The sequence below is a fragment of the Haliotis cracherodii genome, unplaced genomic scaffold (genome assembly GCF_022045235.1).
Source record: "Haliotis cracherodii isolate W230 unplaced genomic scaffold, xgHalCrac1.p SCAF_12, whole genome shotgun sequence".
NCBI lineage: Eukaryota > Metazoa > Mollusca > Gastropoda > Lepetellida > Haliotidae > Haliotis > Haliotis cracherodii.
Genome location: NW_027266267.1, coordinates 14,962,951 through 15,035,039, shown reverse-complemented (window position 1 = coordinate 15,035,039; position 72,089 = coordinate 14,962,951). Strand labels below are relative to the sequence as shown.

General features: G+C 42.9%; 3 protein-coding genes across 3 annotated transcripts; 2 read left to right on the top strand and 1 right to left on the bottom strand.

Annotated features, from left to right (window-relative positions):
- Window positions 1-7,077: 7,077 nt before the first annotated feature.
- On the top strand, window positions 7,078-7,557 carry LOC139457072 (uncharacterized). Its single transcript, XM_071238515.1, has one exon. The coding sequence runs from the start codon at window positions 7,078-7,080 to the stop codon at window positions 7,555-7,557; it is 480 nt and encodes a 159-aa protein (XP_071094616.1).
- A 20,512-nt stretch (window positions 7,558-28,069) lies between these two features.
- On the bottom strand, window positions 28,070-71,433 carry LOC139457576 (RNA-binding protein 42-like). Its single transcript, XM_071238952.1, has 5 exons — window positions 71,347-71,433; window positions 67,845-67,990; window positions 65,361-66,029; window positions 58,544-58,738; window positions 28,070-29,922 (listed from the first exon to the last, which is right to left on the bottom strand). Exons 1-5 carry the CDS (start codon window positions 71,397-71,399, stop codon window positions 29,810-29,812), a joined length of 1,176 nt encoding a protein of 391 aa, XP_071095053.1. The 5' UTR covers window positions 71,400-71,433; the 3' UTR covers window positions 28,070-29,809.
- LOC139457575 (uncharacterized) lies at window positions 40,463-57,258 on the top strand. Its single transcript, XM_071238951.1, has 4 exons — window positions 40,463-40,589; window positions 53,931-54,172; window positions 54,742-54,843; window positions 56,284-57,258. Exons 2-4 carry the CDS (start codon window positions 53,932-53,934, stop codon window positions 56,397-56,399), a joined length of 459 nt encoding a protein of 152 aa, XP_071095052.1. The 5' UTR covers window positions 40,463-40,589; window position 53,931; the 3' UTR covers window positions 56,400-57,258.
- Window positions 71,434-72,089: the final 656 nt, after the last annotated feature.

The following is a 72,089-nucleotide window of genomic DNA, read 5'->3' as shown; positions in this document are numbered from 1 at the left end:
GATGACGAGATTGTGTAAAAAACACAGAGATGATTTTGAAAATCTCTAATGGAGGATTAGGGCAGGTTTGTTGAGTAAAATCCTTCTGTTGTTTATTTATTTAATTATCTAATTATGTGTATTACAATATCTATAAAAAAATAAATGAAAAAAATAATTTTAGCAAAGCTTCAGTCACACAATATGTTGTACACACACACACACACACACACACTGTTCCCCATTTCCACCTAAGCTGTGAAGTAAATACTGTTTAATTATGAGAAATGAAATAGGTTAATATTGTAAAAAAACATTCTGACTCTCTATCTTAATGTTGTTTATGGTTGTGAGAAAACGTGAATAAATAATTTGGAATATGCAATTATATTTGCATGTGTCTTTTGCCGCCCTGAAATGTAACTTTCATGCAAATTCTATGCTTTTCTGCAATTTTGTCTTTGTCAAATTGTCATTGTTACTAGAGATACTCATCTTCATTAAATTGTCATTCAGAAACCCACAGAATAAAACATATAGGCCCGGAAATAAGTTGCTTGAAGATACAAAGAAATGAAAACATAGGAAAAAATGGTATGATCACTTCAACCTGTGGATGAAGATTTTGTATCAGGATAATTTTTCAGCTACAGCTACAAAACCAGATTTTTTAATTTATAAATAAGAAGCCTAAATTTATTAAAAAGAAAAATATCTTGCAATTATGTAATTTTTGTGGCAGGCAATTTCTATTTTTTTCAACAGCCCGGAGCATAATTAATTTTTTCAAGAGGTTTGGGGGACATTTTATCTTTTGGGACTAAAATCTTAGTCTTAATTTAGTCGTGTGTGGGCTTTGTTCCTGGAGCAGAACTATAAACACTTTTCACCTTCCATAAAACCGTTGTACATGAAAACAAGAGAATCATTACCTTAACTTCTTCCCATGACGTAGCTAAGGATTTTATTTCAGCACCAAAACTAAAATGTCAACAATCAAAAAGGTGCTGTACCATGGTGTTTGATTCCACAGAGGTATTGGAAACCGAGCATCATCGTCAACCCAGCATATTTTATAGAAACACAGAAGCAATAGAAATGTTATGGAGTCCCATATTTCCAGAAGGAATAAGACTACAGATTAAAATTACTCAAAAACAAACTGGACTTGACAGAAATAGATGGTTTTCTTTATGAACAAAATAGAACACGACTTTCTTGTACATATTTTCTTCTCTGTGGTGATTCCGGCTTGGTGGTCGTAAGAGGCGACTGAGGGGTGCTCAGACTGCATGTCATGACGCGAGGTGCTGCTTTAATATCAGTCATTCGTTTGTTTTGGTCCAGACTTGAATATTATAGAAAACCGTCATATAGTTAGGATATTTATGAGAGCTGCGTTAACAACTGACCGCCTGCCTGGTCTAATGGTAGGTCGTCTGCCCGGAGAGCGGAAGGTCGGGGTTCGATCCCAGGCTGCGTCATACCAAAAGACCCTAAAAGATGGTACTTGTTGTTACCCTGTCTGACGCTCAGCAGTAATGAGCTCATACAAGTCCGATCGGCCCGGACTCAGTATACTGTGCCTGAGTGTTTTTTTTGTATGTCAAACTGAGTCATGGTATCTCAGAAGGCTAGCACGATGAACTCGGCATCATTGCGAACTAGTACAAGCAACCACATCCACACAAACACATACATGCATGCATGTAGCGAAATAAGTGCAATAATCTTGAACGCGGCCTTAAACCCCATTTCATTCACCTCACCCTTAAACAAATAAAATATGTTCAATTATTTGTCCCCTAATTAATTCTACTTTCTTAAATCTTTCCCTGCATCAGACCCAGGATATGGCCTTGTGATAAGCATGCACGTATCAAGCCTATTTAATAGGGCGGTGGGATGGCCCAGTAGTTAACGCGTCCGCTTGTCACGCTCGAGCCAACACGGATAGGAAATATGTAAACCGTGATATTATTTGAATAGTGCTAAACGCGGCTACCGACTCATGCTTTTGTCTTATTTTCAGAGGCAGCACAAAACACCGACCAACCCAGTCTCCAAAATACTACCGCCTGTCGGTGTTACTTTCATGTATTAACTTCATTCAGTTTTGCACAGAAAAGTGAGAGAACCGGGGAAATATTCCCTCTACTGATGACTCTGTTTTCAGTCGACGTAACATGGTGTTGTAAGAACACAGAGGAATCACAACCCAGCGTATGTACATAGGTAGCGTATATTGGTGATCAGCGACACATCACCCATGTTCTTGTTATTCTTCAATACGGGGGCACGGGTGGCCCAGTCGTCTAAGGCGTCGCGATTCGCTGTGCAGAGTTGCGTCCCTTCGGCACGCCAGAAACCTATGATTGTGGGTTCGAATACCGGTTCGCCCCGATTATGTTTCTAGGTTTGTCAGCACCATCGTGGGTTTCATCGAAGTGATAAACTTCTGAGACTTACATCACTTCAGGCTTTCCTCCCACATTAAGCTGACACGCCGTGATGTAACTGGAATATTGTTAAAAGCGGCGTTAAACCCAACTCACTCACTCACTCACTATTCTTGAGTACATGTGCTGACTAAGCAGGGAACGCTCATAGACCTACATTGTACATGTAAGATCGAAACTTACCCATGAGAGGGCATCCGGCACCCTAAACTCGAACGTCACGTTATTTGATAAAGCCCATAAACAATTAGAAGGCAGTTCACTCACTTATCACTCATTAGTCCAATCAACACAGACGAGGCAGCGGGCTTGAGTCGATAAACAGATTTAAGAACCCCCCGACACGATCTCAACCTCTGTCTGACCTCGTGCCTACTCCCAATATCCGTGTCATTATTGGTCTTCACCGTCACCTTAACCACGGGCCCTTAATAGACAAAGGCAACGTCGGTTCCTGTCTAATGCCGCTAGGCGGTTGCACAAATCCAACAGGAGTAGGTTTAATTCCTCACCTCACTAGATACTCTTAGTCCATTCTCCATTTCCAATGTCTAAAAACTGATATTCTCCAACCAGTATTTCCCAACCACAAAACGTTCTCACCTCGACTTTGTCAACACCAAGTTCAGGCTGGCTAGCAGCTACACGGAAGCGCCTAATTCCTACTCGGAGAACTTTCAATCAGTCACATCCGGGCCCTATTATCCATTCCTGCGTTCATTTCACACATTCACTACAACCAGCGACTCTCAGGACACGTCGGTCATGTAAACACCACACGCTTATTGTCAGGAATATACACTTCTCCATTAACATACTATTGTCTCTGAACACTACCTCTCTAGAAACTAGTGTGATATATTTGCAAGGTAATAATTCTCACCCCGTACCAATTGTTGAATTGACGTCATCGTTTCGTCATTGAGTAATATGTATGACGCATTTAATGACGTTTATAACAATCACGTGGCGTATTGACGGGAATATAACTACGTAATAAATATTTGATAAATCTCGCAATAGAGATGTGTACCCTACTCACACACACGAGTCACAAAGAGGGACAGGTCAGCCGAGATTGATAAGGCAGAAGGCGACCTCTTAAACACTTTAAGAAACAACAACACGATAACAAATCTAGACTTACTACAACATGTATTCCAACAAAGTGAGTGAGTGCATGCCACAGGGAATGCTCGATGCTTCCACAATAATCACATTATGACGTATCATGACGTGCACACCCCACGGCGTGTCCCCGGCTCATGGGAGAAATCGTTGAAAGCCGGAGGTGTCCCCCATACTAACGTTAATGTACAAACACTGTCCAATCTGAAAACCCCCCAGTGACTGAAAGCATGGTCAACGATCCACACCATCAGGATATGAAGGCAGACAATCAGCCAGTTCACAAACCCCGAAACGGACGACAATTCCGATGTACGATATTTAAGAAGGAGAAACATGTTGTATTGGTCACGTTGTGTCAGCAGTCTGTTTTACTTTGTAACTACCATGTGCACATGCACGTGCCGAGGTTTGCTTCTGTTTGGGTGAGAAGGGAGTAAGACTTGGTAAGTTTATTGTGTCAAGTGCATCGTGTTTGAAGCCCACGTAATAATATGTAAACTTCTAGATGAACACCCCACCTGCTAACCCCTCGATCGTTGAAATCCGCATCACCCTCGACTGGGACGCTAACGTATACATACTGGGGGGTAGACACCTTCTTCAGAGGAGGTCTGGCTTGAAAGCAGGACAGTCTCTATCCTTCACCATTCCACGATCGACTGGAGGAACCACGTGCCTTCCCCTCTGTTGTTTAACGCCGCACTCGACAATATTCCAGCTATATGAAGGCGGTCTGTAAGTAATCGAGTGTGGACCAGACACTCCAGTGATAGATATCATGAGCATCCATCTACACATTTGGGATACCATGACATGCATCAACCAAGTCAGTGAGCTTGACCACCCGATCCCTCCTACGACAAGTATGGGTTTTTGAAGACCGATTATAACCCGGATCTTCACGGGTGACGCGCATGAGAAGTGACGCAGGTGTAGCATGTGAAACAGAGAGTGCTTGGTGGAACGGAGAGTGCTTGGTCTATTTTGAACGATGTGGAACAGTGACTGCTTGGTCTATTTGGACGACTTGGATCGGAGAGTGCTGGGTCTATTTTGAACGACGTGGAACGGAGAGTGCTTGATCTTTTTTGAACGAGTGGAACGGAGAGTGTTTGGTCTGTTTGGACGACTTGAAACGGAGAGTGCTTGATCTATTTTGAACGAGTGGAACGGAGAGTGTTTGGTCTGTTTGGACGACTTGAAACGGATAGTGCTTGATCTATTTTGAACGAGTGGAACGGAGAGTGTTTGATCTATTTTGAACGAGTGGAACGGAGAGTGCTTGGTCTGTTTGGACGACTTGAAACGGGGAGTGCTTGGTCTATTTTAACGGTGTGGAACAGAGAGTGCTTGGTCTACTTGGACGACGTGAAACGCAGAGTGTTGGGTCTATTTTAAACGGTGTGAAACAGAGTGCTTGGTCTATTTGGGCGACTATTTGGTCTTTTTGGGCGACTTGAAACGGGGAGTGCTTGGTCTTTTTGGGCGACTTAAAACGGGGAGTGCTTGGTCTTTTTGGGCGACTTGAAACGGGGAGTGCTTGGTCTATTTTGAACGCTGTGGAACAGAGAGTGCTTGGTCTATTTGGACGACTTGAAACGGAGAGTGCTTGGTCTTTTTGGGCGACTTAAAACGGGGAGTGCTTGGTCTTTTTGGGCGACTTGAAACGGGGAGTGCTTGGTCTATTTTGAACGCTGTGGAACAGAGAGTGCTTGGTCTATTTGGGCGACTTGAAATGGGGAGTGCTTGGTCTATTTTGAACGCTGTGGAACGGAGAGTGCTTGGTCTATTTGGATGACTTGAAACGGAGAGTGCTTGGTCTTTTTTGGACGACTTGAAACGGAGAGTGCTGGGTCTATTTTGAACGATGTGGAACGGAGAGTGCTAGGTCCATTTATACCGTGTAAAATACTTCAAGAAAATTTGGTCTCTTGTCTGATTCAGTCTGTTTCAAATGAACATCCGAGACAGTGAAGGAGAAATTGTGTTTAACGTCGCGTCCAAGATTATTGCACTTATATAGCGACGTGCAAGCACGTGTGTGTGTGGCTGCTTGTACTAGTCCGGACTAATGCTGATTTATAGTGCTTGCTCACTGAGATGCCATGCCGCAGTTTAACATGAACACCCGACTCAGACACTGTATACTGACTCCGAGCCGACCAGTCCTTGTTTCAGCCCCTTTATTTCGAGCGCCAGACAGGGTAACAACAAGTACCTTTGGTATGATGCGTCCGGGGATCGAACACCGGACCTTCCGCTCTCCGGGCGGACGCTCTACCACTACACCACGGAGGCGGTCTCGAGACAGTGAAACCGCCTAGGGCAACCTTTAGTCAGCAAATCAACAACACAATAAAAGTTAGGTTATACAATCTGGCAATCCCCGTTTATGCGCATGTGATATAAAGACACGGGGTTAACTATTAGCCAATACCTCGCTAGCTTTGATGTTTATATTGTATTTACTGACCTCGAGCTATATCCTTTATATCCACCGTGAACAGGACACTAGATCGACCTCACCACCCACGTGTGACATTTGCCAGCACGATACAAAAGATTACCTGGTTACAAAACACACAACGCGAACAGTAAACATATCAATATCACATTACAATTCCTCTATCGATGAGAATTTTTTGAGCACTAGCTTGTTTGGTTGACGATTAGTCTCACTAATAGCTCGACATCAGTTAAACAGAAGTCACGAAGCGGCATAAAAGACCTGGTCATTGGAGTGCGTATTTCCGCCGTTCCACAATCTCACAACCCCGCGAACAGCACGTGTGTGGCTGGAATAGGCACTACAGGTTACAACGCCACTGATGACTAGGCGTGTACCGATAGATCGATGTATCGTATTATGCATGCCCTAATCGATGACGAATCAACATAGATCGTTGACACTGATACTAAACTACTGGTAAATATCGTTAGGCTGAAACATTGTCAGAACTCTACTGACGACCATGTATGAAGCGACCTCGCTATTCTGTATTTGAGAAACCCGGAGGGTGTGAATCTACAGATTGGAGTGATTTCTCCGACTTGTGGTGGATATTTCATTTCTCTGCAAAATTTCAGAATGGCCTTTAGTTGAGTCAGAATGACCTTTAGTTGAGTCAGAATGGCCTTTAGTTGAGTCAGAATGACCTTTAGTTGTGTCAGAATGACCTTTAGTTGAGTCAGAATGACCTTTAGTTGTGTTAGAATGACCTTTAGTTGAGTCAGAATGGCCTTTAGTTGTGTCAGAATGGCCTTTAGTTGAGTCAGAATGACCTTTAGTTGTGTCAGAATGGTTAGTGAATTCCTGGTTCAGAATCATCAACTGCAACCACAAAAACGTGACGTCATCACCATGCCTAAAATCAGAACCATGCTTCAGACATAGGACCCTAATCTGAGTTCACCCATGCCTGACAACTGACAACACTATGTATCAACACTATTACTGCTGCTACTGCTACTCGCACTACTTCTACGACGACTACATGTACAAAACACTATGAATTACTGCCACTACTTCTACAACGACTGCAAACACTATCAATACTACGACTGCTACTGCCACTACTTCTACAGCGACTGCAAACACTATCAATACTACGACTGCTACTGCCACTACTTCTACAACGACTGCAAACACTATCAATACTACGACTGCTACAGCCACTACTTCTACAACGACTGCAAACACTATCAATACTACGCCTGCTACTGCCACTACTTCTACAACGACTGCAAACACTATCAATACTACGACTGCTACTACTTCTACAACGACTGCAAACACTATCAATACTACGACTGCTACTATTTCTACAACGACTGCAAACACTATCAATACTACGCCTGCTACTGCCACTACTTCTACAACGACTGCAAACACTATCAATACAACGACTGCTACTACTTCTACAACGACTGCAAACACTATCAATACTACGACTGCTACTACTTCTACAACGACTGCAAACACTATTAATACTACGACTGCTACTGCCACTACTTCTACAACGACTGCAAACACTATCAATACTACGGTTGTTGCTGCTACTGATTCTATAGCGACTGCAAAAACTATTCACATTACGACCTCTACTGACGGTACTACAATCTCTGCGAACAACAAGTTACCATCTTGTTGTCTGTTACCGACACAGTTAGTACCTTAATGACTAAATGACTACAAAAGTGTTCTGATGCAGATTATACGTTCAACGGCGTATGGGTCAGTAGACGGATGTGCTGGTCAGGGGAATAACAGCACAGACAACAACCTACCTAAAAGGGAAAATGGAAATTGAATCTTCCTCCCCCGCTCCCCCTGGGACTCTCCAACAAAGTATGCTGGTCGTGAGATGCGACCTTATGGATGGGGTGGTCCAGTCCGGTGAGATGCGACTTAATGGATGGGTTGGTCCGGTCCGGTGAGATGCAACTTCATGGATGGGGTGGTCCGGTCCGGTGAGATGCGACTTCATGAATGGGTTGGTCCGGTCCGGTGAGATGCGACTTAATGGATGGGGTGGTCCGGTCCGGTGAGATGCAACTTCATGGATTGGGTGGTCCGGTCCGGTGAGATGCGACTTAATGGATGGGGTGGTCCGGTCCGGTGAGTTGCGACTTAATGGATGGGGTGGTCCGGTCCGGTGAGATGCGACTTAATGGATGGGGTGGTCCGGTGAGATGCGACTTAATGGATGGGGCGGTCCGGTCCGGTGAGATGCGACTTAATGGATGGGGTGGTCCGGTGAGATGCGACTTAATGGATGGGGCGGTCCGGTCCGGTGAGATGCAACTTCATGGATTGGGTGGTCCGGTCCGGTGAGATGCGACTTAATGGATGGGGTGGTCCGGTCCGGTGAGTTGCGACTTAATGGATGGGGTGGTCCGGTCCGGTGAGATGCGACTTAATGGATGGGGTGGTCCGGTGAGATGCGACTTAATGGATGGGGCGGTCCGGTCCGGTGAGATGCGACTTAATGGATGGGGTGGTCCGGTGAGATGCGACTTAATGGATGGGGTGGTCCGGTCCGGTGAGATGCGACTTAATGGTACGGTGGTCCGGTGAGATGCGACTTAATGGATGGGGTGGTTCGGTCCGGTTATATGCGACTTAATGGTACGGTGGTCCGGTGAGATGCGACTTAATGGATGGGGTGGTCTGGTCATGTGAGATGCGACTTAATGGATGGAGTGGTCCGGTCCGGTGAGATGCGACTTAATGGATGGGGTGGTCCGGTCCGGTGAGATGCGACTTAATGGATGGGGTGGTCCGGTGAGTTGCGACTTAATGGATGGGGTGGTCCGGTCCGGTGAGATGCGACTTAATGGATGGGGCGGTCCGGTCCGGTGAGATGCGACTTAATGGATGGGGTGGTCCGGTGAGATGCGACTTAATGGATGGGGTGGTCCGGTCCGGTGAGATGCGACTTAATGGTACGGTGGTCCGGTGAGATCTGACTTAATGGCACGGTGGTCCGGTGAGATGCGACTTAATGGATGGGGTGGTCCGGTCATGTGAGATGCGACTTAATGGATGGGGCGGTCCGGTCCGGTGAGATGCGACTTAATGGATGGGGTGGTCCGGTCCGGTGAGATGCGACTTAATGGATGGGGTGGTCCGTTCATGTGAGATGCGACTTAATGGATGGAGTGGTCCGGTCCGGTGAGATGCGACTTAATGGATGGGGTGGTCCGGTGAGATGCGACTTAATGGATGGGGTGGTCCTGTCCGGTGAGATGCGACTTAATGGATGTGGTGGTCCGGTCCGGTGAGATGCGACTTAATGGATGGGGTGGTCCGATCCTGTGAGAAGCGACTTAATGGATGGGGTGGTCCGGTGAGATGCGACTTAATGGATGGGGTGGTCCGATCCTGTGAGAAGTGACTTAATGGATGGGGTGGTCTGGTGAGATGCGACTTAATGGATGTGGTGGTCCGGTGAGATGCGACTTAATGGATGGGGTGGTCCGATCCTGTGAGAAGTGACTTAATGGATGGGGTGGTCCGGTGAGATGCGACTTAATGGATGTGGTGGTCCGGTGAGATGCGACTTAATGGATGGGGTGGTCCGGTGAGATGCGACTTAATGGATGGGGTGGTCCGGTCCAGTGAGATGCGACTTAATGGATGGGGTGGTCCGGTGAGATGCGACTTAATGGATGGGGTGGTCCGATCCTGTGAGAAGCGACTTAATGGATGGGGTGGTCCGATCCTGTGAGAAGCGACTTAATGGATGGGGTGGTCCGATCCTGTGAGAAGCGACTTAATGGATGGGGTGGTCCGGTCCGGTGAGATGCGACTTAATGGATGTGGTGGTCCGGTCCGGTGAGATGCGACTTAATGGATGGGTTGGTCCGGTCATGTGAGATGCGACTTAATGGATGGGGTGGTCCGGTCCGGTAGATGCGACTTAATGGATGGGGCGGTCCGGTCCGGTGAGATGCAACTTCATGAATGGGTTGGTCCGGTCCGGTGAGATGCGACTTAATGGATGGGGTGGTCCGGTCCGGTGAGATGCGACTTAATGGATGGGTTGGTCCGGTCCGGTGAGATGCGACTTAATGGATGGGGCGGTCCGGTCCGGTGAGATGCAACTTCATGAATGGGTTGGTCCGGTCCGGTGAGATGCGACTTAATGGATGGGGTGGTCCGGTCCGGTGAGATGCGACTTCATGGATGGGGTTATCCGAGCCTTCTTCAACCGTCAACAAGTAACATGGCTGCTGTGGTTCCCCTTGCCTACACAACCGAGGCTGATATTATGAAGGGGGATTGTTCCGTTGAATGCAGATGTTTCTGACTTACTGATGTTTGTGCTTTGTTATTATTAACCTTTTTAGAATCTGCATGTTATTTCTCCTTACAATCGATCTCGGAGAAAACTGCGCACTTTATCGCCAGGCTGCACTTTGAGGGAGCAGCCCAGCAAAGTCTTCTGACATCTTCAGTGCAACAAACACTCCTGGTTGTCCGCCCACACTCGACTGGCAAATGGTCGTACTGTTGATTCATGCCTTTAGATCGCTTGGTGTCAAGCTCATCCCCAAAGGGACCGTCCCCATCACAAGGGATGTGATAATCAACGTTTATGTTATTAAAATGAACTAAATAAAGAGCACAAAGTTTTACACAAACTCTATAATTTCAGTTACCCTTTTCTTCATTGCGAAATCATTACTCCAAAGTAAATTCTTGGCCGTTGCTCTGTTACAATCTAATTTACACAAGCGTATATAAAATCTCGACACACCTCTCCACTGGTTAAATAAACACCGGTAGACGACCAACCCATATCACCTATAACGCCAGTATTCGGTGCATATTTGCATAAGCCTAATAAGAAACGCATGGCGCGATTATACACACCATTAATTCAAGTAAAAGTACACGTGCCCCAACTTGCAACACCATATTCAACAGTAGACCATACCACAGAATTATACAACTTAGAGTTGTTAGATATTGCATACCACCCAGTACTTTATATTTTGTTATAAGTAGGCCGAGCGCCACAGCTTTTGCCACACTCTGTTCTGTTAGAAGCAAGCCTAAATAAGTATAACAATCTACAATCTCCAATGCCAAATCACCACATGTAAATAAAACAATGGTTCCAGCAACCGAAGCGGACCTAAAGTGTACACCTTTAGATTTGGCATTTTTCATAATCATTGTGCAGACAATCGTGCATACCATTAAGCTCACCCTCCCTGTACGTGAGCACACTGCGGCAGTGAGCGATAAACAAGCGGACTGATGGCCGTGCTCCACGATGGACCATTTAAAGGGTAATAGGATGCTATAGGTAATTAAAGCGTTCACTATGCGACCAAACCAAAACAACACAAGCCGGAGACAGCCAGCATTTGAACCTGTTGGGCGCATTGCTTGACTGCCCGCTGCTTAGATTTGACATAAATTCCCGGCGCTTCCATGAGAGAAAGATCAGGGTTCTTGATTCAGCTGTTTAATGGATGACCGTTATTAATGACGGTGTGTGTAAAGGTCAGACGTGGTCAGCTCTGTGAGGGGACATCTGTGAGGGGACATCTGTGATGTGTTCTCCAAGTTTAGCCTGCAGTCAGATATCTGGATTGTGTAACAGCCTTCAGTTATTGCGTTATTCTGTAGATGCCCCCTGAAACACGACCACAGATGCCGCGTGTCTCTGTGGATATTAGATGCGGAACAGTCCTGACAGGCTTCAATTCTGTCTAAGCTATGTCATCAAAGCTGTGTGTTTATTGAAAGAATAGCTACAAACAATGCCAACAAAATCCTGAAGGTCAAACTGAGTGATTATTTAAACGATAGAATGGGTTGGTATTTTTATGATCTTGTGTTACCTTCCATGGTTGCTAAAACACAGTTTGTCCTTTAAACAACACTCCAATCACAAGTAGTGAATATTAGCGTAGAGGTTGAGAAAAGGGATTAAATTTGGAGACATTCTCATCACCGATTGGTGCGGGCGGTGAGGTTAAATGGGATTTAACGCGAGGCATGGCAACAAAAGTAGCATCTTTTAACTTCTTTTGGGGATCGGACGACCGACCTTCGCTCTCCGGGCAGATCCTCTATCCTCTAGACCAATGAGGTGGTCTTTCGCCGACTGGTAGCCTTAGAACGAGGCATCAATCGAATCTAACAATCGCGATTCCATCTTTTGTTTAAGGGCCTGTCAGTTTTGTTTTTTCAAGTGCTTTGACAATGTACCTTGCCGGGACTTAACCGGAGCAAAAAAATAACAACGGTGAGTAAATCGTCGGAGCTTCGGCGAGAAAGCACTTGAAAAAAACAAAATTTACCGTAGCAATACCGATGTAGTACCCGTTGTAATACCGTTGTCCTACCGATGTAAGAGCCGACCAAATACCACTAGGTGCTTTACCGACATTAACGAAGCCATACGGGATTACTACCGCTGTAGTCCCGTTGCTCGCTCCGGCAGCGCAACGGCGGAAATACCGTCGCCTGCCGTTGCTAAATTTTTCGCCGATGTTCTGACGATGTCCTGACGATGTACTACCGTTCTTAGCGATGCGATACCGTTGCGCTGCCGTACTAGTACCGATCCCCGAAAATCGCCAAATTTGTGCTCCGGTATAGCTCCGACGACCCGAATCGGCTAGGTGTGACAGACCCTCTAGCAACACCGTGCTCAAACAGGAGCTGTGATCATGTGTCACACATCATAATGAGAATGTTGGGAGGAACACAACTCTAAAGATGAAATAAAATGTAAACATGTTCCAAGTTTCAAATTCGAACTCTTTTTGTGATCTATACACAATTCATTGTGAAATGTGTGGTTATTGTCATTCCCCAGTGGGATATGAGCTTCAGTCTCAAAGGTAAAGTATACATGTGACTTTCCATTTTACAAAAATCATTATCATTTGAATATCGACACAATCTCATTAAAATCAGATATTAGTTTTCGTTACCGCTAAACAAAGATCTGAGGACATCCCATTACGGGTCACGTCAGAACGACCTTTCGCGGATTTTGACTGACCAATGAAATGACTGACAAGAAAACGACATTAGCCAATCAGAAGGCAGCTTTCTCGAGCTGTACGATACTAGTTTCAAATTGGCGACTACGCTTCCAAACATATTTTGACGTACTCTCGATTAAAACTGATAAGAAGAACATTCTGGAATGGCTTATAGATGGCTTAGATTGTAATGGATATAATCATAAAACCCGTAACTGTCGTTCGGAATACCCCGTGTTAAATATTTCGTGGTTGCATGATTAGAAAACACATTCCGACTGGCACTTTCATAACCTGGTAAGCGACGCTCTGATTGGTTGGATGAAAGGTCGTTCTGACGTGACCCGTAATGGAATGTCCTCAGATCTTTGTTTAGCGATAGCGAGAACTAAGGTCTGATTTTAATGAGATTGAATATCGACAGTACACGTATTCTCTGAGCATATCCAGAACCCCCCCCCCCCCCCCCCCCCCCCCCTCCAAGTAGGCTGCACTCTGTTTCTTCGCACACCTCAATTCCGCCTTAATTTTGTTGAATGTATTATCAAACACATTTGTTGCGGAACGCTCAAGGCCACACGTACGTATAAATCCTCAAAAAACAATAATCGTTAAGAGTGTTTGGGCATAAATAGCTGTGAAATAACACCCAAATAACATAGAGCTGGCAGACCACTTCCACCGACGCTCCGGGCTGGTTACCAGAATAATATTACCTTATAGCCCATTTGACCTGAAATACGCTGCGATATCCTGTACATTAACATGGGGCTTATTGACAAATCAGGAAATTGTCTTACAGGAGATCTCACCGTGCGTTCGTAGGGTACAGGTGTCTGGGCAGGAAAGGTCAAGGATTTGCTGCATATCACTTGCAGATATGTACTCAGGACAGGATCCAGGTCGGAAGGAGGAAGTTCAGGGTTCATGACAACGGATTTAGCTTTGTGAATTTGCAGATTTGCAGCGTACTTGGAATCCGAGGAAGACATCGAGCCATGCCCAAATGACCGGAAGACCTAAGTGGCACGTGACCTAAATACAAGAAACTACGGTTATAACGAACTCAAAGGGATTACTAATTTTAATTCGTTATAACCGTAGTTCGTTATAAGCATATATACAGCATAACAACAGCAAATAGACGGGACCAAAAAACGTAAGTTCGTTATATCAGTCAGTTCGTTATAAGCGTGTTTGTTATAACCGCAGTTTACTGTACGTCAATGTGGAATTCCTTTTCTGTATGTCCCAGCGACGATGAAAATAACCCGATGATGCATTCCTCGTTTTGGGATTGATCAGCCCTTGGAGTGACTGTTACAATCTACAATTGTACTGCAAATTACACGAAGATATTATTATTTAGAGAATACCAAACTGCGGATTATCTCTTCCAAATGAATTGATAGAGTAAGTACAGGACCTTGGCGAATAAAGATATCAATCTTGTTAATCATTCGTTACATCACCGATAGTAGAATATCTTTCTTGACGTTAAGACCAAAGGATGAGTTAATATTTGACAATGCATTGGTGACGTTTAGTTGTCAGTGACTGTTTCTCACAAACAAGATCTAATAAATTGCAAGAACGGGGCAATTTGCCTCAAACGACACTTTAAATGGCAGTGAGATACACCGAAATAATTTACCGAATTCCGTGACCTGTGGGGAATGTTGTGTTCTCTCTAGTGTTGCAGTCATCATTTAATAGGATGTAGTTTGTAGAACTGCCACGTACACACGGGGATCTCCCACTTCCATGCGTCTTCACTGTCCACACCTGCCCTTACTAAGGGTTCATCAGCCCCATACCAACACCTAGTGGTTATTCGGGGTCCACCATCCCCATACACAGACCTAGTGGTTATTCGGGGTCCACCAGCCCCATACACAGACCAAGTGGTTATTCGGGGTCCACACGCCCCATACACAGACCTAGTGGTTATTCGGGGTCCACCAGCCCCATACACAGACCTAGTGATTATTCAGGGTCCACCAGTCGATACACAAACCTAGTGGTTATTCGGGGTCCACAAGCCCCATACACAGACCAAGTGGTTATTCGGGGTCCACAAGCCTCATACACAGACCAAGTGGTTATTCGGGGTCCACCAGCCCCATACACAGACCTAGTGATTATTCAGGGTCCACCAGCCGATACACAAACCTAGTGGTTATTCGGGGTCCACAAGCCTCATACACAGACCTAGTGGTTATTCGGGGTCCACACGCCCCATACACAGACCTAGTGGTTATTCGGGGTCCATCAGCCCCATACACAGACCCAGTGGTTATTCGGGGTCCACCAGCCCATACACAGACCTAGTGGTTATTCGGGGTCCACACGCCCCATACACAGACCCAGTGGTTATTCGGGGTCCACCAGCCCCATACACAGACCTAGTGATTATTCAGGGTCCACCAGCCCCATACACAAACCTAGTGGTTATTCGGGATCCAAAAGCCTCATACACAGACCTAGTGGTTATTCGGGGTCCACACGCCTCATACACAGACCTAGTGGTTATTCGGGGTCCACCAGCCCCATACAGACCAAGTGGTTATTCGGGGTCCACACGCCCCATACACAGACCTAGTGGTTATTCGGGGTCCACACGCCCCATACACAGACCTAGTGGTTATTCGGGGTCCACCAGCCCATATACAGACCTAGTGGTTATTCGGGGTCCACCAGCCCCATAAACAGACCAAGTGGTTATTCGGGGTCCACACGCCTCATACAAAGACCTAGTGATTTTTCGGGGTCCACACGCCCCATACACAGACCTAGTGGTTATTCGGGGTCCATCAGCTCCATACACAGACCTAGTGGTTATTCGGGGTCAACAAGCCCCATACAAAGACCAAGTGGTTATTCGGGGTCCACACGCCCCATACACAAACCTAGTGGTTATTCGGGGTCCACATGCCTCATACAAAGACCCAGTGGTTATTCGGGGTCCACACGCCCCATACACAGACCTAGTGGTTATTCGGGGTCCATCAGCCCCATACACAGACCTAGTGGTTATTTGGGGTCCATCAGCCCCATACACAGACCTAGTGGTTATTCGGGGTCCACCAGCCCATACACAGACCTAGTGGTTATTCGGGGTCCACCAGCCCCATACACAGACCTAGTGGTTATTCGGGGTCCACCAGCCCATACACAGACCTAGTGGTTATTCGGGGTCCACACGCCCCATACACAGACCTAGTGGTTATTCGGGGTCCACCAGCCCATACACAGACCTAGTGGTTATTCGGGGTCCACCAGCCCATACACAGACCTAGTGGTTATTCGGGGTCCATCAGCCCATACACAGACCTAGTGGTTATTCGGGGTCCACACGCCACATACACAGACCTAGTGGTTATTCGGGGTCCATCAGCCCCATACACAGACCCGGTGGTTATTCGGGGTCCACACGTCCCATAAATAGACCTAGTGGTTATTCGGGGTCCACACGCCTCATATACAGACCAAGTGGTTATTCGGGGTCCACACGTCCCATAAACAGACCCAGTGGTTATTCGGGGTCTACACGTCCCATACACAGACCTAGTGGTTATTCGGGGTCCACCAGCCTCATACACAGACCCAGTGGTTATTCGGGGTCCACCAGCCTCATACACAGACCCAGTGGTTATTCGGGGTCCACCAGCCCCATACACAGACCTAGTGGTTATTCGGGGTCCACAAATCCCATACACAGACCAAGTGGTTATTCGGGGTCCACCAGCCCATACACAGACCAGGTGGTTATTCGGGGTCCACACGCCCCATACATAGACCTAGTGGTTATTCGGGGTCCACCAGCCCAATACACAGACCTAGTGGTTATTCGCGGTCCACACGCCCCATACACACACCTAGTGATTATTCGGGGCCCACATGCCCGATACACAGACCTAGTGGTTATTCGGGGTCCACCAGCCTCATACACAGACCTAGTAGTTATTCGGGGTCCACACGCCCCATACACAGACCTAGTGGTTATTCGGGGTCCACCAGTCCCATACACAGACCTAGTGGTTATTTGGGGTCCATCAGCCCCATACACAGACCTAGTGGTTATTCGGGGTCCACCAGCCCCATACACAGACCCAGTGGTTATTCGGGGTCCACACGCCTCATACACAGACCTAGTGATTATTCGGGGGCCTCATTAGCCAAAGTTCATCTATGGTCAGACTACCTGAAGATAACGACATACTGATATTGGCGTTCATAAACCTCCCCGAAGTGAACGGGGGAGATGTTTTCAGGTTTACTCTTTAAGATCAAAGTCGTATTTTGTGCTTGATATCCCCGCCAGATGGAGATCTATTATCAGACATCAGCCGAGCAGCGAAAAACTGACTCAATTTACACAAATTGATTCCTCGTAATCCCTGGGGTTTGGGAGCCTCTCGCAGCAAGCGTCACAATACCCTCAAAAGACATCTACGTCATATCCGCTTCTTCTTCCTCTAATGTTACTTTGATTGGGTCATTTTTTATGTCAATTCACTCAAAAATATATCTGACTTTTCATCAAATTCTATTATTGGCTCAGAAGCCCAGAAGTCTATACAATTTGGGAGAACGCAGGTAGATATTACGCATGCTATTTATCTGTCCAAAATAGTTCGGTTTTATATTGACAGATACATATACTTTTGTGTATAATTCATGCGAATAAGGTGTTTTACTCCAGGGAACTATTATTAACTCAATGGAAAATCTGAAAGGTTTGCTTCAAACATCTGAGGACACATGTACCCCGAGTAGTTCTATCTGTACCTAAGGACAACTGTACCTAAGGCACACCCCTCTCTGTATGTAAGGGCAGAAGTACCCAGGCACACCCCTCTCTGTATGTAAGGGCAGAAGTACCCAGGCACACCCCTCTCTGTATGAAAGGGCAGAAGTACCCAGGCACACCCCTCTCTGTATGTAAGGGCAGAAGTATCCAGGCACACCCCTCTCTGTATGAAAGGGCAGAAGTACCAAGGCACACCCCTCTCTGTATGAAAGGGCAGAAGTACCCAGGCACACCCCTCTCTGTATGTAAGGGCAGAAGTACCCAGGCACACCCCTCTCTGTATGAAAGGGCAGAAGTACCCAGGCACACCCCTCTCTGTAAGTAAGGGCAGAAGTACCCAGGCACACCCCTCTCTGCATGAAAGGGCAGAAGTATCCAGGCACACCCCTCTCTGTATGTAAGGGCAGAAGTACCCAGGCACACCCTTCTCTGTATGAAAGGGCAGAAGTACCCAGGCACACCCCTCTCTGTAAGTAAGGGCAGAAGTACCCAGGCACACCCCTCTCTGTATGAAAGGGCAGAAGTATCCAGGCACACCCCTCTCTGTATGTAAGGGCAGAAGTACCCAGGCACACCCCTCTCTGTATGAAAGGGCAGAAGTACCCAGGCACACCCCTCTCTGTATGTAAGGGCAGAAGTACCCAGGCACACCCCTCTCTGTATGTAAGGGTAGAAGTACCCAGGCACACCCCTCTCTGTATGAAAGGGCAGAAGTATCCAGGCACACCCCTCTCTGTATGTAAGGGCAGAAGTACCCAGGCACACCCCTCTCTGTATGTAAGGGCAGAAGTACCCAGGCACACCCCTCTCTGTATGTAAGGGCAGAAGTACCCAGGCACACCCCTCTCTGTATGTAAGGGCAGAAGTATCCAGGCACACCCCTCTCTGTATGTAAGGGCAGAAGTACCCAGGCACACCCCTCTCTGTATGTAAGGGCAGAAGTACCCAGGCACACCCCTCTCTGTATGTAAGGGCAGAAGTACCCAGGCACACCCCTCTCTGTATGTAAGGGCAGAAGTACCCAGGCACACCCCTCTCTGTATGTAAGGGCAGAAGTACCCAGGCACACCCCTCTCTGTATGTAAGGGCAGAAGTACCCAGGCACACCCCTCTCTGTATGAAAGGGCAGAAGTACCCAGGCACACCCCTCTCTGTATGTAAGGGCAGAAGTACCCAGGCACACCCCTCTCTGTATGTAAGGGTAGAAGTACCCAGGCACACCCCTCTCTGTATGAAAGGGCAGAAGTACCCAGGCACACCCCTCTCTGTATGTAAGGGCAGAAGTATCCAGGCACACCCCTCTCTGTATGTAAGGGCAGAAGTATCCAGGCACACCCCTCTCTGTATGTAAGGGCAGAAGTACCCAGGCACACCCCTCTCTGTATGTAAGGGCAGAAGTACCCAGGCACACCCCTCTCTGTATGTAAGGGCAGAAGTACCCAGGCACACCCCTCTCTGTATGAAAGGGCAGAAGTACCCAGGCACACCCCTCTCTGTATGTAAGGGCAGAAGTACCCAGGCACACCCCTCTCTGTATGTAAGGGTAGAAGTACCCAGGCACACCCCTCTCTGTATGAAAGGGCAGAAGTACCCAGGCACACCCCTCTCTGTATGTAAGGGCAGAAGTACCCAGGCACACCCCTCTCTGTATGTAAGGGCAGAAGTACCCAGGCACACCCCTCTCTGTATGTAAGGGCAGAAGTATCCAGGCACACCCCTCTCTGTATGTAAGGGTAGAAGTACCCAGGCACACCCCTCTCTGTATGAAAGGGCAGAAGTACCCAGGCACACCCCTCTCTGTATGTAAGGGCAGAAGTATCCAGGCACACCCCTCTCTGTATGTAAGGGTAGAAGTACCCAGGCACACCCCTCTCTGTATGAGGGCATACAAACCCAGAGTACAAATTCTGTATATAAGGACACCAGTACCCAGGTACACCCTGTGAGTATGTAAAGACATCAGTACCCAAGGTACACCCTGTCAGTATGTAATGACACCAGTACCCAAGGTACACCCTGTCAGTATGTAATGACACCAGCACCCAGGTACACCCTGTCAGTATGTAATGACACCAGTACCCAGGTATACCCTGTCAGTAGGTTATGTCACCAGTACCCAGGTACACCTTGTCTGAATGTAATGACACCAGTACCCAGGTACACCCTGTCAGTAAAGACACCAGTACCCAGGTATACCCTGTCAGTATGTAATGACACCAGTACCCAGGTATACCCTGTCAGTATGTAATGACACCAGTACCCAGGGTACGCCCTGTCAGTATGTTAAGACGCTAGTACCCAGGTATGCCCCGTCAGTATGTAATGACACCAGTACCCAGGTACACCCTGTCAGTATGTTAAGACACTAGTACCCAGCTATACCCCGTCAGTATGTAATGACACCAGTACCCAGGTACACCCTGTCAGTATGTAATGACACCAGTACCCAGAGTACACACTGTCAGAATGTAAAGACACCAGTACCCAGGTACACACTGTCAGTAAAAACACCAGTACCCAGGTACACCCTGTCAGTATGTCAAGACACCAGTACCCAGAGTACACCGTCTTTACACCGTCTTTATGTAATGACACCAGTACCCAGGTACACAGTCAGTATGTCAAGACACCAGTACCCAGAGTACACCGTCTTTATGTAATGACACCAGTACCCAAGGTACACCCTGTCAGTATGTGAAGACACCAGTACCCAGGTACACAGTCAGTATGTGATGACACCAGTACCCAGATACACCTTGTCAGTATGTAATGACACCAGTACCCAGATACACCTTGTCAGTATGTAATGACACCAGTACCCAGATACACCTTGTCAGTATGTAATGACACCAGTACCCAGGTACACCCTGTCAGTATGTAATGACACAAGTATTCAGGTACACCCTGTCAGTATGTAATGACACAAGTACCCAGATACACCTTGTCAGTATGTAAAGACACAAGTACCCAGGTACACCCTGTCAGTAGGTTATGTCACCAGTACCCAGGTACACCCTGTCAGTATGTAAAGACACCAGTACCCAGGTACACAGTCAGTATGTGATGACACCAGTACCCAGATACACCTTGTCAGTATGTAATGACACCAGTACCCAGATACACCTTGTCAGTATGTAATGACACCAGTACCCAGGTACACCCTGTCAGTATGTAATGACACAAGTATCCAGGTACACCCTGTCAGTAGGTTATGTCACCAGTACACAGGTAAACCCTGTCAGTTGCTGGGTATGTGAGTGGAATGTTCCTCCATTCAACCTGCACCACCTCATCCTGCATGGTATGTGGGTAGAATGTTCCTCCATTCAACCTGCACCATCTCTTCCTGCTGGGTATGTGGGTAGAATGTTCCTCCATTCAACCTGCACCATCTCTTCCTGCTGGGTATGTGGGTAGAATGTTCCTCCATTCAACCTGCACCACCTCTTCCTGCTGGGTATGTGGGTAGAATGTTCCTCCATTCAACCTGCACCACCTCCTCCTGCTGGGTATGTGGGTAGAATGTTCCTCTATTCAACCTACACCACCTCATCCTGCTGGGTATGTATGTGGAATGTTCCTCCATTCAACCTGCACCACCTTGTCTGCTGGGTATGTGTGTGGAATGTTCCTCTATTCAACCTGCACCACCTCATCCTGCTGGGTATGTGTGTGGAATGTTCCTCCATTCAACCTGCACCACCTCATCCTGCTGGGTATGTGTGTGGAATGTTCCTCCATTCAACCTGCACCACCTCATCCTGCTGGGTATGTGGGTAGAATGTTCCTCTATTCAACCTACACCACCTCATCCTGCTGGGTATGTGCGTGGAATGTTCCTCCATTCAACCTGCACCACCTCCTCCTGCTGGGTATGTGGGTAGAATGTTCCTCTATTCAACCTGCACCACCTCATCCTGCTGGGTATGTGTGTGGAATGTTCCTCCATTCAACCTGCACCACCTCATCCTGCTGGGTATGTGTGTGGAATGTTCCTCCATTCAACCTGCACCACCTCATCCTGCTGGGTATGTGTGTGGAATGTTCCTCTATTGAACCTGCACCACCTCTTTATGCTGGGTATGTGGGTAGAATGTTCCTCCATTCAACCTGCACCACCTCCTCCTGCTGGGTATGTGTGTGGAATGTTCCTCCATTCAACCTGCACCACCTCCTCCTGCTGGGTATGTGGGTAGAATGTTCCTCCATTCAACCTGCACCACCTCCTCCTGCTGGGTATGTGTGTGGAATGTTCCTCCATTCAACCTGCACCACCTCATCCTGCTGGGTATGTGTGTGGAATGTTCCTCCATTCAACCTGCACCACCTCATCCTGCTGGGTATGTGGGTAGAATGTTCCTCCATTCAACCTGCACCACCTCATCCTGCTGGGTATGTGTGTGGAATGTTCCTCCATTCAACCTGCACCACCTCATCCTGCTGGGTATGTGTGTGGAATGTTCCTCCATTCAACCTGCACCACCTCGTCCTGCTGGGTATGTGTGTGGAATGTTCCTCCATTCAACCTGCACCACCTCCTCCTGCTGGGTATGTGTGTGGAATGTTCCTCCATTCAACCTGCACCACCTCCTCCTGCTGGGTATGTGTGTGGAATGTTCCTCCATTCAACCTGCACCACCTCATCCTGCTGGGTATGTGTGTGGAATGTTCCTCCATTCAACCTGCACCACCTCATCCTGCTGGGTATGTGTGTGGAATGTTCCTCCATTCAACCTGCACCACCTCCTCCTGCTGGGTATGTGTGTGGAATGTTCCTCCATTCAACCTGCACCACCTTGTCTGCTGGGTATGTGGGTAGAATGTTCCTCTATTCAACCTGCACCACCTCCTCCTGCTGGGTATGTGGGTAGAACATTCCTCCATTCAACCTGCACCACCTCATCCTGCTGGGTATGTGTGTGGAATGTTCCTCCATTCAACCTGCACCACCTTGTCTGCTGGGTATGTGGGTAGAATGTTCCTCTATTCAACCTGCACCACCTCATCCTGCTGGGTATGTGTGTGGAATGTTCCTCCATTCAACCTGCACCACCTCATCCTGCTGGGTATGTGTGTGGAATGTTCCTCCATTCAACCTGCACCACCTCATCCTGCTGGGTATGTGTGTGGAATGTTCCTCCATTCAACCTGCACCACCTCGTCCTGCTGGGTATGTGTGTGGAATGTTCCTCCATTCAACCTGCACCACCTCGTCCTGCTGGGTATGTGGGTAGAATGTTCCTCCATTCAACCTGCACCACCTCGTCCTGCTGGGTATGTGGGTGGAATGTTCCTCCATTCAACCTGCACCACCTCGTCCTGCTGGGTATGTGGGTAGAATGTTCCTCCATTCAACCTGCACCACCTCGTCCTGCTGGGTATGTGTGTGGAATGTTCCTCCATTCAACCTGCACCACCTCGTCCTGCTGGGTATGTGTGTGGAATGTTCCTCCATTCAACCTGCACCACCTCGTCCTGCTGGGTATGTGTGTAGAATGTTCCTCCATTCAACCTGCACCACCTCGTCCTGCTGGGTATGTGTGTGGAATGTTCCTCCATTCAACCTGCACCACCTCCTCCTGCTGGGTATGTGTGTGGAATGTTCCTCCATTCAACCTGCACCACCTTGTCCTGCTGGGTATGTGTGTGGAATGTTCTTCCATTCAACCTGCACCACTTCGTCCTGCTGGGTATGTGTGTAGAATGTTCCTCCATTCAACCTGCACCACCTCGTCCTGCTGGGTATGTGTGTGGAATGTTCCTCCATTCAACCTGCACCACCTCCTCCTGCTGGGTATGTGTGTGGAATGTTCCTCCATTCAACCTGCACCACCTCGTCCTGCTGGGTATGTGTGTGGAATGTTCCTCCATTCAACCTGCACCACCTCGTCCTGCTGGGTATGTGTGTGGAATGTTCCTCCATTCAACCTGCACCACCTCGTCCTGCTGGGTATGTGTGTGGAATGTTCCTCCATTCAACCTGCACCACCTCGTCCTGCTGGGTATGTGTGTGGAATGTTCCTCCATTCAACCTGCACCACCTCGTCCTGCTGGGTATGTGTGTGGAATGTTCCTCCATTCAACCTGCACCACCTCGTCCTGCTGGGTATGTGTGTGGAATGTTCCTCCATTCAACCTGCACCACCTCGTCCTGCTGGGTATGTGTGTGGAATGTTCCTCCATTCAACCTGCACCACCTCGTCCTGCTGGGTATGTGTGTGGAATGTTCCTCCATTCAACCTGCACCACCTCGTCCTGCTGGGTATGTGTGTGGAATGTTCCTCCATTCAACCTGCACCACCTCGTCCTGCTGGGTATGTGTGTGGAATGTTCCTCCATTCAACCTGCACCACCTCCTCCTGCTGGGTATGTGTGTGGAATGTTCCTCCATTCAACCTGCACCACCTCGTCCTGCCGGGTATGTGTGTGGAATGTTCCTCCATTCAACCTGCACCACCTCGTCCTGCTGGGTATGTGTGTGGAATGTTCCTCCATTCAACCTGCACCACCTCGTCCTGCTGGGTATGTGGGTAGAATGTTCCTCCATTCAACCTGCACCACCTCATCCTGCTTGGTATGTGTGTGGAATGTTCCCTTTTTCACCTGAACAGTCAGTCAGAAGGCCCTGGAGAATCAGTGGTTAAAGATGCTGTGTTCTCGTACTGTTTTCTTTTTCTTTACTGTTTCTTTTCTTTCCATCTTGTTCAGCAGTAAACTTATACAATGTCATATGTGTGATGGTACGCTGAAACTTATGCTTTTTTCTTGCAGGTCGGACTGCAACCTGATGCTTGTTGGAGTGTAGGTCACTGTGGTTAGTCGACTTAACAACCCCATTAGGCATATCTTACTATAGCTTCATCTCAAGAGGCCTTGAAAACTACATGAATCAGACAAATATAGGGGTACCTTCACAAGTATAACCGTTACTGCTGTTCTTGATGTTAATGACGTCATTATATGTTCTAAAATTATCTCTCAGACCATCTGTTTGTGACATCACTACCAGTCTAACCGTACTTCCGGTTCTGACGTCACTTCCGGTTTAGGGTCATAATTATCTCTGTTGATGACGTGATTTCCGGTTATTTCACTTTCGGCGTCACTCAGCTTCAGGCTTGTGACTTCAACTTTGATTCAGCTACAGAAATCGAAATATTCTACAGTCAGCAGCTAAGATGAGCAAAGGTCTTCCTACCTTCTCGGTGCTGATGTCAGATCCCCTACGCTCTCCATTGGTGAGCCAGCACAATGGGACCTAGGGAGTGTACCCTTCTAGGTCTGGTTGGACATCATGCAGATAAAAACTAGTGAAGGTTTTGTGTGAGCCCAACTGACAGCTGGATACTGGTTGCGCTATTAGGACTGATGTCCAGAAGGCACGACTCAAGACATGTTGCAAAGAGATCCAGATGTGGTGTGTCCCATAACGACATTATCCAAGCAAATACTCCGTCTTCCTCACTGGGAAAGGCTGTCTGCTAGGATGTTGAATAGGTCTTCAGCAACCAATGCTTGCCGTAAAAGGTGACTATGCTTGTCGTAAAAGGCGACTAACGGGATCGGGTGGTCAGGCTCGCTGACTTGGTTGATGCATGTCATCGGTCCCAATTGCCTGGATCGATGGCCATGATATTAATCATTGGATTGTCTGGTCCAGACTCGATTATTTACAGACCGCCGTCATATAGCTGGAATATTGCTGAGTGTGGTGTAAAACAACAAACAAACCAATCCATCTGACAGCTAATAGAGTGTGCCAAGGCAAACAATTGTATAGTCTCAGGGAGCTGGATTTGGTTCCTAATTGCTTTTGGTGAGGTGAAATGGGGTTTAATGTTGCGTTAAAGATTATTGTGCTTATATAGTGGTCTAGTTGATACAACGTCTGACCAGAGAGCTGAAAGTCGAGCATTTGATCACCAGCTGTGTCATACCAAAAGACACCAAAAGATTTTACCTGTTGTTACCCTGCCTGGTGCTTGGCATTTAAGAGCCTGAACAAGGATTGGTCAGCTCCGAGTCTGTACGCTGTGTCTGAGTTGGGTATTCCTGTTAAACTGCGGCATGGTATCTCATTGGACTAGCTCTATAAAATTGTCACTACTCTGAACTAGTTCAAGCAGACACATGCCTGTGAGTTCCTCTATGTGCAATAATCTTGGACGCGAGGTTAAACCACACTTTACCTCACCTCACCAACCAAACAACCAACTTACTGAATATGACTCCTTAATAAGTTGAATAAACACATACTGAACCATAAAAGAAAATTCAACATGGATAGATATATGAGAAACCTTATTTGTTCAAACACTGTAAACATACTCTGAGACATATTAAAAGGATGAATCTTGGCAAAACTGATCATCAAGGTTGAAATTAAAGTGTCAAATGTTACTAAAGTGAAACACAATACTAGTCTCTGAGAAAACTGCATCACAAGTCAGTATCTCGTGTGTCCACCATGTGCATTGATGACTGCCGTGCAAGTTGATACATGGAATGGATGAAGCGGTTGATGAAGGCCATAGGCACTTGAGCCCACACTCTGTGGAACGCCTGACGCAGTTTAGCTGCAGTTGTCAGGCTTGTTCGGACGTCATTCAGCCGGCTTTGAATCTTGTTCTACAGGTGCTCAATGAGATTTAAATCGGGACTGATGGCAGGCCACTGCATGGTACTGATTCCTTTCTGCTGGAGAAAGTCTCATGTTGCTCTCGCAGTGTGGGCACGGGCGTTATCATGCTGAAATTCCTGGTTGCGGCTACGTCCCAGATGAGGTATGGCTTGTGGTCTCAAGACTTGATCAATGTACCGAGCTGCTGTTGCCTCTCCTGGACCGATGTTCTTGAAGACCACAGGGCCGACCCACTACGCAAGACCAATTCCACCCCATATCATGATGCTGAGACCACCCCACGAGTCTCTCTCTCAACAAAACAAGCATCCGAATAACGTTCCCCACGGCGTCGCCAGACTCTCTCTCTGCCATCTGCTGCTGAGATACAGAAACGTCTCTCGTCTGAGAAGAGGACCCTTCTCCACTGCTGGTGGCACCAATGCTGGTGCTGTTGCCCATTGAAGACGGTCCCGGAGATGACGTGGTGTCAGAATGGGTCCTCGGTGTGGAGGTGTCTGCTCGTCAATCGTCGACACACGGTGTCCACACTAATGTGTCGCTGGTGTGTCCCAATGGTCTGTCAAGCAGTTTCCACAGCATAAACAAAGTGATCTGACGATCCTGACGTCAGATGGTGACCCTTGGTCTTCCACTATGTGGGCAGTCATCTGTAGTGGTCTGGTACCGTTGCTGGAGCCTGTATATGGTCCTTACGTGGACTTGAAATGTATTGGCTACTTGCCAGGTGGTTTCCCAGCTTGCAATCGTCCAAGGGCTTGGTGTCACTGATTTCTTGTCAGTCTCCGCATGTGGTAGTGATTCAATAACGATGAATGTTATCCAATATGGGTTGATTTTTATAGGGCAAGAAATGGGGGAACGCATGTACATTTCAATTTGCACGGAACTCACGTGCAACGGGTTACCATGGCCGTTTCCGTGATGCGTTTGGGTGATCGGTTTTATTGTCATCTGCTTTGATTTTTTATCATCAAATTTCATTTTTCCCTACAAGGTAATGTTAAATTTAGAAACCTTGACAAAAAATACCGAGATATTTAAATAACAACTTTTCATGCAATGTTACTTGGGGTGACGGTGACTACACAACCCAAGGCCAAAGGGCTAGGGATACAAGACTGAAAGTTGATGCTCACTGCTTGGTGATATTGCAGTGACAACTAGTTGTGTATAGCTGACAGTGAAGAGGACTTCTGTTGAAAATCTGAAGATCTAGTTACACATGTTGTGTGATTGCAGCCAAAGTACAGACATTTGGCAATGATGTAATAGAGGTAGAGGATTATAGGTTTCTGGTATGCCTAATGGACAAACTCTACACAGTGAATTGCTTTGCCACCCGTGTCCCATCTTACTTTAATGATCAAGAAAGTAAATATTTGTTCTTCAGTGTCACATCTTCCTCTGTGAAGACAAGAATTGTTGTCCTTTACCAGAAAACTGCTTTATTCTCACATTGGGAAAATTATTCAAGAACAAATAATCCAAGCAGGCCAAACTTTAATTAGATGTAACAATAGAAAACACGGATCATGTAAATAGTTTATTTATTTACACATTATGTGACACAGTTCAGATGATATCCTAATGACACAAATGATCACAAAGATGATGTTGAGATACAGTGATATCTCCACTAGACTGTGGGAGACAGGGTATAGACATTTAAAGACTGTCAATGCAATCTCTAAAGGTGACATTCTAATATCAACATGATGAAGTGTTATGGACTAATCCTTGTGTGGGTGTTGCACCAGGATTCTGTGACAGGAAGTATCCATGGACACCCCTCCTCCACCCTAGTGGACATGATGAAATCCTCTATGGTGAACAAAAACAGCCTAGCATTAAAGCCTCTGTCATAATTGGTAACAATCATTCACAGATCTATACTCGACAAATATCATGCATGTATTACATGACAGAAAGAATTCACAAGATCACTGTTGGCCATACATATGCAACCACTGAAATTCCATAGAATGATAACTTTTCAAAGAACATCTCAACAATTATACAGGGAGGACCTGTGTGGTGCAACAGTGTTCATATGGTGTCAAGAACGCCACAGATTTGTGGTACTGCAATATTAAATTATATAAACAAGAACAAATTCTTATGTATGAGCAACTTCTTTATTACAATTGAGGTATATTTTTTTATGTAAAATTCTAGCACCTTGATCAAGCAAGAGTTAGAATTCACACTGAAACATCACATCAATTGTAATAAATAAGTTGCCGATCAGTAAGAACTTGTCCTTGCTCATCACACAAACATCTAAATGCCACTCAAAGAAGTGAATATATATACACCAATGGTGGGATACAGCAAGCCTATCAAGTTCCATGTCTGATGTAACAGTCTGAGTTTTCTTACATGGTATATCAACACAGATCTCATCTGAAAAAAACTTTCTTTATTCAAACTGATAGGCTCAAGCAAAATACATTGACTGTCCTTTAAATAACAGGAATGATAAACTTCTCAAAGCACCAAGAGTGAGTGAGTGAGTAAGTATGGTTTTTAGCCGCTTTTAGTAATATTCCAGCAATATCATGGCAGGGGACACCAGAAATGGGCTTCACACATTGTACCCATGTGGGGAGTCTAACCCAGGTCTTTCGGCATGACAAGAGAGTGCTTTAACCATTAGGCTACCCCCACTGCCCCTCAAAGCACCTTGGATCAGCAGTCACATGATTTGAAACATCTTGCACTCTGAAATAATAATGTCTACTCTTCATGAATATAAATCATTTACTTATTTAATGTTGAAATTAAACATTTGCTTGTTTCTTGATTTCAAATCTCACTATCCCAACATAATTCCTGTGAAAAAATCGATCTTAACTTTGCACAATTCTCATCAATGCTAACTTCGGCGCTGCAATGCACAGCACACTGACCTCTCAAGAATGGTGTTCACGTCACAGTACAGAAGCAGTTCCATGTTCACCTTAATGATGACAATGTATCTCCTGTGAATGATGTCCACAACAATGCGTCCAGCAAAGTCCTCATCCTCCATGGTATGATGACCCTCACTGATGGACATCCATGTCATTGCCCTGAATGATGTTTATGTTCCACTGAATGGCAAATGTCCTTCTGGCCAAGCTGTTCACTGCCCTCCCTTTGAAGATGGTCATACCATCCACTAATTGACTTGACTGTGCCCCCCCACCCCAAGTGTGACGTCCCTCTAAAAACTCCCCTTCCCCTGAGTGACACAAATGTCCACCCTGAATGACATCTGTCCAGCACGTCTCATCTGAGTCCTAACCTCTTCTTCTCCTTGTCCTTCTTCCTCACAACATCGATCTGTCTGTCCTTCCATGAGCTCTTCCTCAGCTTGATGGGCCGATTCCCCACATACTTCCCTACAAGAACAACACAAATACACATGTTACTGGCAGGGTACAGTGCTCAAGAGGCAAAGTTCAAGTGATTCAATACATGTGATCTCATTGAATGCAACTAAAGGCAAAACAATACGGTTAGTATGCAATAATACGAAACTATTACGTGTTCGTCTCTCAAACATTCAGGAAACTGTGCAGTCTGGATGAATTATGTGTTTGTCTCTCAAACATTCAGGAAACTGTGCAGTCGGGATGAATTATGTGTTCGTCTCTCAAACATTCAGGAAACTGTGCAGTAGGGATGAATTATGTGTTCATCTCTCAAATATTCAGGAAACTGTGCAGTCGGGATGAATTATGTGTTCATCTCTCAAATATTCAGGAAACTGTGCAGTCGGGATGAATTATGTGTTCGTCTCTCAAATATTCAGGAAACTGTGCAGTCGGGATGAATTATGTGTTCGTCTCTCAAACATTGAGGAAACTGTGCAGCTGGAATGAATTATGCTTTTTATCTCTCAAACATTCAGGAAACTGTGCAGTTGGAATGAATTATGTTCTACTGTGTTCACCTCAAACATTCATCAATTTAGATTTAATTTGTTTTTTGCATCTACAAAATGGAATCCAGGAAACATGCTGTGTAGAGAATTCTGACTTGACAGCACAATGTTGGCTGAAGTTTGTCATTGACAGTTTGTGATAGCGTATGTCCTTGAAAGTACCAGAACCAGAGGGAGATGTGAACCAATGTCACCAACATGCACTTCATATTATTCACATATATATTAGATTAGAACTCAGCAATTCATTCATCATTTACTGATCAATTTCCTGTCTAAAGAGGCTAAACTACTCCCACACATCAATGTGCCTCCCTCGCTCACACCACCACATGAATAGCTGTTGATTTTAGCCATTTTACCAAAATCAAGTTTACTGTGATACATGCAAATTGATAACTGCTGGTCACGAATATCCATCTTTCTGTTGAATTATCACACACTAAGTGCTACCACTCATATATCGGTCCAAGTCAATGTGTTCGGCTTCCTTCAGTAGAAGGCTACAAGATTTGAGTTGGTTTTAAAAGAAATGTTTGAAAGTTCAATGAAAAGCTACCTGAGAAATGTGACCTTAGTGCATGTTTCAGACACTATATTGACATTATCAAAAAATGAAAATAAGCGAAATATTCTGAAGGATATATAGAAACTGACCTACGAGGAATATCTGATTATCTGTCTGAGTGAATACCTATTTTCAGTTGAAAGGCTTCATGAGGAACATTTAACAATAATTCACTTTTGCCAAATAATCTGCAATTTATTCTTAATGTTACCTTGCCATGGCAAAGTAGCTCAATGCTGAATACATTCCTCCTAAATATTTTACAACCCCTTCTAAATGTCCTAAAAATAAATTTAATGTCCTCCACTAACTTTAAAATAAGAAATCTAGCAGTCTACGTTTACAAAGCTTTTCGACTTCGGTCATTACATACAGTGTAAATATTTATTTGTATATATGCATGCGTATGTGTATGAATGAGTATGGATATGGATATATTTGTAAAATAGTGGTAATTCTTTTTTCTCCCTCTCTCTGTAAATAGTTCTGTGTAACACTTTTTGTGAATAAAACAATTACAATTAAAAAAAGTAGCTCACCTGGACATGTTGTCAACATCTTAAAACAGCCATAGAAGCAAACAATACAATATTTTACAAAACGGAGAGACCTCCAACTGAATACAGTAGGCACTGACATGTACCAAGTTCCACTGACCTACAGTAATTCCCCTACACTACATGAGTAAGACATTTAAAAATTCTGCAGAAAAAAGAAAATAACAACCATGCTTTATGAATAACTTCCCTCACAGCTCAGAACACTGCCCTGCTTCAAGGATGACCCGTACAAAGTTTCATTGACAGGCAACACTGTCATCAGAGTCCAATTTATCAACATTCTTCAGAGGTAAGCAAATTCAATGACATCAATAACATTCATTAAATAGATCACAACTGTGAAACTAAGAATAATGAATAGTTCTTCAGATATTCCAACATGTGATTCAATGTTTTAGTCAGAAGATCAACACTAATGTAGTGGAACAAATGAAGGACAATTTATCAAAAGTAGCAGTAGGTATCCCCTTGATTCTATCCTACACACCTACTTCAAATTATGAGGCTTTTATCCTTCACTAATACTCTCTCCACAACCCCCACGCTATCCCATCACGCCCTTTGATAGTGAATTACGAAGCTCACAGCTTGACTGTGGTGATTGTACAATAGCTCACTGGGCTGATTGTGTGTGTGTTGTCGGCCAGTGCTGTCCATTTCCTCAGGAAGTGGTTCTCCCAGAGTATGCATTTACTGCCACAATGGCCAGTGTGAAACCCTCTGGCTGTTAAGTGTGGGTGGGATGTTAGCAACAATATTACTCACACCACTTCACAACCTCAACACACACTTGGGACTTAGAAAAGCTGTTTGGGCTAAAATCCCTAAATGTCAAGGTTTGATTCTCCCAAATATGCATTTGCTTCAAAGAAAGAACAGTTTCTAAGAAGAAAACCTTGCTGGCTTATTCAACAAAACTTGCCTTTTTCTTATTGAAGTGAATAATACATACTAGAGATGACTCTTATAAGGCACAAGCTATCATGGCTAGAGATGTAATTGCCTTGCCAATCATCAGAAGAAACTTACCATCTTTGTTGACCTCACAAATCTTCATGCAAGCAGCTACATACACGTCTATAGCACTCAACAAAACAACATTTTAAATGCAGTCACAAACACTAAACTATGGTTTAAAAACTTCTTAAACAGAAATAAACTTTGATTTACCAACTACTAGATGCTTTTTTATGTATTTTTTCTGTTTGGAATGAATTGCCATCATTTTTCAATCTGAAGCCATCTACATCTATTCACCATGTAATTCTGTCATTGAAGAAAGTGAGAAATTGAGAAAGTTCATCATCTCAAATCATTTCAACAGATTATTTCATGGTCAGTAATGTGGACATGAAAACCAGGGGTCAGTTGTGAGCATGGTCACTCACAGTGTCAAGTCGTCTCATGACGCACACTTCCGTATTCCAAGCTGAAAGTTTGGAGGTCCCCAGTAGAGGTATAATGATTGACCTGATGTTCAGAGGTCCCCAGTAGAGGTATAATGACTGACCTGATGTTCAGAGGTCCCCGGTAGAGGTATAATGACTGACCTGATGTTCAGAGGTCCCCAGTAGAGGTATAATGACTGACCTGATGTTCAGAGGTCCCCAGTAGAGGTATAATGATTGACCTGATGTTCAGAGGTCCCCAGTAGAGGTATAATGACTGACCTGATGATCGGAGGTCCCCAGTAGAGGTATAATGACTGACCTGATGTTCAGAGGTCCCCAGTAGAGGTATAATGACTGACCTGATGTTCGGAGGTCCCTGGTAGAGGTATAATGACTGACCTGATGTTCGGAGGTCCCCAGTAGAGGTATAATGACTGACCTGATGTTCAGAGGTCCCCAGTAGAGGTATAATGACTGACCTGATGTTCAGAGGTCCCCAGTAGAGGTATAATGACTGACCTGATGTTCGGAGGTCCCCAGTAGAGGTATAATGACTGACCTGATGTTCAGAGGTCCCCAGTAGAGGTATAATGACTGACCTGATGTTCAGAGGTCCCCAGTAGAGGTATAATGACTGACCTGATGTTCAGGGGTCCCCAGTAGAGGTATAATGACTGACCTGATGTTCAGAGGTCCCCAGTAGAGGTATAATGACTGACCTGATGTTCAGAGGTCCCCAGTAGAGGTATAATGACTGACCTGATGTTCAGAGGTCCCCAGTAGAGGTATAATGACTGACCTGATGTAATACACGGAACCAGGACAAGTATTGTAACATGTTTCAATAAAACACAAAGTAAGTACAACAAAAGGGCTATAACTGCTATATTCTCCATATTTTAAATGCTTGCCGGGTCCAAAGCCTCTGTGTTATTGACAAATCAATCTTCTATATGTCATGGCCAGTATTCATTTCCTTCCTACACACGCTACTTGAGTTTTCGTGTACTTAAGCATTACTTCAATATCTTTTTGTGTTCATGGAGGCATAAACTTGCAGTCAAACACATTTGATAAATATTGGTGTCATCAATGGTGGGAACAAGAAGGTGAAGCTTCAACTTCAATGGTCAAGTGGCATCTTGATAGGACGGTTGGCAGCGGACCTACAGATCACAACATAGGCAGACCTGACTATTAGAGTTATTGAGTGAGTGAGTGAGTGAGTGAGTGAGTGAGTGAGTGAGTGAGTGAGTGAGTGAGTGAGTTTGGGTTTAACGCCGCTTTTAACATTATTCCAGTTATATCACAGCATGTCAGCTTAACGTGAGAGGAAAGCCCGAAGTAATACAGGTCTCAGACTTTTTACCCACGAGCACGGGTATGGTGCTGACAACCCTAGAAACATTATCGGGGCGAACCGGGATTCGAACCCACAATCATAGGTTTCTGGCATGCCCAAGGGACGCATCTCTGCACAGCACCTTAGATGACTGGGCCACCCATGCCCCCCTGACTATTAGTTAACAAAATAAAAAATAACATGAATTGCTACATGGGTGAGAGTATCTTGTATTGTCAGGTGTATATTTGTGATGAGTCGATACATAAGTGAATGAGATCCTATCTCAGCAACATCTTGCCAATCTAACCATTTCACAATAATCATGTATTTTTACTCCATTGCTTTCAAAAGAATTTTACTGAACTTAATCATCACCAGGTCCCAGTGGTGTTATTCCAGCTAAGACCTGAGCACTGAACATAGTATTTCTTTCAATGACCAGGATCAAGGTTGCGCTAAGTCCAGGAATAGAAATGCATTTATTTTCAAGTTTTCAACTGGACATAAAGATGTCTAAGTGAGCCCTATGGAATTTAAGTATGCCAACAAGAAAACACATTTTATCCATCTTCAAACTTGGCAAATGTCATTTCAGCAAGGCTAGATAATAAGGTTTTGCAATACAGAGAGTTTTCCACTTTCCTTTTCATTGAGATTAATCATACTCAAAGTTATTTGTGAATCATACGGTGCATTAAACATGTTCATAATTTTGTTTGTCACATTTATTTGTGTAAAAGTAAAATTATCTATGGTTTCATGAAATAAACATTGTCAGGAAGATTGTTATAAAAGACATATGATTTCCAAAACCTGATACATAATGATTTTCTAATTGGCACTCTGAGTCTCAAATACAAGGAATTTTCATTAATGAAGTCACACCAACATTGCACTTTTAAACAGCTGGGCACAGCGAACATGCCAAGATTAGATGGCTTCAACATTCTAGTAATACATCAAGTCAGCCAATCCTACCTTCTTCAAAAGTATTCTATTTTTCACACAGATAGTGCATGTGGTGATTGACAAAAAAAATAAATGTCAAAACCTTGCAATCCCTATTTTGTCATTGAAATGGGTGGTTAAAAGTGGCCTACCAACAGGGAATGTTCGGAAGTCCATTAACCTCATTTCAAACACAGCACCAGTAGCCAGGAACACTGACATGTAATTTGAAACAAACTAAGGGCCCCAGCACTTTCCTGCATCCCCCCAACATGAGGAGGACTGTGGGGAGAGACCCACCCACAATGATACACATGCCAGGACAACACTTCCTACAGATGGCTGCCATTTGGCCATCACAAGCCTATCTTCTAACCCCTCACACCCTAATCTAACCACTTCTTTATGGAGGCACTCTTGTTGGTAATGATACCTATGGAAGCTATCCCTGTAAAAAGTTGGCAACCATTGAGTCATTCCGCCTACCACTGCCCCAATACAGAGACCATCCTACAATCCCACTGATTCCATTTCCTAGCTAAACAGCCTCCATTAACAAGCACTCACTGATCATACCTTATGACTGCCCCTCCCATGTACAAGGGGGATTATGGAGGTAGATTGCTGGTGTAAAAGTAGAAAATTAACTTGATTATTGATTATAATCATGTCACCATAATTGACCTGCTCCATATCTCTGGTGCCTTTAACATGAAACTGGTGAAGGTCACTGTGATCCAATTTCATTAACATTAGTGTTCTGTTGTGTAACAGAATGGATACAACGTTTTTAACATCCAGATAGGCTATATGGTCTAAAGTTGGCCAGTTGGGTACAATCGGGTTTCCTGGTGCTGCAATACATTGAGAATTTACATATTTAACCCTTTAAATGTTGAAACATTGTTATCAAAGTCATGAAACAGATTCAGATTACAAACACCTGGTCTTCATTCCCTCGATAACTTGTATTTATCTGTATGATCATGATATAGTCATGTACTATAGCACATCATTATATTCAATCATTTGGGGAAACATATTGTTTAAAGTTACATTCCATAAAATTCTTTTCATCTCACAGTTTCATTTTTAGTCACATAGGTGTGGCAAAACGCAACCAAAATTGTTCATTATTCATATGTCATTCTTCCTTAAACAACTACTTGTTAGTTTACAATAAAATACCATGCTATGACAATATCCTAGGAATTACATGGACCTAGGCTTCTTTCATCTTAAATAACATGGCAACAGTCACAATCAGAGATACAATATATCACTGCAACTGGAATCAACAGCACCAAGCAGTATCTCAGCGGGACACAGCCTCTTGAGGGGAGCTTGTCATTACACCAGCAACAGAAGCAATTTCACACTCCTGAGTTCCAACCCCAAACCTCACTGACGGATATTTCCCTGGTGTTCTTCAGCCCAGGGACTGCTTGCACACAGACCACTGAACATGCTCACACAGCTAGCATTATCAACAGGACATTGAGGCCATTAGGGCAAGAAAAATATTTCAAAAGATCATGCCACAGGGTTGCTAAAAAAGCAAACTGCAAATGATCAAGTCGACTTTGTGTTGAATGTGAAATAACATTGATCAGAAAAGCTGCATTTCGGTTTTTTTAAGTAACATTTCTGATCAGTTAATCTTAATTGATGAATTAATCAAATCTATGGTGTCAAAGCTAACTGATATATTTTTAATAAAAACTACTTTCAGTGAACTGTCTGACTTTGAATCAAGTTTGCCTTGTCAACACCATTATACTTATATTGATTTTATTGGATACATACGGGAGCACAGGTGGCCCTGTCGTCTAAGGCGCCGAGATTCGCTGTGCAGAGTTGCGTCCCTAAGGCACGCCAGAAACCTATGATTGTGGGTTCGAATACCGGTTCGCCCCGATTATGTTTCTAGGTTTGTCAGCACCATACCCGTGCTCGTGGGTTTCTCCGAAGTGGTAAACGTCTGAGACCTCCTACATTAAGCTGACACGCCGTGATATGACTGGAATACTGTTAAAAGCGGCATTAAACCCAACTCACTCACTCATTATTGGACATATACAGATTATCAATGCAATGGAGCAGGCAGTAACCTGTTTTCAAGATCTACACTTGTCAGAGTCTCTCCCTCTGCTTCATGGATATCCCAGTGGAGAGCCAGTGTCCACAACAAAGTCCCAAACAATCTCTGCTCAGATCCAGAGGCCATGGCAGCCACTATATGTTGACAAGCTGCCACAGATAATGTAGAAATCATCAGCTTGACGATATCATTAGTAACAGTTGGGGTCATTTTCTATCACCATGCCTGTCTTGGCTTGTCAGACAGGGCATTAACTACTGAATATATTGTTCTCCATGAGTACTGAACATATTGTACAACATAAAGTGCTGAATATTGAGTGGAGGTGGGTAGACAGAGAGGTCATAACTACTGTACAGGCCATGATTCAAACCTCAGCCGTGGTGCAGAACTTAGGGTTGCAATCTCAGTGCTTTCATTCAAACTGAAACATCAATATTTGTAGGTAGTTGTTTTCGGTTCTAAGGAAATGCATTTCCCTACAAAATATCTATCCAAGTGGTGTTTGTACAAACTTGCAATGGAAGCAGCCCGCTCTTTATGTAATTCCTCAAATAACATACCACCAGTTTGAATCCTTACTGCCTCATCATGACCTTTCTCAAGGCCATGTCTCAACAATTATTAAAGCAAAGGATTGTATGAGTAAAAGTAAAAGTAAGAGAAAATGCAACTGCCATTGAAAGATACCACTTTTCACAATAACCTCAAAGATGACCTTGACCTTTGATAGACAGTTCACTGGCACTCTGAATGGCACAAAGATTTGTTAGGATAACTAGTAATACAAAGTTAATGCCTGTATACGTAGTGATACCCTACTAACTGAAAATCTCAACAGTTTTGCTCCATCCTCAAGAAAGTTGATAGTAAGTTTATTGATATGAAAACTGTTAAGACATTTTGGAGAACACGTAACCACTTTAGTGACAAGTTTCTATCACCTGACCTTGACCTTGGAAGGATATCTTCCAATGTCAATAAAATTTACCGAGCAGACATGAGAAAAACCACTGGTGACTACGGCCATATTTGGACAATACCATAAATCAGCAACATCTCCCAAGACCGCTAATTATCTGAATCTCAGTACCACCATCATGTTATGAAACAATTAAAAAAACCTTACATTGAGATTAACAACTTTCTCAGTCTAAGCATTTGAGAGACTGAGAGTCTTGAAGCATGCATGGAAAATATGTGGATCCTGCTTTCCAAATGTCACGTTGCATCCCAAGTACAAAGTTGTCCCAAGTACCTCCCAATCTGTTGACTGACATCGGGAGAGTACCGGGTTTGCTGCCAGGAATACAACCCTTCTGACAATATGGGTAATGCAGAAGGCTGCAGTGATTGGAAGTCTTCACATTCTCCAAAACATTCTGGGTGGGTTTGACCAGGCAGTGCTTCCTGGGAGAAGTCCAATTCGCTGTCTTGGCTGTGTGTAGAAGGGGCCTTGGCTGATGATGAGCCTAACCAGCCTGACGCTACCAGGATGACCCTAACCATTTTTGCTGTATGTTTTTATTTTAATCTGTATATAATAAAAACAATAATAATAATAAATGGATATTTGTAATGTGCAATAGCCCATCCGTTGAAGCATGTTCAAAGCACTAATACCATCATTACCCCCTCAAAGGATCAAGATTTCCTTTCTTAACTGACAGATTGATAACTGACTGACTGATAGTAGACAAAATATGACAATGTTTAACTACAGAAGTAAGGTTAGCCATAGCCATAAGATTCCTTTCTTCAGCTGAGTAAACAACTTCAAAATATGTTTCCTTTTCAGAAATAGATTAAGATGACAATCATATTTATCCCACAATCCATACTTGCGATCAATCAACCTTTAAATCAGGCAGCTGTCAAGACTTTCAAAAGACCAGTTTTTTTCGAAAGGAACAGCTTCATAAAAATCTCTATTTTAACCACACATTTCTTTTTTTCCATACACGTCTGCAAATTAAAATCAACTCTGAGGCATCCTTGATCTAGTAAAGTCCACCAGATTCAACCTTTCAGTTTGAGGGACAAATTAATAAGGACAAAAATGTGCCGCCAGGAAAGAATGACAGTATGGTCCGTTGGGTGGAGTGTGGGAGGGGAAGGCCATGTGAGACGGTGGAGCTAATTACCTCCCACCACGCTGCTATCAGGCCAGTCAAGAGGACGCACACACTCACAAATCATACTATTGATTGGATAACCTGGCCTAATAAGCTCCCTCATGAGAAGTACATTATATGACAAGAGATCATTCATTTTTCAGAAGTACCAGTACTTTCGGTCACAGATTAAACTTTGAGTTAAATCAGGTAGCTTCTTCAACTGAATCCAACAGAAATAACTTTCTAAAAGAAAAAAAGATAGATCAAGAAAAATGTTTTGGAAAACTTTATTGAAACTGCCATAAAAGCTTCACTGTGTCTTTGTCACAAGCAGATATTGCTTCTTTGTTTTCTTTTCCCTTTGAAGTCGGGTAGAAATTACTGGGAATATCAACATGTTACAGAAGCCCCCGCTAAAAAAGTATTAGTGTGGCAGAACAGTTGTTTTTTTAGTTTCTGTGAGGAAGTTGCAATTTTTTTATAGATATCTTCAACATCGCTCTTAAATGGAAGAGTTTCTGTGCTGACCATGGTTTGTAGCACAAACCTAAACAAAGATTTGATCTTTTGGGACTTGTTGTTTTTGAAATGTAGACCCAAAAAGATGTCTGTCATAAAAATTAACACTAATTCAGCTGATACTGAGAAGGGTGAAACAACTTAGGACAATACATTACCATAAACAAAGACTGACATGGGACTCATGGGCATATACAACTTTGAAAATACCACTCTAACCATTGCCAAGCACTTGTGCTACCCTGTATTGATCCTGTTGTTCCAGCAAGAGCATCCCAGCAGTGGTCAGTGGCTGCCCACTACACATCCCCTCCCCTCCCCTCCCCTCCCCTCCAGGCCTGGCTGCTGTGACGTGCGTGACCAGCCTCCACCACTAACAGCAAGGCGTGGATGTAGCTTCAGGATGCCTTGTGGCCCTATCTCCTGCCTTGTCGGCAAGTGACATAATAACTTGGATTGTCTATAAATTGGTGGTTCTAACACTGGGACTCTGTTGCGAGTAGCCCGTTCGCAGCCAGTAGATTAGGACCACTTCAGCGGGGCTCTCTCATTACATTCAGGGACATTTCACAGGTAAGACTTCATCTAAACTTCTACTACTAATACAATAATGTGGGGCAGTTCTTTATATTTAACTATATTTGGGGGATCAATTAAATGGATGTAAAAATATCATTAAACTAAATATGAATTACATCTGTTTTATTAAGATTACTGTTAAAGAAAGGTAACATAAAGCTTTATTCACGTTACAAAAAAATAAAAAATATCTAAAACATTTTATTTGATTTTAACTTTGATGCATCAATCGACCTTACTGCATTTAATTTAATCTCATTTGTCCCTCAGTACTTTAGAATGGTTTACAGGATTTTATTTGCTAGAATTGACAGATTTTAGGTTTCTTTCTCTACAAAATTTCCTTTTCTTAATTTTTCTTTCTATCATGACATACAAATAAATCTATTATCTATCATATCTAAAATGCATCAACTATTACTTCCTCCAGGCTTCACAATCTGGAATGTACTTCCAATTGTTCACTTTACAAATCATGAATATTTGGCATCAAGTAATACCGGGTACATTATGTTATACAATACCAGACCCATGTGTCAAAATTGATAAAGCTACATTGTTTAAAGCACGAAGCTTACCACTGCAACCATAACAAATAATCAGAGGACTCAGAAAAATGTTTGTTTTCTTCATCCACCAGAGAAACTACAATATTATAGTATTTGATTTGCATTTAGTTTTATTTTATCTTTTTATTTTCCAAATCAATTAAATAATACACAAAAACAACACAAAAATTAATGTAAATTCTTCATAATTACGCTTAGACATGGTTAAAGCCTCCTTTTTATAGTGTTGTGTCAGTAGAACTAGTGGGCATAGGTAATCTCACAGTTTAACAAGTGGCAGAATTTCAGCAATTTGGGAACAGGCTAAAGTTATTATTTTTCAAATATTATGAGTAGCTTATCTTCTGAATTCTCCCACATGCTCATGACACAGTCAGACTTGTACAATAGACCCTGCTCTCAGTAGTGATATCTTGTGGCCAGGGAAACGGTCTTGTCACTTATATTCAACTATTTTGATCACTGTGAATCAATTTGAATTTGTGACACTGTTTTTGGTATATATAGGTTGTAATGGTAAGGCAGAAAAAAACAAACCATAATAGCTAAAATATTTGACCTTCAAAAAGCCTTCATTCATTTTTAACTACCCATCACATCTGTTTATGTGATTGATGTGATAAATACAGTCTGGGACCATTTGTCATTCACAGCTTAATCCCAACAAAATCATTGACTTATCACGACAGACTTTTTAACAGACAGGTATTGCCAGACTTTTCACATTTAATCTTTTGTTAAATACATCTTTACAAAAAAGTACTAACATAGGTGGATAATCTTTCGTATTTGTTTTTAACTTACTTTAAGGAAATTAATTTTTACCATAATTCTTAATCTCACCAGTATTACAATGAAAGCCATCAAAATTTCATGCAAGTTACCCTCCAAACATTTTCACTGAAATATTCACCCTTCTAGGATTTTTTATCTGTGCCTCTCTGGACCCAAATCAGTAGTTAAGTGGAGCCTTGTGGGTATTGAAAGAGGAACTTTGGCAGATGAAGCTTCTATGCATGCTGTAGCTGGGGACTAGTAAACATTGTCTGATCTGAAATATCACTCCTCTGACTCCTTGTCTCATGTCTGGACCCCAAAATATAAAAACAAATGATTCTGGCAAGACAGTAAGGTAATCTCATCTTCAACAACAAATCAGGCAACAAAAGTTCAAGTCTCCTTTAACTGGGGTTACACCGTGTCGGTTTCACAAGACTCAGGCTTTTCAATCCTTCAGTATGGAACAAACACATTCTACATTGGCTTTTTGTCACCAAGTGGGATATCATTTCTAAACCTCTGGTTCCCACTCCAGCATTAAACATCAAACATATGCTATACTGTAAGGTGGAGCTCTGGTATTGGATGTCACTGACAGATCACATGTATGCTGATATGTTAAAGTACCACGTGCCATGTCTTTCATAGAAACCAGCTGCTACCTTGCACTTGGGCGAAGATGTTTTGAGACATTTCTCCCACAGCTGAAACTGTTTGAGTATACCAAGAACTTAAGTATACTGGTTATGTGATGTACAGAAACCATACTTGGCACTAATGGTGTAAACCAGAGAGGTTTCAAAGGTTAATATTTCCATGCATCAAATACTCAATAACACTGGTAAAATTGAAGACACATAATGTTTATATCCCAAGTGACACTGCATGACAGCACTTCTCAATATGAGCACACTCAATACTAAAAGTAATTCTATGTAGCACTAACAGTTGTGAAACATCATGAAGTCACGCAGGAATGCTATGACACCATGATTCAGTGGAGGGTTTTGTATGCTTCTAAAACAACAGAATCAGACAGGTAAGCAAAAAATCAACTGAATAAACACTTTTTGATTCAGAAATGCCATGTGTTTTTCAAATTTGGATACATTCCTTTTCCCAGGACAACGTTTTGTTGAGAACAGGAAAGTCATGTGTGCCTGTCTGTGTTCACTTACAGAGAAGGAACAATCTTTAATCTTATAAAGAAATGTTCTAAAGAGTTTGTCTTTAATTTCAATGAGTACTTGATTGGTAGACACAGCCTAGCTGCAACTTCTGACTGAGCCTTGTGTTCAGTCTCCACTGAGACCACATGCTCAGTAGCATCTGTAAGTACCAGGATTAGCAAGGATTTCAAACTGCCCTTGGCAGTTAGATTGGAGTAAAATCAAGACTTTGTTCCTCTTTTCCCGACTACAGAAGTCATCCCACAGTGTATTCGAACACTGCATGCAACAGTGTAAAACAAGGCAGTTGTCTATGTATTGGTCCTGTTATATGTAAAACACAAGTCTCCATTATATCACACATTACTCTTGTAGCATCAATTTGGAAATTGTTTAATTTTAATTTTTGAGATTTTTACTGACAGACATTTGCTGCAGATATGGTGTCGAACATCACCCCCTATTTTCAGTTCCATTACAAAAAACTATGAACAGTCTTCATTCAACACTATTGAAGCCCTCTAACTCAAATATGTTTCACAAAATGATCAAAGTATCTGGAACTAAGTTGGATTTGTTCATAAAACTGCATCATACCTACAAACATTTGACTTCATACAGTGCAGCAAAATCCATGCTTGTTGTATTGTCGTAAGAGGCAACAAACGAGATCGGGCGGACTTACTGATTTGGATGATGCATGTCATTGTATCCCAGTGGCGTATATCAATGCTCATGATGTCAATCACTGGATTGTCTGGGGCAGACTTGATTATTTACAGACAGCTGTCATATAGCTGGAATACTGCTGAGTGTGGTGTTTAACAACAACCAACCAAACAAACAATCATATGGTGCTATAACATCATGCAGGGAGGCTATAATACAGTGACTTTATATTCTAACAGAATGCTGTGTCACTATACTTATTATGTAAATAATGAAATCAATTTCAAAAAGCGTCACTGAAGTTAGTAGTAGGCAATGCAGATGTATTGGAAACCACGATCTACAACTGTGTGGACATCAGCATTGACTTGTGAATACAGAAAGTCATTTTACATCTGATGATCAAGTACAATTTTTTTTAGCTTTGTTTGTTGTTTAACACTGCACTCAACAATATTCCAGCCATATGACGGCGGTCTGTAAATAATCGAGTCTAAGCCAGACAATCCAGTGATTGACATCATGAGCATCAATCCACGCAACTTGGATTGATGAGATGCATCAATGAAGTCAGTGAGTCTGACCACCCAATCCTGTTAGTCGCTTCTTACGACAAGCATAGTCGCCTTTTACGTCAAGTAGGGGTTGCTGAAGACAAGTACAGTACAAGGCATTATCTGATCTATGGACAGTGGAATCGCTTCCTGTCAAATTGTACATATTACTGTCATACTTCACATAAATATTCATCAATGAATCAGATCATTCATTTATCTGCCGTTCCTGGGAAGTATGGTTTCTTTTGCTCTGCCACTTACTGCAGGGAGTCAGGGTAACACAAGGATCCAACACCCACCTCAACCTCACTCTAGTCTCACAAGGGAGGTGTGTCTGATGCCACATTGAACAGTTTTTCAGTAACATTATGGTGTGTTAGCTTGGGGAGTGTGTGGTGGGATGGGTGGGGGTGAGGGTGGGGGTGGGGGTAGGGGTGGGGGTGTTTGGTGATCGTGGGGATGAGGGTCTAATCAGTAGGAATACCATGGTCGGTTGATTCTGACGAGACCAAGGAATACAATCTGGCGCTTTAGGTAATGGGGCCATGTGTGCCCCAACTACATGGGAGGTGTGTCCCCCCCCCCCCCCCCCCCCCCCCCCCACCCCCACACTGCATCAAAGCCACACACACAGGTCACAACCCATCTCCCTCACCCCAACCTTGCTCTCGTCCACACTAGTTACACTACCAGTTCGTAAAGAAGTCCCCCAAAACACTGCACTGATGTATTGCACAGAAGAGATCTCTGACACACTGAGAAACCAAAGATTGTTAACAGAGAGAAATCACTGTAGATGGAAGTCACCATCGTTCTCAGTTTCTAACTTCATGACAATCAGCTCGGAGCTCCATCAATGTGAACTTCCACCTTTACATCCACAACTATCCCAAGCTCCCACACTACCATAGGTCCCACACAAGGACATGTTCTCCTGTCTTCTGTCACCATGCTAGGGCTGTGTTTCTTACTTCCAGGTTTACAAGTCTGCCAACCCTGAATTTCACATGTCAAGAACAAAACAAAATTTTTGAGGGCTGTCATTTTGTGTTCATGACAATTCTCAGACAATGTTGAAAGAATTACTCGTGTGGCAGGCCAAAGCCAATTTTCAAGGCCCATTGTCTGCTACTGTTGCATACAGGTTCAGGAATTTTTGCTTTAACATCAGTAAAACTGCTTTGTTCTTTTGCATTTCTTACCCTGCCAACTTTACAATTCAACAGTTATATTATTTATTCCAATCACAGACCCTTAGTTTTTTAAATCTGTAAACCAAGTAAAAAGGCCCTAACTAATCTGTGCAGATGTGTAAAATACCAATTTGACCACATGACCCCTCCTCAGCCACCACCAGATACCACACATTGATCGCACTGTCCTTGCAAACAGAACACTTGTTATAAGATTGAATAATCATCTGTCAACAACTCGCAGTCCCAACATGCTCATTACCAATGATACACTAGATTTATTTTGGCAGATTTGTAAATTACTCTATCATCCTGGGAAAAGTTAAGCATGTCAAGAGATTATTACACTGGCATATTACAAACATGTGTATTGATTGTGGATGAAGGCTGAGTTTGGTTGATGGGAGTTAAATACCACTACAGTCATATTTCAGTCCATGCTGCCTGAACCAAGACAGGAGACATTAGACAATCAGTAGCTTCCCTGCTGGAGGCAACATTACATGCCCCGCCTGATGAAAGCCATGTGTCCGCTGTGATCCCAATAGTTCTCTACGCTGCACTCAATCGGTTTTAACAAAAGGGAAAAAGGAAGAATTTCTTTCACCTACATCAATGAATTATTAGTTTTTTTTATTTCTGCCCATTCACTACCAAGCAAAGCCACCCTTACATGATTTTACTGTCCCTAAAACGCATGAAGAAATCTCTATTTGTGATGCCTCATTTCTCATTTCACTTGATGAAATAAATATATGTGAAATTCTACATGATAAATCATGCCTCATGGGAATAACATCCATTGATATTTAATATACAGAGATTGGGGCTGGGACGAGTCCAAATTTACTACCTAGTTACCCACCCCACTATTACCCGACCCTACCTGGGTACCCGCTGTAGGTCTCAAGAGATAGATACAAATGTCCGGTTGGGAATAGTTTGACCGTAGCCCTGGCAAAATGTTTTTAGGCACTCATAGAAAACAATCTGGTCATGCATACATTGAAGTTGACTGAAGTTTTAGCTCTATTCAAACATATAAAGTCAGAAGAAATGCAAACATTAGTCACTTATAGTGTAACCATGGAAGTTCTAGATAATGTTTGCCATTAAACAATATATCACGTGAGTAACCACAGGTTCGGGTAGTCCTGTGGGGGTTCGGGTAGTCCTGTGGGTACCCGGGTCCTACTCAGTACCCATCCAACCCGAGTACACGAGTTACCCGTCCCAGCCTTAACACAGATGCCTTCAAAAGTTTATTGTTTTTTTAACATACTAAAAAATATAAAGCCTCCTGCTTCATATTGTTTTTTAAGAAAAAATCTAATATCTTAACCATTCTGGGCGATCCCTACATTGAGTTAATGACTGAAGCAAGAGATGTTGGAGACACAGTGGATGAGACTGAAACAAGTTCCATAGGGACACACACACATTGCGAGTGTTCAGTCACCAGAGTCTCCTCCTAGCAAATACAGGATGGAATGTAAAGTAAACAACTGTGTTGATGTTAAGAGTTAAAATATTGGTTTGCCATTTCGGAATTGACTCAACTAGTTTATTTCTCGAAAAACCACCCACAGTGGTACATGAGATTCAATTATATACAAATTTCGTCCTGTGAAAAGGGCAGCACTTAACAAGAGTAATGAAAATAAAACAAGTAGATACTAATTAATTTTACTGATTGTATTATACACAGATTAAAGAATTCAGAGAGACTTTTTAGGAATCTTACACTGTTAGGGGTCATCATGGTCATATGTTTCTTAAATTGAAACAGACTGAAACAAATTTTAACCTTAAGATATTATATATTTAAGAGTTCATATCGATGTTGCAGAAAAGCTGCACACTGTAATAAATAATGAAACTCATCTCCCACAGCAATTAACTTACAGAGTTGACACTGACGGTCTTCCCTGGGAGTGTTCAGCCATCGACCAGTTTCAAAGGGAAATCTATGACCAGTGTTCTGTATGTTAAGTTGCAGCTTGTGGATTACCAACATTTGTAAAGTCTTGATATTCCACAAAGCGCTCCCAATGGCCTGGGGTGTTAATTATGTCAACTAACCTGGAAAATGGGATAAAATGCTCACACCTTCATTTCACCCACTGACCAGATGGGTTATATAATTGAAAGCCACACAAATCCAGCTCATTCACCCAAATTACTGCACATTGAAATCTCTAAGGTATACATGACAATCTATGTATCACTGACAAGTGTTAATTTCTCAAGCAAATCCATATCAAACTGAGGCTTTCAAAAGAAGAATACCACTTCTCATCTCAATGTAAGCCATTTCAAGACATATTTCTCAAAAGGTATTGAAGAGTTTCATGTTCTGATAAAGGAGATTGTTTTTGCACTTTCAGTGAAATGAGCTTTCTCTCCCTCCTTATGCCTGCTACAAAGGGAAACTGTTTGGCCAGCTTACTACACTTATATCATGGTTAACATTTATACTAAGTTATCCTATAATAATTAGATCCACATCAAGTGCTTTTATGAGTTACCATGATGTACAAATATTACACCATGGTAACTCATAAAAGCACTTGATGTGGATCTAATTATTATAGGATAACTTAGTATAAATGTTAACCATGATAATTTCATTCACATAATAGTTTAGCAAGTAATACTTATCATCAGGTAAAATGCATATATAAATATTACACCATGGTAACTCAGAAAAGCACTTGATGTGGATCTAATTATTATAGGATAACTTAGTATAAATGTTAACCATGATAACTTCATTCATATAATAGTTTAGCAAGTAATACTTATCATCAGGTAAAATGCATATATAAATATTACACCATGGTAACTCATAAAAGCACTTGATGTGGATCTAATTATTATAGGATAACTTAGTATAAATATTAACCATGATACTTATATGCAAACTGCACACCTATCCCCACTGGCAAACACTTGATAACGCTGTGTGACCTAAGAATCCTATGGACACAAAGTAATTGTAACAATAAAAATGAAAATGTCACGATGAATAGTTGTAACTTTAGGCTAAAAGAATAATCGTCTAGCTTCTCAGGCACCGCCCGCATCATCATAATGTCCACTGCACATTTTGTTTTTATTTCCATTTTCAAAAAAAATAAAAATCCTAATACTAAAAACAATGCTGTCCAATTTAGCACACAGTTACTTCCCTTTACATGCGCACTGCTTTACTGTGCATCTCGTGTTATGGTCATGGCAGCAATAGAAGTTTGTATGCTTGTTTATGTAGGGAGGCCCTTTCACAGGTTCATGGTACACAACTGTTTATTTGGTTACAAACTAGTTTGAACAAGCAAAAAAAAGGAAATGAAAAAACACCACCCATCCGCACTATATTTTCAACAGTCATTGCCCGAGAACCAATTCTTTTATCTTTTTAAGCCTTAAGTAACAATAGTGTTTTGTTTGCGAACAAGACCTTCCTTGGTGTGACTACATTGTGTCAGTATGGAATGATGTCCATTCTGCGCTGTCCTCGTTCACTAATGAAAGGAGTGAGTTAGTGAGTGAATATGGTTTTACGCCGCTTTTAGCAATATTCCAGCAATATCACGGCAGAGGGACACCAGAAATGGGCTTCACACATACTAACCATGTCGGGAATCGAACCCGGGTCTTCGGCGTGACGAGCGAACGCTTTAACCACTAGGCTACCCGACCGCCCCACTAATGAAAGGAACTGATGAAGGCCTCATCCAGTAAGTCAAGGGTCAAGAGAAAAATCAAATTCAGTTGGCATGCTGCTTTTGTTCAACATCTGACAATGGCCAATTCCACATGACTGAAAAAGCTGTGCGTCAATTCCAAAAAGTAGTTTTGACAACATGATCAATGTTTAATATAATTGGCAACAGAGAAAGATAGAGTAAGAAGTCAAAAGCTAATTAAGCAAAACAAACACCATACTGAAGAGCATCATTTTATCTATTTGACAGAAGGTTGTCCCGTCTTTCCGCCCCCTCTGAACACACAGCCACCATGTGTAACTGGTATAAATAGAGCAGCTTCATTAGCTGCCTGCTGGGAGGCCATCAGAAGCCCACTGGCTCCAGTAACTACAGTTTTCTAACTGTTTAAAGGTGACAACAAAACTCACACAATTCCTAAAAAAAACGAGAATACAAACACACTCTTGGGTCGTTGCCAATAACTGCGTATGACTACTAATGCACATTGCAGCTCTGAATGGAAATCGTGCTTACTCTAAATAAAAATCAAATTATTGAAGAACATGGTGCAGTTGGTATGATGGTATGAGGCGTGTATTCAGTGTCTGGGTATTACTGATGTGGTCAGGCGAGGTGACGGTATACCATCGACGAGGTGAGTATTCAGTGTCTGGGTATTACTGATGTGGTCAGGCGAGGTGACGGTATACCATCGATGAGGTGTGTATTCAGTGTCTGGGTATTACTGATGTGGTCAGGCGAGGTGATGGTATACCATCGATGAGGTGTGTATTCAGTGTCTGGGTATTACTGATGTGGTCAGGCGAGGCGACGGTATACCATCGATGCGGTGTGTATTCAGTGTCTGGGTATTACTGATGTGGTCAGGCGAGGTGACGGTATACCATCGATGAGGTGTGTATTCAGTGTCTGGGTATTACTGATGTGGTCAGGCGAGGTGACGGTATACCATCGATGCGGTGTGTATTCAGTGTCTGGGTATTACTGATGTGGTCAGGCGAGGTGACGGTATACCATCGATGAGGTGAGTATTCAGTGTCTGGGTATTACTGATGTGGTCAGGCGAGGTGACGGTATACCATCGACGAGGTGAGTATTCAGTGTCTGGGTATTACTGATGTGGTCAGGCGAGGTGACGGTATACCATCGATGAGGCGTGTGTTCAGTGTCTGGGTATTACTGATATGGTCAGGCGAGGTGACGTTATACCATCGATGAGGTGAGTGTTCAGTGTCTAGGTGTTACTGATGTGGTCAGGCGAGGTGACGGTATACCATCGATGAGGCGTGTGTTCAGTGTCTAGGTATTACTGATGTGGTCAGGCGAGGTGACGGTATACCATCGATGAGGTGAGTGTTCAGTGTCTGGGTATTACTGACTAAGGTTGAAACGATACACTGATATTCCAATGCATCGTGATATTTGACCCACGATACAATACACGATAAACGTGGGCCTATTTATCGATATGCTACAATACAGGATGTAATTCTTAAGTACAGTGTTCCCTCGACTGGGCAACCCGTGCCCCCCACAGAAATACAGAAAACCTGAAATAAGAATTAATGACGTGTTTACTGATTGACAAGTGAAATCACCTTAATTATTCCACCATTTATCACTATTATGGAGCTTTCAGATGGTAATCAGTGAAAACAATGGAAATACTTGAACTACTTGATATGCAAGAAGAATTGTGTGCTGCAACAAGATGTCACACATTCACCTGTCTTTCAACACACAAGACAAGGGTGTGTAGTGTAAAACATTCCGGGACATGCTACTAGAGCCGACTACGAACTGATGATAATAACACAGTTGGAGGTTTCATTGAAATCTATTATCAGTCTTGTTTTGTCAAATCAGTCTGTGTTACCTAAACAAAGAGTATTGACATGTCTCCTTATATTACGTAAAAAGAACAAATTACAAATTGATTTCCCAGTGTATATAAACGTTGCATGTTGCACCACACCCAGCCTGCCTGACAAGGAGTCATGCAGTATGTGCACTGATGTCTTGACTCTTGCCATCATAGCCCAGACAACAGGAAGGACACACATTTCACTGAAACCCATCATCAGGGTTCTCTGGCACCGCCCAGAAAACCAATCTCTCAAGTATTACAGTCACATTCCTCCGATATACAATCACATTCCTCTGATATACTGTCACATTCCTCTGATATACAGTCACATTCCTCCTATATAGTCACATTCCTCCGATATACAGTCACATTCCTCTGATATACAATCACATTCCTCCGATATAGTCACATTCCTCCCATATACAATCACATTCCTCCGATATACAGTCACATTCCTCCGATATACAGTCACATTCCTCCTATATAGTCACATTCCTCCGATATACAGTCACATTCCTCCTATATACAATCACATTCCTCTGATATACAGTCACATTCCTCCTATATACAGTCACATTCCTCCTATATACAGTCACATTCCTCCTATATACAATCACATTCCTCCGATATACAGTCACATTCCTCCTATATACAATCACATTCCTCTGATATACAGTCACATTCCTCCTATATACAATCACATTCCTCCTATATACAGTCACATTCCTCCTATATACAATCACATTCCTCTGATATACAGTCACATTCCTCCTATATATAGTCACATTCCTCCGATATAGTCACATTCCTCTGATATACAGTCACATTCCTCCTATATACAATCACATTCCTCTGATATACAGTCACATTCCTCCTATATACAATCACATTCCTCTGATATACAGTCACATTCCTCCTATATACAATCACATATCCTCTGCCTGTCGCCCACTTGACTGTTTCAATGAGCCCCCCCAACCCCCGAGTGTATCTTGGCATGTATCAGAGGCCAAGCCTCAGCTCCAGGTCTGCAGCAAATGTTGGTAAGAAATCAAAAATCAGACCTCAAGATGTCCCAGTTATCAAATGTTGAAACTCAGTACTTTATACCTCTGCCCATGGGACTTTTTGCATTGAATGCAAAGTTAGAATAACTCTGAATGTAGGAATCCCCAAATTTGGACAATTCAAGAATTTCTTTTCAAATATACCTGTGACGGGAACAAAGTTAAAAATACTAGATAAATCACTGCATTCTGTTGTTTCTGAAGGGTCAGTAATACTTTATGTAATTGTTTGGAAACAATGCTGTACTCATGATTCAAATACTGGCTGTGTGAATTACTTATTTTCAAATGGCCTATCAGTTGTTTAAATGTATGACAAAAAAAGAACACTACAGACTGGACCCCCTGCTTTAACCCAGCTACATTTGTGTAATTGGTGTGTCTAGCAAACAGCAAATAATCATTTATTGTATTCATGAAACAAGATAGTGAGTGAGTGAGTTTGGTATTACGCCGCCTTTAGCAATATTACGTCTGGGTACACCGGAAATGTGCTTCACACATTGTACTTATGTTGGGAATCGAAGACGGGTCTTCTGCCTGAACACGAAACAAGATAGGTATACTTCCCTTAATCCCTTCATTTGTCAAATCTCTTAAAACTACAAAGGTTTGTCACAGGTCATCAGGTTGAAAGTATACATAGATAATTGGGCATCTGGTTACATGAAAATCTCGATTTGAATTTCACCATTAAAGAAATATCTAAGTCTGCAAATAGAGCGCTAGTATTTTGATACGTAAATTCAAATCAGTCGATGGTTTTGCTTGTATTGTATAAAAAACTTTGTATGAAAATCTAGTCGACCCTATCTGATTTTATTGATCAGCTATTTGGGGTACAAGGGAATTCAGCCGTATTGTCCAAAACCGAGCATGTAGGCGTTTCTTAGCAGTTGGCAATTAAACCCCAAACTTAGCTGTTAATATGAAATGGGTGGTTATCTTCATAAACCAATTAAATTATATTACGTTGTTGGTGCAGACTTTATGCTGCTGATTAATCAAGAATGCTAAGCGCTATTTGCAGACAGTCCATTAATTTCCCTAAGTCCTGGAGTAATGAAGTGTTTGCCTTGCCCAGCAGGCCTCAATTATCAGTTTTTGATTTGTATTTTTCCTTTTCAGGAATTTAAACATGCTATAACTATAAGTGCTATCTTTCCTTAGATTATTATGTCTGGTTTACTAATCTTTGGAACAACAATGGCCAAGCAAATGGCAATATATTACGTACAAATAGATTGTCAAAAGAAATACTGACTGTTGAATCATATGTTAGTTTTGTCACAGTAGATCTCAGTGTAGCATTATGAGTGAAAGTTTCATGGTGGCACTCTGCCAATCGAAATAAAACTAGGTAGATTTCTACGCCCAAAGATTCAACTTCAAGATAGAATATGTAAATTTTGTATCAGTAACGTTGTGGAAGACGGAGTACATGTTTAGCTAACTGTAGTTTCTAGTCAGACCTGAGGTACGACCTATGGAAATTAGCACACCTTAACATAGGTTTTAAATGTTCTGAAGGATAAGCATGGCCTCTCTGCAGATCAGTAAAACAATAATGCCGTGTCAAAGGCCTTATAGTACCAGCCATGGCATCAAACCCACATAGTAACAGCCATGGCATCAAACCCACATAGTAACAGCCATGGCATCAAACACACAGATCCCCCACAGATCAGGAATGACCACAACTGTCATGTTCTCTTCTGCTTCTATCTCTTCAGGATGAGCGTGACCTTGAACTTGTTTGTGGTGACAGTAGCGTGCTGTGTGTTGTCACTGTGCGTGGGTTTTCCCCGCACTGCACGCCAGAGTTTCTTCCGCTGCAGTGGGTGGGGTGCGGGGTGCACCAACATGGACTACAGCCAGGCGGTGGACGAGGACACCAGCGACGCTAGCGACAGTGGGGAGAAGGGGGAGGAGGGACAGAAGCTCAGCTACAGCATGCCCTACCTCTTTACATCAGGTGAGGCCACACGGTACACCTGCAGCTCTGCAGTAGTACTAGCACTCGGACAGTGTTACCAGCCCACAGAGTGAGTGAGTGAGTGAGTGAGTGAGTGAGTGAGTGAGTGAGTGAGTGTGAGGGTGGGTGCGTGAGGTTTTAAACCATTTTAGCAATATTCCAGCAATATCATGGCGACCGATATCAGAGATAGTGCTTCAACTAATGTAGAGTGGTGTGAACTGATGTTGCATTTGATGCATCCACTTCTTTTACCACAGATGTACAATCATAGTAATTGTGCAATTCAGAGTATTCAGAGCTATTTTCATTCATTGTACAAAAGGCATGAAGTCATGGAATCCCTGGATAAACTGAGGATTAAGCAACATGAACCTATTTTCTTTTTGTAAAGTATTTTTGAGAATATTTTATGTCTGTTTCAACTATTTCAGTTTCAGCTGTGATCAAAATACATGTAAAGGGTAATGCATTTTTACTTGCACAATGTGGGCTAAAGTTATCTGATTATAGAACATAAAGACTGATGGGAGTATTGCAGCCTTGTCATCAGTCTACTGGTGTTGCAGGTCGGTCCTGGGGTGCTATAGGTAAACGCTGGGGTCCAGCCAGCTGGCACTCCGACCCCTACCTGAGGCGCATCCTCCTCCCTTACATGCTGTCTGCCAACAGTGAGTATACCCATGTACAACACAGACACCATACTCTATACATGTCTGCCAACAGTCAGTATACCCATGTACAACACAGACACCATACTCTATACATGTCTGCCAACAGTCAGTATAACCATGTACAACACAGACACCATACTCTATACATGTCTGCCAACAGTCAGTACATCCATGTACAACACAGACATCATACTCTATACATGTCTGCCAACAGTGAGTATACCCATGTACAACACAGACATCATACTCTATACATGTCTGCCAACAGTGAGTACACCCATGTACAACACAGACACCATACTCTATACATGTCTGCCAACAGTGAGTACACCCATGTACAACACAGACACCATACTCTAAACATGTCTGCCAACAGTCAGAATACCCATGTACAACACAGACACCATACTCTATACATGTCTGCCAACAGTGAGTACACCCATGTACAACACAGACACCATACTCTATACATGTCTGCCAACAGTCAGTATACCCATGTACAACACAGACACCATACTCTATACATGTCTGCCAACAGTGAGTATACCCATGTACAACACAGACACCATACTCTATACATGTCTGCCAACAGTGAGTATACCCATGTACAACACAGACACCATACTCTATACATGTCTGCCAACAGTGAGTATAACCATGTACAACACAGACACCATACTCTATACATGTCTGCCAACAGTCAGTATACCCATGTACAACACAGACACCACACTCTATACATGTCTGCCAACAGTGAGTATACCCATGTACAACACAGATACCATACTCTATACATGTTTGTCATAATGTATCATTCTGGTTTAAACATATTTATTTTCACCAGAGTGTGAAATGGATTGGTGAACAAGCGAAGCGCTTATGTTAATACGTTCCATTACACATAGGACATATTACAATGAATACATCAATGAAGGTTACATGTTACAAATAAATTGTACATGCCAAGCTAGATGTGTACATATAATACATCCATTTTAAGTTTATTTTAAACAATCATTTAACTGAAAATCTGCCAGTTTTTAATATAAAGTGTTGAATAGAATCTAATATTAGCATTTGCTCTTCCTTACTGAAATCCGAATTTCCGCATAGCACTGTTTGTAAAGAATAACCATGTTGGTAAAAATACATTTCATTTCAAGAGCATAGTAAAAGAAGTGAAGAGCATCTTCATATCATTCTCTGTATCAGTGTTCAGGTAATGAAGCGGGGCGCAAGGAGGGACCACAATAAAACAGAAAGCATCAATTGTTGATGACATGATATCCACATGATGACATCTCCTGCAGCATAGAACAATCATAATATATTCTTCCAAACCTAAGACAATCTGCCACAGAATAGAGACCCACTGACTTACTAAACTACTCAAAAGTATCCCTCCTTTTCAAGTTTAACTTGTATCTATCTCCGCAGACAATGTGTGGGTGCGACACTACTTCCCTGACGAGTACCTGGCCTTCAAACAGCAGTTTGGCCGGTCCGCCAGTGTCAGGGCCAGCAAACAGAAGCGAAATGCAGGGACACAGTAACCATGGCAACAAGTGTCGAGACACACACCGCTCACAGTGGAGACAGTCACATGAGACACCCTGCCGTCCCTCCAACTCGACCTATATATAGTATCACCCCGTTTCACCCCACACTCCTGGATCAAGGCTCTTCCTTGGGCAATCTCTCAGCATTCAGTAACACACAGATGTCTCTGTTGCTGTTGACAACATGATGGAATGAAGTCATGTGAAGTTGACCCTTAGGAAGTGTTCATTAATTCACCAAAATCGCTATGGCTAAATTTGAACTTTTCCCTAGAAAACCACATTTACTTCAAGTTTTGTTTGTATTCAGAATGATTCTAACATGTGCACCAGTGTATAATGTGAACCGAGATATCAGTTCAAAACGAAACAAAACATGAGTATTTCTCTGTATGTTGGTGTAGTGTTCTTTATGAAACCTGATATCAGAAGTCTATCAGTTATTGAACATAAGGATATAATTGTAAATCTGTGTACTTCATTTCATACTGCTAGGAAAAACTGCTCATGTAAGATAGATGGTCCTCTTCTACACTGTCAAGATAACCTGTAAGTTAACCACTGTCTCACGCATTGATCCACTGACCGATTCCACCTGGTTCTGTGCAGCGGTGACGGTAACGCCCACACCTACCTCCCCAGGTGAGGCCACCACAGGTAGCACCTGCAGGTTGTACCAGCACTGTAGACAGTCAGTCACAGTCCAGCCTTCCTGGCGTGGGCACCCACATACTCTACAGCCCCTCGATGTGTCTCCTGCCTTACACCGTCATGTCTCTGTACATCATGTCTGTCTGCCTGCCGGCCTGCTTCTCAATGTAACACATATGACCACTGTATCTGTAAACTCACATCGGACAATAAATAATCTGTATGATGTGACGCCTTAGTTTTTCATTGTGGGAACATATTCTTCTCAGCTGTTATTCCTTCTATTCCTCGGGACAACTGTTACCAGGGCACACAGAAAGGGTTCCAAGGTAATGACATTGGTTTGTGAGTGGCCAAGAGTATACACATGGCATGCAAACTACATGACAGCCAGGACCAGGGAAGCTGGTGTACCCTGGTGGAAATGTTCCTCATCACTGTCAGGTACAGTAATCACATCACTCAGTCCACCTTGATCATGTTGATGGACTCAAGTTCAAGTGAGGTCATGCGAGCAGAAGAGATAAAAGAGACAGAAGTAGAAGAGAACATGACAGTTGTGGTCATTCCTGATCTGTGGGGGGATCTGTGGGTTTGATGTCATGGCTGGTACTAGTCCGGACTAATGCCAATTTATAGTGCTAGCTCACTGAGATTTAACATAAATACCCTACTAAGACACAGTATACTGACTCTGAGCCGACCTGCCCTTGTTTGAGCGCCAGACAGGGTAACAACAAGTCCCATCTTTTAACGTCTATTGGTAAGACGCGGCCGGGGATCAAACCCTGGACCTTCCGCTCTCCGGGCGGACGCTCTACCACTAGAGGCAGTCTTCCGGTGGAGTGAGTGAGTGTTGCTTACAGCTGCACTCAACACTATTCCAGCCATATCACCACAGCCTGTAAATTATCAAGTCTGAAGGAGGTAATCCAGTGAATGATCCACAACATTGAGGGTTTGAGCATCAAGGAGGTCCCAGGGTCCTCGTGGTTGGCTTGTATGGTAAATTTATCTGGTGACTCCTTAAACTTTGAACTTTTAACGCAAGGGTTACGACAAGTACTCCTTGACATTTATGTTAAATCTCAACACTGCATCAACCTGATGTTATCCTGGGAATAGCGTCATCTGACAATGAGGGTATATCTTCATGCTATTGATTATCAATAGTTTCGTTTTGGAAGGGATGCCACCATCCCATCTCGAGGATCAGTAATTCCACACAAAGTTTCTCTAATACATATATGACATGAGTGTAATTTGACAGCTCTTTTGAGCATTGTGACATTTGATTCAGACTCAACCCAGGCTATTCTTGAGAATGGATCCTGGGTATTTATCACAAAAAGGACAAGCAAGGATGCTGCGGCCACTCAATTTCCAATTCTCACCTGTCATTTCGAGCAAGCATATAAAGATAAACCATATATTATGTGTAGTGATTCAAGGTAAACAAACATAGAAAAACACAACATCACACTTACCATTCATCTCTCTCATTGCCCTGGCAAAATCATTGGGATCCTTGAAACTGACAAATCCATATCCTTTGGTCTTGTTGCTGCGACGATCTCGAACAACTTTGGCCTTCACAAATGTGGGATACTTGGAGAAGGCACGGGCCAAATGTTCGTCTGTCACTTCATTCCCTAGATCACCACAAAACATTCGGAAGTCATCTGAAAAAACAAAGAACTCATCATGAAAACCAGGTTCTCCAAAGACTGGATTACTTTAAGAGCAAAATGACTGAAATACTGTTAAGATATGAGCGGTTTACCATGGTCTATATATTGGATCATCCTGGGGACTCTTGCTAATACATTTTGGGGGTCCGAGGCATTTTGGGGGTCCTAGGCATTTTAGGGGTCCGAGGCATTTTGAGGGTCCTTGACATTTTGAGGGTCCTAAGCATTTTGGGGGTCCAAGGCATTTTGAGGGTCCGAGGCATTTTGAGGGTCCGAGGCATTTTGGGGGTCCTAGATATTATGGGGGTCCTAGGCATCCAAACTGGGTTCCAGGGTGCCACTGTTCTAGCAACAAATATGTCTGATGCCTTATGTGTATAGGCATGGTTATGGGGTGAGGTGAAATTGGGTTTAACGTCGCGTTCAAGATTATTTCTCTCATATAGTGATGTTCATGCACTAAGTATGCGTGTGTGGCTGCTTGTACTAGTCCGCACAAATGCCAATTTTATAGTGCTAGCCCACTGAAACACCATGTCTCAGTTTAACATGAATACCCTACTCAGACAAAGTAAACTGACTCCGAGCAGACCAGTCCTTGTCTTATTTCCTTAATGCCGGGCGTCAGACAGGGTAACAACAAGTACCATCTTTTAACCTCTTTTGGTCCCGGTGGACGATCTACCACTAGACCACAGAGGCAGTCTCCAGGTGGACGCTCTACCTCTAGACCACAGAGGCGGTCTGCAGATGGACGCTCTACCAATAGACAATGGAGACAGTCTCCGGGCGGACGCTCTACCTCTGGACCACAGAGGCCGTCTCATGGTGGATGCTCTACCACTACACCACGGAGGCCGTCTAAGGGCGGATGCTCTACCACTACATCACGGAGGCGGTCTCTGGGCATACGCTCTACCTCTAGACCACAGAGGCTGTCTCCGGGCGGATGCTCTACCACTACACCACGGAGGCCGTCTCCGGGCGGATGCTCTACCTCTAGACCACGGAGGCCGTCCACATGGTTATGGAATTTCATTGGGGAACTTGGTGACTGAGAGAAGAAAATCTGACATGGACAGTTCTAACATTGATTTCTTTTCTTCTCAGAACAGAAATGTCAGATAAACATTAGTCACAACTAAATATATAGTTCTGTTCTAATAAGAAGATACATATATCTAGCTGTGTAACTAATGTTTATCTGACATTTCTTTTCTGAGAAGAACTAAAATGAATAATATATGGACCTGAATTGGGAAAGTCTTATCCAACTTGGGAATTTTCACTGATAATTCCACATTTGGTCATTTTTACTGATAATTACTTCAGACTTTGGACCAAATAACAGCATTTTAGCAGGTCTTCATAAAGTGATGAAAATCGGTGAAACCACTACTTAGATGACCTTTTACCAGTCATCACTTATCTAATTGCTATACTTTAGTCAGTCCCAGGGACTCACAGCATCTAGTTCTATTTTACCACTGATAGTCACCAGCAGTTAGAAACACTGAAAACACTTGACACCGTTCTGCATCGGAAATGGTAACAATGAAGCCGGCAACAGTGGCACAAGTCAGTGACAATTCCACTTTGGGGAAGACAAGAGGCACAGGTCACCCACTGACTGCCCAAACATGATTATAGGGTGAATCTGGAAGTTGAAGCCTCGACCAGTAGACCATAGCAGGAGAACTAAACCACCTATACCATACACATGGGACAGTAATCAGAAACACAGATGATCATGAAAATGAAATGAAATAAACAAAAGTTCCAGTTACATACCAGATGTATATGATAGCTTCACCTAATTAGCCTGACAGACATTCCTTATTCGATCATGGCAGCTGTGTAATATGAAAACAAGTCTCCTGCCATCCTAGTCAGAAACTGATGGATTGACACAAGCATTATCTAGCCAAAGTGATTCCATTTTATTTCAGACTTTAAAACAGAAACAGATTTTCATGAAATGTTATTCCAACACTGTGATGAAATAATGCACATACTGGAACTCTGGCTGGGGTGAATTTGAATGTAGGATGAACTGAACTTGAACAGAACTTTGTTTACGCTCAAGCCGCTCGGGCCATCAGACCAGCCTGTTCATGCCTTGGATTCTATAAGTTTACATAACTGAGAAGCACCTGGACTCCAAAACAGAGAGACCATAGCATATCCCTGAAGTATCAAGCACCTCTGGTTGAAACAGATGACTTGACGGCTGCATCACTGAGGAAGCTAACATTCATAGCAAAGTTCTTCCTTCTCAAATATAGGCTACACCAAGCAGAATTGCATTTGCTACAATTTTCAAAATATATGTGGCTACACATTTTGCGCAGAAAACATTATAGAAATCGACAATGAGAGTGTACTTTATGTTTTAGGGACAAGTAGAGAGAGGTCTTGGTATTTGGTTCTAGTCCATATGAACGTGATGTCACATATAACATCACAAAGTATAAGCATGTGTAAAAAATCGTCTTGGATCACATACATGATGATAGTTAAGATTTTCACTAAAAGTTTGAGCAATCAACCTTTTTCCTACATTTAACAATACATATGCTATTCATGTAAGAAGGCCAAAACTTACAAGTGTAAGAATGACAAAAGAAGCCAGTTTAAACATGGCTGATTAAATTACATATAAACATACATTTCCTGTAACTTAAAAATTTCACATTTCCAGGGTGCCCCTTCCTAAAACATGGCTTTCTCGTATTTAAGAATTTACTCTGAAAACTTTTTTTTATGGAGATGCATGTGGTGCATATGTGCACAGGCGGAGGTATCCACATCAAAACGATGAGCACTATAGGGTATGTTTAAGGATAAGTATAAATGATATTTTTACTCTAAAAATTACATATTTTACCTTATCCTGACTCATACTTATTGCTAGAATCCATCTGTAGGCATGATTCAAATCTGTTCATACAACCTCATGAGAATGTTACAAACTTCTTGTTTTTCTTAAATCTCTGTGGGGTACCACCTCCTCTTTGAGTCGATGGATTTGATAAAGTGTGCATAGAAAATATTTTACAGCTTACTTGAAATGATTATAATGTTAAGAGAAGGTCCCACACTTAGTATAATCATGAAAGTAAAACAGGGGAGCATGGACTCTCGGTCAGTGGTTATGGGGCAGCCACCTGACATCAACAAGTCTCTGTGATCCTGGGTGAGTGTAGTTAGTCTATCTTCTAGTAGGCACTGTCAGTTGCTGTGTAGCTACTAAGGTTCAATTTGATGGATGCCAGCTACATCTTCTGTGGCGATATATCTGAGATAATGATTCGCGAAGACGATGTTGGATCTCCAGAAACAAACCTTCACAATAGTCGGGATAGAGCAGTATCCATGATGGGTCAGTGTAGAAGCTATAGCTCTGACCTCATGTGGGTTGGATGCTATAGGGTGTGTCTCACCCTGATGCCCTGTATGCTCTGAGCATAAGTGTTTTCGTTCAGAAGGAGACCGTTGTTCTGGAGACTTCTGAAGTAGCATTCCCTGATTACAGGATGAAGACAGATGTGTAATGCTCCAACTGGGCACAAGGGCAAGTCTTCAGGGTCTTCTGCCCTGGGACATCAACTGTCTATCACGTTGTCCAGGCAACTGATTCTTTGCGATGAAATCCCATCTCAAGCTGAGAGGGGATGATGCATGTTCACCGCTGTCAAATCTGGTACGACTGAAGTCGATTGCATGTATCTCAGACATTCTGGCTGCCATGGCTAGTGCCAGAAGGAATAGGGTCTTTTTAGTCACATGTTCAAAGTCAGCTCCAGCTCTGGTAACCAGGTTCTGGCTGGCCAATAAGGCGCGATCAAAAGCAGTAATGGATTCTTGGTGTGAGTGATCTTCTGTAATATCAGAGGCATCAGTGCTGGTGTAGTCCCTTCAAACATATTGCGTGTCGAATGCCCAAGCTTGAGGGTCCGCTACTGGTAAAATGAAGATTGTTATCTGCCTATAGAATCTGGTTGCAAAGAGATCCCCTGATGGGCAACCTCCTTTCCTTGTCACCAATCAGAATGCTTCTGCATGTAACATCCATTCTGCTTGTGATGGCTTGGATGATCTTGATAGGGCGTCCGCTAGTATGCTTGATACTCCTGGATGTATCTTGCCTTTATCCTTAAGTTGAGGCTGTCTGTGAGATTGTACAGTTGAAATGTTAATGTCAGAAGGGTGGCAGATCTTATCGTTCCTTGGAGATTTATGTAGAACGCCACAGTTGAGTTGTCTGTTTTTATAATTAAGAATGTGTTCTTCAGCTGTGGGGCCCAATGAGCTATAGTTCGGATGACTGCCCCAAAGTCTAGATGATTGATGTGGCGAAGCTTTTCTTCTGATGACCCTATGCTACATCTGAATTGAAGTGAGCGCACCATCCTTGAAGGGATGCGTCCATGAAAAGATGCTTGGTGTATTCCAGCTCGTTCAAAAAGGTTCCACCTCAGACATTCCACTTGATTGTCCACCAATGTAGATATCAAAGTGTAAGTCCTGCTGACATGTAACTTATAAAGTCTTCCTTTGACCAACCACTGCTGACAAGAACAATATTTCTGTCAGTGAGTGGATTCTTGAGATCGTTTAACATCGCCTCGTTGATAAAATGTGACATCATTAGGCCGAAGAAGGAACATCTAGTAGTCTGATCTAATTGTGCCAATTGTGCCAACTTCTTGTCTTCCCCTCTATTCTTAATGTCTTCACATAAGAGCGTACTACTTTCGAAGCCCGGAGGAAGGGCGTCATGCCGTGGCAATGCCATTTCTTGGGGTTAAACCCCGGTGTTGGCAGTGCTTGAGTTCTGATTTTGGAATAGTCAAAATGTTGATGTCTCCCCTTCCATACAGGAAGTATCAGAGGGGGAACAGTCTCTTGAGAATGTAGTGATGGGGCCATTACAGGACGATCCAGGTTAGTAGTTCATAATCGTCATAGATGGAAGGATATCTTCCAATCGGGTTGATGTCTCTTCAACAGTAGGCTCGAACACATCCTCTTCCTGTGAAAGGAACAAGGCGATAGGGTTTCGGACTTGTGGACGAACGGCGTGAAGTCTGCCACATATCCTTAGAGAAAGACGTTGACAGGGTATGATGTGTTGAGTCGTCTGGTGCTGCTGCATAGCAAGTAAAAATTGCTGGGTAATGCTTTCTACTAAGTCTGAGCTTGTAGTAATAGCTGGTATTGCACCTTGTTGTAATGATGTAGGCTGTGTGAACATTGGAAGCTGCACGAACCCTTGAGGCTGTGTGTAGGTTGGCTGCTGTGTGAACATCTGGGGTTGCGAGGAGGTTGGCTTCTGCGTGAACCCCTGAAGCTGTGTGACGGTCTGGGGCTGAGTAAAAGCTGACGCCTGTGTGAAGGTGTGCGGCTGCAAGAAGGACTGGTCAAACAAGTGTGACTGCTTCTGATAATAGTGGTGAAACTACTGTCTGAAGCAGCATTGAAGTGGTCGGCTGTGTGCAGCTATCCTTCTTTTTGTGTCTTTGATTACAACATTGTAGACCCCTTCACCAATGATATAGCAAATGGCTTCATGGTGGTGATCACATCAGCGTAGACATGTTCTTTCTTGGCTGGAGACAACTTTGATGTAGCAGAAGAACTCTTCCTCCTTGCCAGGGATTGAAGATTTTTCTTAGGCTCAGCAGAACAGCAGTTGACTTCTTCTTTAATTTAGTTGAGTCCTTGAGAAGGTTGTCAAGACTTCTGCTGCCCAGGGAAGAAACTGTCAGATCCCTGTCTTCCTCTGAAGAAAGTGTAGGAGTAGTGTCATCCTCTTCTTCTTCACTGAAGTAATCTCTGATGAAGATGATATAGAACTAGATGATTCCCTCATCCTACAGTCCTTCTCCTTCATCTGTACTGCAAACAGGTGCTGTGAAAATTCTTCTCCCCCCAAAGGGACACAGAAACTACATCTATCCTCTGTTGTGCAGCATTGAGGGACAAAGGACAAGCAAATGGGGTGAGGATTTCGATCTCAAACATGCACACTACATACAATACATGATTTCATAGTGAAAACAGAAGTAACATTTTAAGTAAAAATTTAAAAACAACATTACATATGATGAAAAAAGGCTAGAAGAATGTAATCCGAGCCGAATTCTTTTCATGAAAAGGGTTCATTTTGATAGAACGGCTTGGATTACAAAGCTCAGGAGATTTTCCCTGACCACTCAGTTGGCGTGAAAATGATTGGGAGTAAAAAGTATACCAACTTCATCACATGTTTCTGGTGCAGATACGCAGGACATAGGTGTGTTCGAATGAGCTGTGTTTGTTCTCCGGGAGCACAGTTCAGGAAGTTTTTACTACCTTTCGGAAATAGAGAGAGATAGGCAATTAGTAGGAGTCAGGATAAGGTAAAATAAAATTATCTATAATGTTCTCTTTATTTATGTGAACACACACGCAAAGGTTAGCCAATCAGATGCAATCAGCAATTTATTTATAACTTGTTAAATATATTCTACCAACTGAAATGTGACCAGAAAGTAGAACAACCCTTTGAAACTGCAATAGGCCATACCAGTGTAACTCCTCCTGTAAACCTCATATGAACTCAACCTACCTTGATCCCACTCTGATAGGGTAGGATCTTCCCATACTGTTCCTGCTGCCGTCCGAATAAACTTCTTCTTCTTCTCCTTCTTCTCCTTCTTGGAGCCTTGCATCATGTCAGCCTCCTGCTCCATCAGCTCCATGCCTTGCATGCCCATCATCGACGCCTCCTCATACTCCATGTGGATCCTTTCTGCAAGTCCGTCAACTGCCGGCATCACGGGCCCGCTTTCGCCTACAACAGTGTTACTCTCAGTCACAGAGCTCTCATTCTTCTTTTCAGGTTTGGGGAACTTCCTCACTGGAGGAGCTGAATACACAACTTTAGGTCTTTCTATCGTTGCCTCTGACCCTGGCGGTCTCATCATTGGCGGTCCGTGACCAGGGTAGCCGTATGGACCAGGACCCATCGGCGGTCCATGCATCGGGTGTCTCATGGGAGGTCCCTTCATCATCATCGGTGGGTGTCCGTAGTTGGAAGGCATGGGTGGTCTGTGTGGGAGAGGGGGTCTGTTTCCGGGCGGGCCAGGGGGACCTGGGGGGCGGCTTCTCAGCTGTGGGGGTACAAATGCTGGAGAGACATTTGGGAGTGGGGGAGGAGGGGGTGGTGGGAGGAAGAGGCTGGAGTCTGATGACCCTGAGTTTCCTGTGGGTGGAGGAGGGGGAGGAGCTTGTAACACTGCAAAAGAAAATATCCCATTATATACATTTACAGTCATCGGGACTGTTGGAGAATCATGAATAGGTTTATCAGCTGGTTTTGTATAGGATTATGAACATAACTGTAAAGTGTCATCGTTCACCTACCCCTCATCTAGTATGAGTGCCCACTTGACTTACAGAAACATTTCTAGCCTGAGATTTGTGCTGTTCCACTAGTCAAGGGGAGACAATCACCACTGATTATTTCCCCTGGACTGGTCCATTTTGTTATTATTTACACATAATTACTGAATGTTGGTTGGCCGCACTGAATGTACTGTATGATAAAAATACATGTATTATAGTTCTTGGACCAAATCAGTGTCAGACTTGCATGTTACTGTACAGGATAGTGCAATAGTATAAAAATTAGATTCTGATAGAACGATAGATTTTTTTGACAAGATAAGAAATGTATCTAAAAGAACTGGTCAGTGGTCACAATAAATGTTATGACATGAAGGTCAATAGTTTATCTTATTATGAACCAATCTGTCTAAAGTATAACAACAGTTTTATGCTACCATATAATGTTGTTGTTTGTTTTATGTTCAGGAAGGCTTAGTTCCACACTCAGCAATATTCCAGCTATATGAAGGTAGACTGTAAAAATAATAAAGTCTGGACCAGACAATTCAGTCATTGATATCATGAGCCTCATGATCTATGTGTGAGAGTGGTGGAGTCATCTTCAAAAGGGCACCATAAGTTTTCAAAAATATTTGCCAACTTTTTTTTCACAGGTATATGTTATTGTTTTTTAGTTCATCTTCATTTGTCTCAAATGCTGATTCCGTTTTGTTGTAGACATAAGTTACAAATCATGTGATGTCTATGAAGCGTTTTGACTATTCCCAATGTATGCTAAATCTCTGAATTTCATATTAATGGCTCTAAATGATCAAAAACAGCACTACTGTATATATTCATGCTAGGGAATTCCCAGGATTTCCCAAGAAGGTGTAAGTAGTCTACACCATTTCATGAAAACAGCTCGCGAAAAATATATGAATCTCAAAATGTGTCTGTTCAAACTTATAAGGTTATGAATGTCAGTATCATGGCCGTTTGAACGGCATCTTGTCATTGGAAAATGCTTTAGTTATGTGAACTTCTCATCTAACATGAATAAAACTGTATGATATGTTAAAAAATAAAGAAAGTAAAAGCAATTATCAATATCCAAACATCGTGGTAAACATGGTAAACCGGTCATCAGTTCCATATAAGGTGCACATAAAACCAGTAATTACCTCCTGGTAAGTGTGTCTCATTAAATAGAGGAAAGTGTGAATGTTCATGTCATACTATGTTTACGACACAAATTCCGGTATATAGGCACGAGTGCCATGACATGAATAATGTTTTTTTATTACCGAAGTAGATGTCTTCAAACAGAGATGAATTGTAGTGTTTACCTTCAAGGACAGCAAGTCGCAAAAACCACAATTTGTCGATTAACGTCAACAATCTGAGCTACAATGTTGTTTCTTGTGTGACATTCCGACCCCATGTTACAATAAGATTCGAATGACATCAACAATGCCATCCGGATGACGGAAACAATTCACTGTTGTCTCATGACGTGATATGACCTTAGGGCACATATGATTTTTATGAACCCCGATGTGTTTGCCCTCGTAGGTAATAATGCCAGTTCAGTCATAGACCTTCATGCAAGTTGCAACAACCGCTTCTAGTGTTCTGAATAGCAAGAGCATTTAATCAGTGTTTCTTGACAAACTGCTAACTAAGTTTGATCTTGGATGAGAAGAGTGATCTCCAGACTTACTTGCTAGAGGTATGGAGGGATCCCCCTCGCCTGGTCCGGAGCCTGACAACTGGGCCTGTACCTTGTTGAAGGTGTTGGAACCGATGATCATACGGGGCGGGCCACCCTTGGGCCCCATGCCTGGAGCCAGGATCTCCAGCTCGAAGCTGAAACACAGTTTCTTATGCCATTTTACAAGCAATATAAAAAACCCATACATTTTGAGTTCTGGTGAAATATAATACTCAAAAGAATCCAAGGAACGCTGGAATCTTTGAGCAGATTTTAACAGCTGGCATGTGAGTTATAATCTTTAATGCATTTTTTAGACATGTCATTACCAGACAAAAAAACATGTCAGAACAAAGAAAGATCTAGTGGTAAAGTCAATAAGCTGCATTGAAGATGACAGTTATCATTTGTCAAAGTCACAAAAGGGCAGAAACACTGGTTCACTGGTTAATAGGGGGCATGGGTGGCCCAGTAGTCTAAGGCGCCGTGATTCGCTGCGCAGAGTTGCGTCCCTTGGGCACGCCGGAAACCTATGATTGTAGGTTCGAATCCCGGTTCGCCCCGATTATGTTTCTAGGTTTGTCAGCACCACACCAGTGCTCGTGGGTTTCACCGAAGTGGTCAACGTCTTAGACCTGCATCACTTCGGGCTTTCCTCCCACATTAAGCTGACATATATAATATAATGTTAAAAGAGGCGTTAAAACCAACTCACTCACTCATAAATATTGGGTGTGACCACCTCTGTAATTGATGCATTCGAGACAACGTTGATGCATCGACCTAAACAAGTTTCTGAGGGTTATCTGTGGAATGGCTAACCATTCTTGTTTGCAGGCTGAGGTGGTTATACCGATCGTCTCATCCCAACATGTCCCACATATGTTCAATTGGTGTCAAATCAGGAGAATAGGCTGGCCAGTCCATTCTGTCAATCTGATTCTGCTGCAGCAAGTTCCTGACAACAACAGTGAGATGTGGATGTGCATTAGCGCCTTGGGCCAATAGCTGAAACAGCTGGAATCTCCAGAGACTGTAAAATGTCGCCTCTGTAGCGCAGAGATTTCAAATTAACCTGAACATAGAACAGTGAGTTCTGTCGTTGAAGCTGAATCCGCCCCACATCATCACTGATCCACCTCCAAACTTGAGCCTTTCTCTGCCGTTAGCATCAACAAAATGTTTACCTGGACACCATGCATCCTGGTGATCAATTTATCAAAGTCAAAACATAGATGTATAAACAAGGCCAAATAAATAAAATCTAAAATCTCTGATGACTGTGCTATGATTTTACATAAATTAACATACATACATAATCTTGCAGTACACAGTTTGATGAGGTCAAGAAAAGATGACAAATTACACATAACACAGGGATTAGTGATGAATTAGGTTACATAAAGCTTAGACAAGTTAGAGGTATTGAGTGTGTTCAAAGATCGATGTTGTGTGGAAAAGTAAGGGTTTGTCAAACACAAATTTAAAATGTTTTGAAATGCACTTGGCATGCTTGGTGCATATACACTTAATGGGTTGCACTTTTCAATAACAGGTTGCACTGGTGCATTTTTTATATAGTTAAATCAAGCCCTGGCTAACTGATGCCACAGCCCTCCCTTAGTAAACAAACGTTATCTTTGAGGCATGATTTTCAAAATGTCATAACCCTCAACTTTATAGGGAAAGACTGCATGAATTTCATAAAGACTTTGCTTCTGTGATCCAATTGGCCGTCTAGCCCTAAGGAACTCATTTCAGGTCATCATGTTTTTATGGCAGAAATGTCCCTTTTTTTTCCAAACAGCATGACCATGAACAATCAGATTTTTTTCAATATTGCACATAGGTTTGAGTTTTTGTTGTGTATGTCACTCACACCAAATCTGGAGAATATTCAAATCTAATTGGTTGGTTAACACAAATTGATGCATAAAGATAAAGACCTGCTTACAAGAAGCTTGTGGCTGATGTGATCAAATATTTGTCAATTTCTGTTGGGGTCATATATATACAAGGATCAATACTAATCAAAAGAATAAAAAAACACAAGAAAATATTATTTCTATTTGAATGTTTTGATATTTCTACATTAGTTCATATTGAGTTATCACGTTATCTAGTTTGTACTCGACAGACTTTTATTCAACATTTATTAACTGGTATTATTATTGTGTTGGATCTTGTTGTTAGTTAAATAGGAACTTATTGTATTGTTATGCTGTGCAGTAAGCATGGTAAGGTGTGAGTAATCCAAAAAGTTGATAAGCAGCTTGACTTGGCAAACATGGTAAACACTGTAGGTGACAACCAAAGAAAAAACGTTCACCACCCTGATTTTAAAAATATGTCTGTATGACAAAGTGACAACCACCCATATTTATTATTGTAGAGATAAAATATCTTTAATAATAACAGTGTGTATTTGTCATGTGGTTTCTAGTGAACAACATATTGCTAAGTATGGCATTGTGGCCCTTATTATCTCCGAAACAATTCTGTCCACACTGCGGGAAACCTGTGTGGACTACGTCACTTCCGTTACCTAATTTGTCATCATGAATAAGCAGACCGCCTAGTTCAGGTCATTATGGAAAATTCACTTGCGAAACTGTGGGTTATATCGTATATTGATAGATGGGGTAAGGTAACATTTAAAAGATACCAGAAGTAAGTATCAACATGTAAATAAATACTTCCTTACAGAAGACGGAACATTCCGAAGCGAGTACTTCCTAGTTACTGGTTTCCACGAGTAAACAAACGCTAGGATGCATGACCTGCGTGAACCACTGGAAATCACAAATGCCGCGATACGAAGAATGCCACAGTACCACGGGGTCCGAGTATACCAACAATACCTTCACAGTGATTGCCCCAGACTGTAATTATGGTAATCACAACGACATACAGCATCTGATGCTGCAAAGTATTTTATGTATTTTTACAGTTATATCAGGCATGACAATGAATATTAGTATGGATAACAAGGTCTTTATTTTTACACAATGCATCAACTTCTTGTCCCTTCATCAAGTTGTTGACAAGGTGGAGGAATATTGGGAATATCAGGTTTAGGGCCCTTTCAGTGTTACGGTTATAGTATGCCATGTTAGTGTTGGAGATTTTTGTAGTGTTATATTAGTGTTAGAGATTTTTGAAGTGTTATATTAGTGTTAGAGATTTTTGCAGTGTTATATTAGTGTTGGAGATTTTTGTAGTGTCATGTTAGTGTTAGAGATATTTGCAGTGTTATATTAGTGTTAGGAATTTTAAACAGTTAGTCTTTCAAAACAAAAGATTTGCAAAAGACAAACTGCATACATCACCTGAGGGATGTACAAATGTTGACATCACGAAATAAAGAGACGTGTGTCTATAACGAAAATAGGTGACACGGATGCAAATCCGCCGAGGAAACAGCATGTTTTGAGAAGCGCGAGGCCCAAACGGTTAACATAATGTATTGCGGCTATATGTGACGACTTTCAAGTGATCTATATGTAAATACCGGTTCATTTCCGCCTCCATTTCTTTTAACTTCTCCGTGGTAAGCGACGCCATCTTCACGTTTTAGATGGTTGCTACTATAATTAGAAATGTGAAGTAGGAAAAGAACAAACGCAGTTAAAACGAAACAAGACACGATTTATGTACATGTTTTTTTGCCAACTCTTTGTGTAAACCGAAGTGAACAAAATACACAAATGTAATGAACAAAAAGTTGTGAAAGCTAATTATAGATGACTGAACGCTGATGTTTGAACACTGATGTGTTTGTACACCGATGACCTATAAACAACCAGAATTAGTCTGTATGGGCAATCTGGCGGAGGATCGACTCGTTTTGATATTAAAAGACATATGGTGTCACAGCTGGGGAACAGACTGAATGAACGCCCAATACAGTGATCATCTGGACTTATGCAGGATAAAGTGAATCGATTGCATATAGAAGTCAGTTCGACATATGTCTGTCAGACGTGTTTAGGTGATTTTTCTGTGGTGTTAGAAAAAAAGAACACTATAATTTTGGAGTGTGATCAGAGTTTAAAGACCTCAATATATTTTCTAGAGATGAATGATTCACGCTGCAAAAGATGCTCCGTATGTTTTGATAATTTCGAAAAGTACACCCCTCTAATTAAAAGCTGTAAACGTTTCACTACAATGTGTGTTACCCACAGAGACACAGGAAAATTGCACTCCCACGTCCATTATCACACTTGTGGTGTACCAATACTATGAGCTTAG

What these genes read in the sequence shown, in the direction of transcription:
- LOC139457072 (XM_071238515.1), top strand. Translation starts at nt 7,078, where the DNA reads ATGAATTACTGCCACTACTTCTACAACGACTGCAAACACTATCAATAC.
- LOC139457575 (XM_071238951.1), top strand. Translation starts at nt 53,932, where the DNA reads ATGAGCGTGACCTTGAACTTGTTTGTGGTGACAGTAGCGTGCTGTGTG. An exon ending in GCCCTACCTCTTTACATCAG is followed by an intron (nt 54,173 to 54,741) that starts GTGAGGCCACAC and finishes CTGGTGTTGCAG; the next exon opens with GTCGGTCCTGGGGTGCTATA. An exon ending in TTACATGCTGTCTGCCAACA is followed by an intron (nt 54,844 to 56,283) that starts GTGAGTATACCC and finishes CTATCTCCGCAG; the next exon opens with ACAATGTGTGGGTGCGACAC.
- LOC139457576 (XM_071238952.1), bottom strand. Translation starts at nt 71,399, where the DNA reads ATGGCGTCGCTTACCACGGAGAAGTTAAAAGAAATGGAGGCGGAAATG. An exon ending in TCCCTCCATACCTCTAGCAA is followed by an intron (nt 66,030 to 67,844) that starts GTAAGTCTGGAG and finishes TTTCTTTTGCAG; the next exon opens with TGTTACAAGCTCCTCCCCCT. An exon ending in GGCAATGAGAGAGATGAATG is followed by an intron (nt 29,923 to 58,543) that starts GTAAGTGTGATG and finishes TTGTTCTTGTAG; the next exon opens with GGAAGTATGTGGGGAATCGG.